General features: G+C 42.5%; 5 protein-coding genes across 6 annotated transcripts; 4 read left to right on the forward strand and 1 right to left on the reverse strand.

Annotated features, from left to right (window-relative positions):
• Positions 1-9,529: 9,529 nt before the first annotated feature.
• Positions 9,530-29,276, forward strand: LOC101873202 (CUB and zona pellucida-like domain-containing protein 1). The gene is made up of 12 exons (XM_034061360.1): positions 9,530-9,605; positions 10,258-10,326; positions 11,352-11,447; positions 11,772-11,804; positions 22,412-22,547; positions 22,897-23,108; positions 24,134-24,284; positions 24,600-24,823; positions 25,992-26,167; positions 26,772-27,157; positions 27,476-27,744; positions 29,107-29,276. The coding sequence occupies exons 1-12, from the start codon at positions 9,530-9,532 to the stop codon at positions 29,274-29,276; spliced, it is 1,998 nt and encodes a 665-aa protein (XP_033917251.1).
• Positions 29,277-30,573: 1,297 nt separating this feature from the next.
• LOC115946446 (ATPase PAAT) lies at positions 30,574-36,102 on the reverse strand. Of its 2 annotated transcripts, XM_034062054.1 has the most exons (7): positions 35,890-36,102; positions 35,550-35,753; positions 34,590-34,662; positions 34,043-34,055; positions 33,849-33,955; positions 32,117-32,589; positions 30,574-31,142 (listed from the first exon to the last, which is right to left on the reverse strand). In XM_034062054.1, exons 1-7 carry the CDS (start codon positions 36,051-36,053, stop codon positions 30,914-30,916), a joined length of 1,263 nt encoding a protein of 420 aa, XP_033917945.1. In that variant the 5' UTR covers positions 36,054-36,102; the 3' UTR covers positions 30,574-30,913. The 2 variants fall into 2 exon arrangements, with proteins under 2 accessions (XP_033917945.1, XP_033917944.1); XM_034062053.1 differs by having other exon boundaries at positions 33,849-34,055.
• Positions 36,103-37,102: 1,000 nt separating this feature from the next.
• Positions 37,103-39,269, forward strand: LOC117435993 (ATPase PAAT-like). Its single transcript, XM_034061361.1, has 3 exons — positions 37,103-37,123; positions 37,370-37,842; positions 38,834-39,269. Exons 1-3 carry the CDS (start codon positions 37,103-37,105, stop codon positions 39,060-39,062), a joined length of 723 nt encoding a protein of 240 aa, XP_033917252.1. The 3' UTR covers positions 39,063-39,269.
• A 2,553-nt stretch (positions 39,270-41,822) lies between these two features.
• Positions 41,823-61,093, forward strand: LOC101872699 (disintegrin and metalloproteinase domain-containing protein 9). Its single transcript, XM_034061362.1, is given in 22 exon segments — positions 41,823-41,913; positions 44,408-44,502; positions 45,650-45,726; positions 46,349-46,427; positions 47,379-47,455; positions 49,660-49,879; positions 50,373-50,438; positions 50,520-50,591; positions 50,958-51,130; positions 52,000-52,084; positions 53,350-53,471; positions 54,349-54,520; positions 55,037-55,126; positions 55,632-55,827; positions 55,947-56,052; positions 56,254-56,428; positions 56,835-56,915; positions 57,535-57,640; positions 58,744-58,898; positions 58,900-58,995; positions 58,997-59,012; positions 60,403-61,093. Coding segments are annotated over 22 exon segments (2,700 nt in total). The 5' UTR covers positions 41,823-41,843; the 3' UTR covers positions 60,774-61,093.
• Positions 61,094-62,514: 1,421 nt separating this feature from the next.
• On the forward strand, positions 62,515-65,825 carry PSTK (phosphoseryl-tRNA kinase). Its single transcript, XM_034061452.1, has 6 exons — positions 62,515-62,748; positions 62,948-63,233; positions 63,918-64,113; positions 64,516-64,591; positions 65,321-65,414; positions 65,620-65,825. Exons 1-6 carry the CDS (start codon positions 62,551-62,553, stop codon positions 65,823-65,825), a joined length of 1,056 nt encoding a protein of 351 aa, XP_033917343.1. The 5' UTR covers positions 62,515-62,550.
• Positions 65,826-70,294: the final 4,469 nt, after the last annotated feature.

Below are 70,294 nucleotides of genomic sequence, written 5' to 3' on the forward strand. Positions count from 1 at the left end.
GACCTGCTCAGTTTGGGGAAGGTTCTGGAGTTGGTTTCCTTGATGATCATGATGTGCAGTGCTGAGGATATGAAGTTTACATGTGCCAATGCTCCCACTGCAGATAGTCAAGACATATATAGATAGTCAAGACATAATGGTGGTCACACTGAAGATGCCCATGCTGCCTGCTCAGGTGCTTGCTGCTTTGCACTAGAAGGCCACTTCCATTTTTGTAATGCTTGAAGGATGCTGGAGACAGTCACCAGTGCTGGTGGGTACAGTGCATGACCCCTACCCATGGTACCTGCTGAGATCAAAGGGATTTGCTAGAAGATGAGGAAACTTCTTTGTTAAGACTATACCATTGTCCACGTAAATGTGAAAAGCAGGAAAAGCTGCAAGAACACAGCACATGCCAAGGTAAGCAACCTGTGTTGACGCAAAGCCTTAGCTGAGTAACAGGATGAAATGACCTGTCCTACAGTGTGCAGAGCCAGGATCACCGATACCCATTTACATTGGCACAACCTTCATCTCTGACAAAGGTTTTCCCTGGCAGGTTACACAAGGGTGGACTGGGGCTTCCAGAGCTGGATGGGGACATTCTTATCCCAAGGCAACTCTCTTTTGGGATCAAAAAAGCTGTACCCTGCACTCAATACTATTTTGTCCACAGAAGATAGCTTCACATGTAAAGTTTCCACTTTGCCTTACTAATGAATTCATCATAAATGCAGGGGACTTGTTTGAAGGTTATGTTATAGGGGATGTGACTTATTCCACCTGGGCTTTGCTCTTTTCTCTATACATTCATTGTAACTGAGAATATACCTGGACAGCTAAGCAACAAATATGAGGGCACTACACAGTAACATAGAGATGGCATGAACATCAGCAGTGAATACACAATATCATGAGCCTTAATAGGAGCAAACAACCAAGCACACACCCAAGGTCTCCAAACCTCAACACAATATTGTGTTTCCAAATGCAAACCATACCAAGAAGCTGTATAACAGCTACTCATAGAATCATAGGATCATAGAATAGTTAGGATTGGAAAGGACCTTAAGATCATCCAGTTCCACCCCCCCTGCCATGAGCATCATCCTTCATTGCACACACATTGCACCCAGCTCCTTGCTAACCTCAGGTGTGCAGAGAGATGTGTGTATATAAGATAAGGACCAATGCTATCAGGTAATTCTGCTGCCGCTAAGGAATGAAAAACAGGGAAAAGTCAGTCTTTGTCTCCTCTACTTGCTCACTGAAAATACAAAGCATGACGTCTCTTCTAAAATCAATGTTTTGGCTTGTCCTTAGTCATAGGTTTGGGTTGGAAGGGACCTTAAAGATCATCTGGTTATTATATTTAACTAACTGATTTGTCAGCATGCTTTTTTAAGACAGCACTTTTCCAACAGCTAAGCAGAGATGAAGATGAACCTTTTGACCCAGGCCCTACTGACCCCAAGAAGGAGCCTGTGCACATTCATCAGTTTGCTGTTGCTGATCCTGAGGTTCTGACACCTGATAATTCTGATGCTGACCTGGATGGTCCTTTTAACCTGGAGCCTATTCATCCAGAAAAGAAGCCTGGTTTATATCCCCCAGATCCTCAGGATAAATGGGCAGCTGTAGAGGGAGAAGTGAGATGGATGTGGGATGCAGATGTATTGTGTGCTTTTCCAGTGGTGTATGTGTTGGATCAAGACCCGCAGTGGGAAGGTCTCTCATATGCTCTTATCAGCCCGACTGTGGCTGACCATGGACTTGGGACCCCATATACAACTCCTTTGATACAGTTTCTCTTTGATACTCATGTACTAGAAGTTGGCAAATATAAGTATGTCCATGTTTCCATAGACCCTTGGAGACCTTTATAGATATTGCTGGCCACTTCTTCCGACATAGGCTGACCACCTGTGTCGGAATGAGTGTGCATTTTGGCCAGTATAAAAGCCTAAGCCTCATGCAATGTGGGGGAGGCAGAACACTGCAGTGATGCTTCTCTGAGCTGGTCTCCTGATAGTCTTCACAAGGTCCTTGTGCAATGTTCTGTATGTGGGACCGTGTAGTGGGAATAATGATTGTCTGGATTAATTATATGTTAGTTGCTAAGGGTCTTCAAGACATGTATCCAATCATAATATACCAAATCACTGTAAGTGTCTGTAAACAGTATTATATAAGGAGTTAATGCTTTGCAATAAACAGATTTTGGTCTGATCATATTGATTTCTGACTGAGTCCATTCCACGGCACCTTAGAGATCATCCAGTTCCAACCGCCTTCCATGAGCAGGGACATATTCCTTGGCAAGAGACAAGTGAGGAATGGAAACACTGTCCTGCTGTTTGTAGCTGTCTCCTTCGTATATGTTTGCTTTCACCTTTGCTTACATTTAGAGATAGATGCCCAAGCAGAGGCCTCTTTCTGGACCCTACAAAAGCACCATGACACTAGACCACCTCACCCATAAGCACGGTTACTCACTAAGGACAGCGTCTCGCTGCCCTCCAGTGGCAGGAGCCACAAGAACAGCTTAGCATTTTCCTATTGCTTTTAGTCCCTTAAACTGTGCCAGACCCAGATCCTTACGGGAATTAAACCACGAAAATTACATGTTTAAATGCCTTTGGAGAGCTTACTTTTGTTTGTAAATGTTGGAGAAGTTGCTGGTCAGAGCTGCAGAGCAGCATGACTTCATGGAGAACTTGCCCCAGGCAGAGGGTGTCCTATGGAGAATACGTCACATATGGAATCCTAGAATCGTTTCAAAAGGTCAAAAAGACCTTTCAGATCATCGAGTCCAACTGTTAACACAACACAAAATACATGCTGAAGTTCATATATAGTTAGAAAAAGCTGGAAAAAGCTATTTCCAGGGAGAGGAAATTTTAGTAGTGCAGCAAAACTCCACTTCATGAAGAAAGATTAACATAAAGCTATTTCACCACAGACAAATGCTGCTTGCTTTCTATTAGTGGATTTTTATAGGTTCCTTTAAGAAGAAGTTCTAGGAAACACTCTACTGTCATCACTGCTGGTTCCTGCCACCCAGGATTAGTCTGCTTGCTTAGCTGTAAGACTGAAGACTTACCACTACCCTTCTAATGGTGCTTCACTGTCTGTGATGGGAGTTGCAATGTTTAATGCATAGTCTGATCATTCTTTATTATCTATCACTACAGAATAGGTGTAGAAACCTTCTGCCCCATTAGCATTTGCACCTATCACCATTACTGCTTATATATGGTGTAAAATAGCCTAAGGTGAGATCCAGCTTCCAGGGAGTGGAGTCTTCAACCCTGCATGTGTTCCCTGGGACTGATGTCCTTTTTGGGACTTGTTTTATAAAAGGGACTGAGGAATGCTGGAAAAGTAAATCTTGATGATGCTCCATATTCAACATGTTTGTATTCAGCCATGTTCCACATATTTTCCTACTCCTATATTGATGCTCCAAATAGAGGTGCATTGAAATGCCACTGAGAGCTTAGTTTATAAATAGATTAGATGCCTACAACTAGATAATGTGAATGATGTGCCCACTTTCTATTGACACCACGCTCCTGATGCATGGCATTTCTTGGACAAGCATCTTTACTGCTAAGCACACTGTTTGGCTGAATCACCAGACTGACACTTTAGCTATTTCCATAGGACTCTACACTTCCAAAAAGGAATATTATTGAAAGTCCAGCAGCAGCCAAAGAATATTTTCTTTATAAAATGGATTTGAAGTACACAGAAATGGCACATGCGTACGAGGCTTCTGTGCCTTCTACGTGACATTGTTCAGATCCAAACCTTTAAATCCAGAGCACTTAGATCTGGGTTAAATCACAAGATATAATGAATTTGGTTATCATTGTTTTGAGCATTAAACCCTACTGAGATTACAGTTAGAGTTTGGGGCTATTTCTAAAATCTCTTTTTTATTCTGAAGAGAAAAATATTTGTATAAAATAGCTTAATTGCTGTCAGGAAAGCAGACTGGTACATATGGTACTGTTAACGTACATCTTAGAGCCACATGTATAGAAATATATGGATAAGGATCTACCTTAAACACAGTCACTTCAGGAAATGACACTGAATTCAAGCAATACACACACAGGACTAGGGGTTTAGATACTAGGCTGGTTTTCCTCAAGAAGGTACTGTGAAGGTAAGCACATGGATATCCAGATAGATATTACTGATCGTTCTGTGCTAAGAAAACAAGAAAAGCATTGGCAGAAAGAAAGAATTGAAGTTCATTTCTAAATCAGCTGAGACAATTAACTTTGCTTTTTTTCTTTATATAGCTGAGACCCATCTGCTCCCTGAGACTATAGAATGAGGAGCTGGAGGCATCCTTTGGGTATCAGAAGCCACAGTGGTGTTGACTCCACCACCTCATGCAAGGGAGACAGTGGCTGAAGGGACCCTATGGGATTCATAGCTTTGCCAGAGGCCAATCTTCTCCAGCTGTGCAGGCAGGATTCCCTTGTTTCATGGTAGCCACCTATTCTGAAAAGTTATCACAAAAACATGTGGCAAAGGATAATCCCCAGCATGACCTGTTGCAATTCCCTCTTCACAATGACTTTTGCATGCTTTCTCCTAGTCCTCTATTAGTTTGTATTTGTATTAGTTTGTATTTGTATTAGTTTGTATACATATTGGCCGTCCAATGTCTTCTGTCTTTCATCCTATAATCACACGTCTTACCTCTAGAATAACTGTTTCTAGCTTCTTGCTTTCACCTGATATATATGTCGTGCCTCAATTCTTTTGTGTAGTATCTCAGAGACCATAAAGCAGGTCATAAGGACTATATGTAGTTTATTTTATATGGGATATAAACGTGTGCTTGCCCTTTGAAGACAAGGGGAAGATCTCAGTCTAGTTTGGTCAGAAACATACCTGCTATGGAACTGCTATATGGAAAGCGGGGAATAAATGGTCAGTGCATTCTTCCTCTTGTCCAGCACTTATGGTACTGTAACAAAGGTGACTAATTCCCTTTGGCAGTGTCATAGAAACTGCTTCTTACAAAAGTAATCTGCAACAGGACAGAGAGAATCTTGTTAAAACTTTCCCAACATTTATAGGATGCCAATCTTCTTCTGGCGCAATTCTTGTACCAATTTAATCTGGTTTAATAGGGTTATAAATCAGAACCCAACTTAACTGGTGCTATGAGAACCCTCACCAAACAGCCTCATCTCCAAAATAAACCACAGCTTCCTGGAACAGCCACATCATCAGCACACAGCCACAAATGTGCCCGAGGAGTGTTTGGGAAGATCTCGATAGCAAATCCGGAACAGGGCTGTGATCTGGGTCTACTTATCCGGATGTGTGGATGTACCTTGTGAAATGAAAATACACAGTAAATCAGCTCTTTGGCATTGATTTGGAAATTCAGGAAGAAAGATCAGGTTGCACAGCACACACCTTTGATGTAGACCAGAGCTCATCCAGTATAAATGCTGAAGCTGCCTTGCATTAGGACAGGCAAGCACAATGAGAATGGATCCTCGAGTGAGTCTGACTTGGTTGCTCCTGTTGAGTGCTACTTTTCTACCTGATCCAGGTACTGTGTCTAAAGGGGTTTTTTTAAGCAGGGAAATGCTACAAACAGAAATAATTCCTAATACAGACAGGCTTGCTGGGAAGAGGTAGCAAAGAGTCTCCTATAACATTGCTAAGCTTTATACCATAGAATTGGTGGTTGACTTTGTCTTCTAATTCAAATATTCAGATCAAACCCATAAGATATATTGCAAAATATAAACTACGAAGGTTATGGACTGAAGAGGGCTGAAGAATTTGATTCTGTTCTGTGAAGGGAAGAGGTTGGGGAAATGGTTCTCTAAATATCCTAGATGGTGGTGGTGGTGCTGGTTTTTTATTATTACTATTATTATTATTAATATATTTATAGTTTTAAAATTAAATTCTTCTATATCATACATTTTAAAATGGAGAGAAAGAGAAAAACCAACACGGTCTAGTCTGACAGACCCAGGTGGAAATATACTTCAGTGCAGTGCCATGTTCCTTCAAACTTCAAACAATAAACCCAAACCTTGTTTATGAACTTGCTAGGTTGAACAAGGTACTTGGACCTTATCAGTGTGGGCACCACGAAAAAAGCCTTTGCAATCTATTATAAAAAGAGAACATTTAATACAGTGTAGGTTAAGGGGTTGGCTATATTGAGTTATCTGTAGGACAAGGGCAAAGACAGCCCAGAGGGAAGTTCACCATCAAAGAGGACTAAAATGCATTTCAAGAAGGTGGTAAAATCCCAGCACTTCAGCAACTCTATAATCTTTGTCCTTATTCCATAGACTCACTTTTGGTTTTGATTTCATCTACTGTAGACTAGATAACTTTGACTGAAAAAATCACTTAGGATCCTATCTTGCAAACCTAAGACTTTAGTATCAATAAAGTAAAAGTCTGTGAAAGTGAGTGAAATGAAATTCCTCCTGATGTTACTGATAGAACCAGGCACAGCTCTTCAGAGCATGATCATTCTGAAAGAGCAAGGGCACTGTTTTTAAAAGCTGCCATTTGAAAACATTGCTTAGACCCCTGGTAACCTAAACCCTTTTCTACTTCATATAAGTAGATTTTCAAAGTTATTTATGTGACTGAAACTACAGATAATCAAAACCACAAGGTCAGACCACAGGTTTGTGTTCTGGTTTGGAAGACTGTTTCATCCTCTGGTATCTGAACCATGATGCCATGGTCTTGTTTAGTCAAACATAGGTTTGAAAATACCTTAAGCTGTCTATTGTTTCCTGCGGAGTTGGACAAAGCTGGGTCTCCCATGCAGACCTAGGCAGGCATCTGCAAATATTTAAGCTTATGTTTCTATCATTCTATGATTCTATGTCAGGCTGTTGGCCAAGACAATTTTTTGCACAGACGAATGGTCCTTGCCTCCCCTGTTACTGTGGTAATCACAAATGGCAAAGCAAAGTAACCCTTTGGATTGCTACAGTGAAATTTAGCAGAGCTCAGCTCACAGAAGCCTGTGCCTTCAGTGCAGGTGAAGGTTGTACAAGGGGGTTTCTGGGGTCCAGAGCCTTTGTTCTTTATTCTGCCATGAAATAATGCCCTCTATCAACACCTTCCACTGAACTATGAGGAAATGAACATAACCCTCCGGACACACGGCCTTGCAGGAACCACAGGATTACTTTGAAAACACACCACATACTTTGGACAAGGGCCTGTAGGGACAGGCCAAGGGGAATGGCTTGAACCTGCCAGAACAGGGGAGACTGAGATGAGCTCTTAGGCAGAAGCTGTTCCCTGTGAGGGTGCTGAGGCGCTGGCACAGGGTGCCCAGAGAAGCTGTGGCTGCCCCATCCCTGGCAGTGCTCAAGGCCAGGTTGGACACAGGGGCTTGGAGCAGCTGCTCCAGTGGAAGGGGTCCCTGCCTGTGGCAGGGGTTGGAACTGGATGAGCTGTAAGGTCCCTTCCAGCACAAACCAGGCTGTGACTCTATGATTCTATGATACCAACACTTACAGGATCTAACCCCGTATCAGCACATACCAGGTACCATCACACAGCAAAACATAAAATATACCTAGAGCTGTGATATATTACATCAATGTAAACATATTTTCTTGTTTGCCACAGGAAGCGCTGCACTGGAGACCTCACAGACAGAATTAGAAAGTCTAAAGTCACTATTGAAGAAACTTGAAGAATGGTTAAAACACCTGTTAAATCCCGGAGGTAAGAGGATGAGATGTGCTCCTGGGTGTGAACATACCAGGCACACCTGCAGCGTTACCTGAGCCAGCTCTGGGTGAGCTGGTTATCTCACCAGCACAGCCAGCAATAACTTACCATGACAGATAAGGTTCTGTATGCTGCAAAGCCATGTGAACAGGGCTGAATTAACCACACTGATTTGGGCTCTGCTCTTCAGCTCCCTGCCCTGTACTGCTTTTGTGCACTATAGGCATCCTCCAGTAAGGCCCTGGTACTGGGGTCACAGAAACACTGGGCAGCCCAAAACCTGATGCTTAAATTAGTTCATGAGTGTCTCAGTTCTCATGACCATTCTTACTGTTCTCAAATCATTTATTTCCTGTAACTTCCAACACCCTCAAAGAAGCCCCAAACTTCCATTCCTCCATCAGCACTTTCCACAGACAGCACTGTTGTGACATCTACTACAGAAGCCCTGATTTCTGCTGGCAAAAGCAATGGGAAAAAGCAAACTGTACAGTAAAATGTAAGGAAATTGTGAGCAATCTATGCAGTTTGTTTAGAGCAGACAGGAGGAACACTGCAATTCAGTTAAAATACTTAATAACTCTGTAGGTAATTAGCTTTAGAAAAGCCAATAGCCAAAACCATCTTCATTTTCATAGGACAATGTGGAGGGAAAATGGGTATGTGGTTAAGCCTACCTGCACATACAGTTATCAAGACTGCATGTAGGTATGGTCAGCTCCTTGTGATCAGCTCATGCGGGGCACTCCTCCCTGGGTATTTTCTTCACCTTCATGTCTTTTAATAATCTTGCTTATATTTTCCAAGCTCTTAAGTTAGTGCAAAGGCAGAATGGAAATGAGGTTGGTTTATGCCCTGCTGAGAGGTGCACTGGTTGCATCAGTCTTCCCAGTTCACTTGTATTTACTACTTGGAAGACGTTCTTCTGGGACACTTTATGCAAAGATAAAGCCCAGGAGTTGACTTTGTCTTCCATGAAGCCTGAAGTATTACTGATTGCATAGATCCTAGAAAGGCCTTTTCTTTCCTGTGGCAGTGATTCTGTTTACTAACGTTTCCCTGCCCCCTTGCTGCCCCTGCAGTTCCCACTTCTGCACCCACTTCAGGCCCAACAACAGCTGAGACATCGTCTGCTCCGGGGATCTGGACAACCCTCGAGGAAGGTAGGACACACTTCAATGCTGAAGGTCCCTTCCAAAGCACAAGACAAGCCTCATTCTTTATTTCCCCTAACAACAACCACTTTGCACTTTTCCAAATGACAATAGCACCTCTAGCAGTAAAATAATGCAGTCAGAAATAACACAGGCATCGATTAACTTCATTATTAAATGGGAAATGAAGGTGAAGGTCTTTTTCAGAAAAATAAAAGGCTACACATTGATAGGATTGATAGGACAAGGGGAATGTCTTTTATGTGCAAGAGGGGAGACTGAGCTGAGCTCTTAGGCAGAAGCTGTTCCCTGTGAGGGTGCTGAGGCGCTGGCACAGGGTGCCCAGAGAAGCTGTGGCTGCCCCATCCCTGGCAGTGCTCAAGGCCAGGATGGACACAGGGGCTTGGAGCAGCTGCTCCAGTGGAAGGTGTCCCTGCTCATGGCAGGGTTGGAGCTGGATAAGCTTATGATCCCTTCCAACTCAAACCAGGCTGTGACTATGATTCTATGAATCACTGTCCTGCAAACCACAAGTCTACTTACTTTCATCAAGATTTCAGCACCTATGTTCACTCCTAACCACTGCCAACTTCTCATCTTTGTATTTCCCCAACTTCCTCTGGGCCTCCGTTATGTCTCCTGCATCCACTATTGTCACAGGGGAAAATGCCACATCAGCTCCCGAAACCACAACCACCACTGATAGAGGTAAGAAAAGCCATTTTGTGGTGCTGTTTAAAAGAAATATTATGTTAATTGGGTTTTTTTTCAGCTGAATTAGGATGTGACAATGTAAATCTGCAAAATATTCATAGCAGACAAATACAACTGAAACAACTCCCTTACATCTTCACTTGAAAAACAGCAGGCTGTCAGGACACAGCAGTAATATACACGTTTAATGGTTACTACTTCTAAGCTTGTAGCTATAAATACTGCACTCACAGTTTTGTAAAGCCAGTGGCCAGATCATTGTGATTTCATGTGCCCAAGATTCATTAAAACTCCAGGACCATTAAGGAGCAGAGCCAGGCGTTTGTGCTCATCTCTCTCTTTTGGACTTCTGCCATAAATATATAAAATAATATACATATATAAATATATGTATATACATATATATACATATATAAGTAATATACATATAAATAATATACATATATAGATATATGTGTATATTAAAGATGTATATAATATATATAATAATAACACAATAATAGAACAGATGCATGAAATAATAGCAGTTAGTTAGACTGGTGGCTGGGTTTATATCAAGTCAGACCTAAAGCAAGTCACAAGCCCCTCAAATAACACTATTGCTTGTAATTGTTACTTGCAACCATTTAATTTCTCTTCTTTACAGGCTTCCTTACTTCCACCAGCACCACAGAGGAAAGCACGAGACCAGAAACCCCGACTGAGACACAGACAGGTAAGGGGCTTTTGCACAACATGCAGCATGTTAGAAAGCTGTGGTTATATGTGATGGTTAGGAGAGGACATCAGTGAGATGTCAAGATCACCATTTCTCAGCACAGCTGAGGCTTGTGTATGAACTTTATCTGCTTGGCACCAACCCGCTGGCTTTCTGGCAGCATGGGCAGGCTACCACTACTATTGCTATCACTACTATTGCTATCACTACTGCAGTCGAGAGCTGTGAATGCTATAGGCAAAGCCTGCTTTGAAGGAAGCTGAATGATGCAGCCTTTGAACTACAGAATCTGAAGGAAATCATTATTTTTATGTCAGCCACCCAGTCTGTGTTTCTCACCATCTCTAGCATTACCTACCTGGATTCTGATCCATTTATAAGACACCAGGATTGGGGTCTTTTACCAAGCCAGTCCAGGATAAATGGCAGGTCTTGATCCTCTGAAGGATCTCAGCTCAGATTCAGCTTCTCCCAGCCTGTGGCCTGGGATGCTGCAGGCTCAGCCCAGTAAGCTGGGCATGAGAGAGCTCCATAGGGCAAGGAGGTCCAGCTCTATTTCATTGTCAGTCCTGATGGCCTCTCCTTCCTTTCTCCACTGACTACTGTACCTGTGGGAGAAAGACTTTCAGTCAGATAAGCCAGGAAGAATCATAATAAACATTTCTCTCTATAGAACCAGAATGTCCTTTGTTATTCCACTTAATAAAGCTGACAAAACATGTGGTGTTGGGAAACTTGATGCTAATAAATGTTACTGCCGAGTTAAAACACTCATTTCTATTTTTGCTTCTCACACTCCTGGTTTTCTCACCCTTTGTGAAAGAAGGATTTTATTGATGCTTGCAGTGCAACACGAAGAACCATTTCTGAGCCCTGTCAGTGGATGTGGAAGACAACTAACACACAGACTCCCCTTCCCAAGCCTGAGGGCAACTAAATCTATCAAGAGCTGATTTCAGTCATTCAGCCTTACCTGAATGCTGCTTCCATCTTGTTTCCATGTTTCTCCCTTCTTCCCACAGCCTCTGAAGGTACTAAGGAATTACACATTTCAACCACCCCACTCGCAGGCAACAGCAGTACCTCAGCTCCAGAAATCCTTTCCACAGGTGCTGAAGGTAAGAGCAGAGCTGCACCATAAAATCTAATAGTAATAGTGTTTAAGTTGGTTCAAAATAGATTACATTGGCAATACAATATATATTATATATAAAGTATATAGTGTATATACAAATATATATAAAGTATATAGTATATATAAAGTATAAAGTGCAGCCAATTGCTAATTACTCATCTCAGTGAAGAAAGAAGCCAGGTTCTAAACCCTTCATTTGTAAATATGGGCTGTCAGTTTGGAAGATATATAATTATGTATAATTTGATCTTTAAGCTGCTTGTGCTTAACAATGTTTAATTTCATCTTTTCTTTCTCACTGTAACAGTGTCTGCTACTCCTGAACCACATGTTAACACTTGTAAGTAATACAGTGTTACTCCAGCTTACATGCTTAGTTTTCTGCCTAAAGTCTGTTCATGTATTGACTGGCTCCCTATTGCCACTGTGTGTATAATCTCATGGATTTAACCATTAGCTTCAGGGATAATCCCAACTACTCTCCCTTGGTTTTCGTACAGAGTAAAATGAGGGGAAGGGGATTGGTATTGGAGAAGATACAATCCTTGCACTGATAAAACCACTCAGGAAGGGGGAACCTCTGGGGCAGACACACTGCACCCATATAAACTGAGATCTACACTCAATCAACCCACTCCAAAAAAGCTTTCATGCGCTCCCAAATCTACATCCGCATCACTGCAATGACCAGGCAGTGATTCCCAGATGGCAGCTCAGACCTCACTGCTGCCTGTGGGAAACCAAACGTTATCTCACCATCCCCCAGCACCCAAACTGCTCCTTATCAAACATCCCCCAGCTTTCCAGAGCCCTTCACACGGCAGCTCAGAGGCTGCCGCAGGTCCTGGCAGGAGCAGCCACCATGGGGATGTGTTTTCCTCCCTCCAAGGCTGCTCATGCTCCAGGCAGACTTTGCTCAGCCCACCCTGGGAAGCAGCAGCACTTCCAGTACTGTGGCTGATCCCCACTTGGGTGAGACCTGAGGTCTCCTGTGGTTCGGGTACCTTGTGCCTTTCCAAACAGCTGACCTGTGGCTTTGTTTTCTCCCATGGCTCCCATCAGCTCCTGAAGAAGACACCACTCATGAAGCAGAAGGTATGGATGGGTTTACCTTTAGTAGAATCCATCTAATGCTTGACCCTGGGAGTAAAGCGTTGATTCCCTCCCCATTAATAGCTCTTGCTTTGCTCACACAACAGTGGAACAGTCATTGAAGCATGGCTTTTGCTTTCTCTTTGACAGTTCTGATAGGGTCCACAATAGTTGAAAAACTGGGTATTTATTTCTAGTCATTTCTTGCACCGGGGTGAGCAGTTCATCGGCTTTTATGTGAGCCATGAGTGCATTTAAAGCATGGACAGTATTCCATTTCCTATTTCTCTTCTTGCAGCAACACACTTACTTAGCGCATCGGTCTCCCCACATTCTGGAGCTGAGGTCGTTACTACTTGTAAGTAATACAGCATTACTCCAGTCTACATCCTTAGTTCCCTGTCAAAGTGGCGATCTGATGATGTGGGCATGGCTCCCTGTCTTTACTATGTGCATAATCTCATGGATCTGGTATTTAACTTTGGGGGTAACTCCTTTGGCTTCCATACAAATCAAGGGATGGGAAATACTGTTGGTATTGATATGAAAGAAATGCCTGCAATGAGGAAAGCACTAGGGAAGGTGAAACTGCTGGAGCAGACTCACTACACCCATATAAATGGAGATTTGCTCTGGATCATCTCACTCCTAGGAAGTCCCCCTCCCTGCTCTTCCAAAGTTGCATCTCCAAAGGAAGTGGAGTCAGTGGGAATCTTTCTCACATATTCCATGCTATTTGGTTTGAAACTTAGTTTTCTACAATGGGATTTATCTTCTGAAATATGTGAATTGCAAGTTCTGCTCATTAATTGAACATGTTCTGATTCCAATGCTTACGTAGCAGATGAAGGTTTTCTTTTAAAGTCTGGTCCTGCCAGCTACCCATTTACAAAGGGCACTCAGTAAAACACACATACTTGTGTGGACAACACGCAGGAAACTGAACTCCAGATGCAAAGCATTGGAGCATGGGACTATCTGCCTACACAAAGGAATAAGCAGTATTAAATCTTGTTCCCATTAATGCTAGGAATACATCACCTTTAGTAGTCAAGCCTCTACACTTTCTTAATATGAGTCCTTCGCCCCTAACAACTCTATTGCTCAGAACTACTACCTATTAGTAGCATATGCTACTAGCATTTCCTAGTCTTGATGAGTTCAGCTGATTACAACATATATTAATTGATTACATAAAAGCACACGTTTTCCTCATTCAGTCTCACTTATTTTGTCTGTTTTCTTTTCTTTTGCATTAAAAGTCCCTGCAGAAACTGACCCGGAACTTGACAGCCAAAGTAAGTTGTTCTCATTCTTTCTTCTTTTTAATGGCTTCCCTTCCTAAGGGCAGTATATGCTGTGTAAGAGATGTGAGCTGGGACAGCCTGGCAGCTTAATCACCAAATCCTACAATGGCTTGGGTTGGAAGGGACCTTAAAGCTCATCCGTTTCCAACCCCCTGCCATGGGCAGGGACACCTTCCACTAGAGCAGCTTGCTCCAAGCCCTGTCCAAGCTGGCCTTGAACACTTCCAAATGGCAGAGGATATCTGAATGCAGAAGGAAGGGAAGTGGGAGAGGCCAGGAGCAGGCAGAGAGCTGGGGGATGCCACAGCTTACCCAGGGACCACACACCACTGATGCAGGGGCTGGCACCTGAGCCATCCTTGATGATAAACATCAAGGGGATGAGCCAGCCTATGTCTGAGCCCTTTATGTAAAAACTATGTTTGAAACATCCTCCTATAGCCTGCCAGGCTGCTAGTCAGTCAGTGCCTGTATGCTCTAGGAGGCTCACAAGCCTTGTTATCAATGGTGAGCTACCCTTTTCCCACAAGAGAATGGACAGACAGTACCAACTTGTGTCACCTCAGGGTTAGTTGTAGAAGTAACAAGTTTTTAATGGTACACCATCAAAAAAGGAGAATTTAATTTCCTCTCCACTCAGCTGCTATTTCCAGGTAGGGCAGCAAGGCCCACATTCACACGTGTAAAGGGTACTAGTATCTAATACATGCTACATTTTACTCTATGCTTACATATGGGTTATCAACATTCAATTTCTTCTTCTCCAGCAAACCCTATTTCTCTGCCTCAACACTTGCTGTTGGAGCTCCTAGAACACTTAACCGGCATATGTGGACCAAGGATGCCTGGGATGCAAAGTATTAAATTACAACAGTAAGTATTTATGTGCACGGGGAGTCCCAGCTAAACTGGGGCACCTCAAATGTGGTTTTACAGCGGGTTCTTAGACACTGCAAACATTCAGATACAACATGATTTGGCTGATCACTCACACCCACAGCAGCTATTACTGATCAGAGTGAAACTCTGCAAAACAACTCTATTGGCAGCATTCTTGCTGCCTGTCTATTGATCCCTGGAGTCAGCCTTAGAGTCATAGAATAGTTAGGGTTGGAAAGGACCTTAAGATCATCCAGTTCCAACCCCCCTGCCATGGGCAGGGACACCTCACACTAAACCATGGCACCCAAGGCTTACCACAGCATTCTGTCAGGGAAGAAGAAAAGGTATAAATCTCAGAAGGTATTTCACAATTTATACTTAAAAAGAGAAGGATGAAGCACCTGATTGAAGGGGTTTTGGTTGATCTGGGTATGGAATTGTTCCTTCATAGCTCTTCAGATCAAGTTGAAATAAAAGATAACTTCAGAAAGTTTAACAGGCTTACACAGTAACTATTTCTCACATATTTATGATTCCACCATGTGCTTTACATGCATCCATTTACATATGTGTGTGATGTTTTCGTATGTTGCGTTACATGTTATACCAACACACATATTTAAATTCCCTGTAGTTGCATCTGTGTGCAGTTCTGTCCTGTGAATTGTGATTAACATCATAGAATCATAGAATAGTTAGGATTGGAAAGGACCTCAAGGTCATCCAGTTCCAACCCCCCTGCCATGGGCAGGGACACCTCACACTAAACCATGGCACCCAAGGCTTCATCCAACCACAGCTAGAAACTTCTGAAGGAAGGTTTCTTGTTAGCAATGAAACAAATAGGCTCAGTGACCATGTCACCATCTTTGTATGACAGTTATATATGAGGGTTTTAACTCTTTCTTTTCTCAGGTGTGTGATACTCCCAACCTGTAGGAGCTACCATTCACTAGACAAGAGGACCATCAAGTTTGACTTCAGAAGCCTCATACCCTCGAGAGTTTGCCTACGCTGCAATGTATTAGGCTGCAACAGATACAATTTTCCTTTCCAACACCACCACGGCCATAGAACAAGAGATGGAGCAAGTGAAACGGTCATTATTCGCATGATCCCCATATAATAACTGCCCAAATAATGCTTCTTTTAGCCATAACATGTTGATCATCCTGTAAGTGATCAGTGTGTTGCACATCTGCTGCTGCTTTCTAAAACTGCATTTTACTAGGGGGTGTAAATCTAAAGGTATTTTAATCTTAGCTGTACTTGTGTTTCTTGCTTTCTGATCTTTAGGGTCTCTATTCTAGATGTGTAAAACCCCAAGCTTCAGTAAAATACTTTCAGTGACAAAGCTTCAGTGGATCAGCTGGTTTCTTTTTCTCATTGAGACTTTGTTCCCCTCTCACAGTTCTTCCGTTTTCCATACAATTCCCTATTTTACCAGATAACTCATACACAGAGCATTTAAGGAAGATGAACCTGCCTTACATGTGCACATCACAGTGCTGCCTTCTGACCTCACAAAGAGATATAAATCGAATGATAAGCATCCCTTGTAACCAGTAATGTTGGAGCAACTACCTTAAGTAGAATTTCAAACATATTTGGAAAATATATTGTACATGTACTGAGATACAAGCTCTGCAATACCTATGAGTTATTATAATCATAGAATCATAGTGTGGTTTGGGTTGGAAAGGACCTTAAGACCATCCAGTTCCAAACCCCTGCCATGGGCAAGGATGCCTCTCAATAAACCATGTCACCCAAGGCTCTGTACCAACCTGGCCTTGAACACTGCCAGGGATGGAGCATTCACAACCTCCCTGGGCAACCCATTCCAGTGCCTCAGCACCCTCACAGTAAAGAACTTCCTCCTTATATCTAACCTGATCTTCTGTCAGGTTTTATTACTGGAGATTAGAACTGTAACAAATGGTACATCTAAATTTACTTCATTGTAAGCATTTGCTTCATCCTTGTCCTTCCAGTATCTGTTCAAATGACATCACTTTGAGCCCAGAAAGTGTTTCTGCACTTTAGTATTAAATCGGAATGAAAAAGAAAAGAAAAAGAAATTAATAATTTTGAATTCATAATAGAGAAAAATATCTTGTTGACTGCAGAACTGCACAGCAGCACAGCAGCCAGCTCAGGCAAAGGGGTGGATTATAGTCAGATAATCTAGTGAACTTGGCCCCACTGTGAAAGGCACCTTTAGGGCCAATATTCAGTCTCCATATGGCAAGTATGTGCAGATTACTCAAACCTATAATGAGGTACCCAATACTGAGTAAGGATGTGCCATGCAATACAAAAACATCTGCTTCTTTCAGCAGCGTTTCCTTTTATGCTGCACCCCTTCAAAATAGAGACTACATCCCTGAAACAGCTTCTCCATGAATAACTCAACCAGCTCCCAAATGCTAGGATCACACCAATATCCCAGGATGGCTGAGATCTGATCTCTTACTGATGGTTAAGCCTTGTCACTGGCACAAAGTCCTCACCCTGCAGGGTAGTAATGCCCACCCTAAGCCAGGGTGTCTCTTAATCATACTTTGTTCATACAAAACTCCATCACACTCATAACCCTGCTGCTCTGCTTCTGAGAGATAATGATTTAAAGTGCTTGAAATCACATTCTCCCTGCTGTTGCGCTGCCGGGGGCAGGCAGTGAGAGAAAATGCCTGTAAATAACAGCGGCACAACAGCAGAATCCTCACTCCTTTGTACTAAAACGCACACTAATTTGCTCTGAGCATCTGCTATTATGAAACCCCTTCCTACAGTCATCCTCTTCTCATCTTAAAGGACTTCCATGAAGACTTGATGGACATTCTCTTTCCACGTAGGAGAGGAGATTCAAAGCGGGCCCTTAATATTTCAGCATCATCTGGCACCTGAACAGGGGCTTCACACACAAGATTTGAAACCAGTCTGAAGACTCAGATTTGTTGCTTAATGTGTTGGGCTGATCCTGGCTGGACACCATGCTCCCAATCAAAGCTGCTCTGTCACTCCCCTCCTCAACTGGACAGGGGAGAGGAAATACAATGACAGGCTCATGGGTTGGGATAAGGAGAGGAAGAGATCACTCACCAGTTACCATCACTGGCAAAACAGACTCAGATTGGGGGGAAATTAATTTCTTATCAATTAAATCAGAACAGGATAATAAGAAATAAACCAAACCTTAAAAACACTCCCCCCCCCCCCCCCACCTTCTTCCCAGGCTTCCCAAATTCTCTACTCCCTCCTCCCCAGCAGCACAGGGAGGCAGGGAATAGGGTTTGTCATCAGTTCATCACACATTGCCTCTGCTGCTCCTTCCTCCTTAGAGGAGAGCTCCTCACATTCCTCCCTTGCTCTAGCACAAGGTCCCTCCTACAGCAGACAGTGTCCATGGACTGCTCCAGTGTGAGTCCCTTCCATGGGATGCATCCTTCAGGAACAGACTGACCCAGCGTGGGTCCCATGTCCTGCAGCAAACCCACTGCAGCATTAATGGGCTCCTCTCTCCATAGGCCACAGGTCCTGCCAGGAGCCTGCTTCAGCACAGGCAGGAGGTCACAGCTTCCTTCATGCATCCCACTGCTCTGACATGGGGCTCTCCATGCACTGCAGGTGGATATTTGCTCCACTGTGGATCTCCATGTGCTGCAGGGCCACAACCAACCTCACCATGGTCTTCACCACAGGATGCAGGGGAACCTCTGCTCCGGCACCTGGAGCACCTCGTCCCTCCTTCTGCATTGACCTGGGTGTCTGCAGAGCTGTTTCTATCACACATTCTCACTCTTCTCTCCAGCTACAGTTGCTGTTGTGCAGCAACTTTTCCCCTTCCTTAAATACATTAGCCCAGAGATGCTACCACCGTTGCTGATGGGCTCAGCCATGGCCAGCAGTGGATCCGTCTTGGAGCCAGCTGGCACTGGCTCCATCAGACACAAGGGAAGCTTTGAGCAGCTTCTCACAGAAGCCACCCCTGTAGCCCCCCACTACCAAAACCTTGCCACATGAGCCCAATACACACAAGCACACAGAGCAGCAGCAGCACAGTTGCTTAGAGGCTTGTGTATGCAGAGGAGCTGCCGAACTCAGCCCTTAGAATATCTACTCCAGCACAAGAAAACTTCCTAATCAGTCATACACAAGTAATTCCAAACAGTTTGACTATCAACCTGTAACTGCCAATGTAAACCACCAGGGCATTGTAGCCATAGCCATTATGACCTTTGATTGGCAGGGCTCCACACACCTATTCACGCTGGTTAAATGCATACAGAATGGATGTTAGCATTTGAAAACTCCTTGCAAGTATGTGTGTGGGTTTAAGAAATGAAAGGCTATACAGAGTAAATGCAGATTTAGCATTTCCAGAAGCTAAAGGGAATTCAAGTGCTGTGAAATGGCTTTATATACATGTATTCAACACCCCTGTGTTTAAAGGCATCGTACACACGTACATTGGCACAATGAAGAGTGTTGCATTCAAAATCCTTAAAGTGAGTCAAAATCAGAGAGAATTGTTTCAAGGAGTGAACAGGTCTGAGATTAGAAATGCAGGATTCTTACAAATGCATCATGTTGTGTTTGTTTATAAAGGAAAATAATGGGTTTTTACAAACAAAACTGTTTAAGAAAGCAAAATACCTGGATGTGTTTGCAGCAGATCTGCGCTGCAGCTTCACTTTACCAGTAAACCTGGGAGAACAGCTGTTTGCACAGCTGTGGGATACCTGCTCCCATGTCGATAAGGATCACATGGACAGGCTCGGCTCACAAACGACATAGGTACCACACCAAGGCCAGGGGAATGGCACATCTGTGGCGCTGGCACAATCACAGCCTTTGGAAGCTTTAAAGATTGGGTATCCGCTGCTGCAGGAAGAAACACTCTGGTTTTCAAGAGCTTTGGTCCTTATGGAAGACAAAATAGGGTAAATATATTGGAAGAGGTACTCACTAGACTTGTGCTAGAAGGAACTGAGGCTCTTGTGACTGTGCTTGTTTCCTTACCTTGACAAGGAAAGGCTGATTCCTTTGGGTTTTGTAGCTTCTACTACACAATTAAGAAAGTTTTATCTGCAAAACTGTTGCAGCACAATCTTCTTTTAACTTTGTGACCTTGTTCATCCATGACTGTTTCAGCAATAGGAAATCATTACTCATGACAATTCTATTATAATAGTGTCACTTTACAACCTGAGAAACCCTTAGCAATGACAGGGAATGATTCGCCCAGCGTAACCTAAAGGGATAGGTGTCAAAAAGAAGTTGGGAAAACCCAAGCTACTGCTGACCATGCTAAGAGCAAACTACTGAATGTGTCTCCCAAAGGAATCTATCAGTCCTTTCCAGAACACTCCTGCTCATGTCAACACACCCAAACAAACACTCAATGACATCAGCAGAAAATGTGCTTTGAACCCATGAGAGCCAACAAAAGCACAGGTAAACTTACTCCACATAGTACACACTGAGAACATAGGTACACCTGTTACTTTCTCATTTATATCTGTTCAAGAGTAACAGGAACTGAGAGGTTAAGCCCTCCATCCACGATATCACGTAATACAAGATGATTATGAGATAGCAGGAGGCATATAAGTTAGAAGAGCCGAAACTCCCCAGATGCCATCAAAATGCAGGCGCTGAGACAGCTCCTCCTCCTGCCTCTCCTTGCTGCTCTGGCTCTCGCTGAAGACAAAGCAGGTATGGAAATCTAGTCTGGTTGTTGTTTGTTAACCTCTGAAATGTGATGAATTTTTGCACCATAGGTATTTTATAAGCGAGTGAAGGGAAATATGTTAAACATCTCTAAAACTGCATCTTATTTTAACCTACTCCTGCACAACAGTAACAGCCAAATGTGCCAGAAAGTGTCAAAAAAAGTAAATAATATAAAAAAAATATCAATATATTATTCCCTGAGGCAAATTTTTATCTTAAGAATTTGCTATTAAGAGATTTTACTCTGGAATTGAAAACTGCATTTATATATTATAATTATATTGGAGTAACATGAATAAAGTGACTGAATTGGAAAACAGTTGCTTCTTAAGATTTGTTCATTTTGCCTTTCCTCACTCAGAATCAATAAAGAGTTGTTTGTTGCTCTATTTGGGATCACCATTCTGTGCTCTGATCAGTGATTTCACTGATTTATAGTGGGTATCTACTGTGGGCTAACAAAGTGTTGCTGCAGAGCTGCTCTGCTGGTGCCTGGCTACAGAACAGTGCAGAGGGAGGATAGCGCTGACCTTGCAATTCTCTTACAATTGGAGGTTTCATGTGTGAAAAGAAATGCCTCTCCTAATCCTTTCTTTTCCGCTGGAGTTCAGCAGAAAGCCTGACCTTTTCATCTGGGACTATATTTAATCAACTATATAATGCTGGTTTGGACCATTATTTTTAGCTTATTATTAAAGTATAAAGATGCTCAAACTGGATTATAAACTTTCTCTAAACTTTCTTATACAATTGCCATTACTGTAACTACTTCATAACTTATTAACATTGTGATGCCAGTGATGTCAACCATGGTTGGTTTGTGGTTTTTTCCATACAAGAACTGGGTTGAAGCTCATATAGCCCTGCATCCTAAACCCAGAAACAGCCAAGAGAGGATGCTGAGGCAAGAACATGGACACAAGCCTGAAAGGACAGCCCCAGAATACTCTCCCAGTCACCAGCAAATGTAGCTCAGGACTTCTGAAACACAGGAAATGCGATTTTTGTATTTGATATTTTTCAAAGGCTTTTTCTTTCATTGATTTGACCTGGTTTATGTTTTATTTTTGCCACCTACATCTCCCTGCAGCAAAGACCCACTTCCTTTTCTTTATTTCAAAATCACAACTTACAGGTTTTATTCCAAACCCTTAGTTACTGTATTGGAAGATAACACCCCATATTAACCCTCTCCATGAATGTATAGATGTCTAACACCTTCTTTTCCCCCTAGTCCTCCCCTTCCCAACCTGCTTCAGTCATAGAATCACAGATTCCTAGAATGGTTTGTGTTGGAAGGGACCTTACAGCTCATCAAGTTCCAACCCCTGCCATGGGCAGGGACACCTTCCACTAGACCAGTTTGCTCCAAGCCCCTGTGTTCAACCTGGCCTTGAACACTGCCAGGGATGTGATTTTACTTATTCCAGTCCATTCATTTGTTCCTTGTCTGGAACCTGTTCTAAACTTCTGATCATCTTCATTGCCTGGGTGTAGATTCCAAAATGCTTTTAAGCCAAGTGCTGAACCTCAGAACTAGATTTAATGATCTTTAGGAACTCAGTGGAGGGGGAAGATCAGAGGCTTGAAATGCTTGTGGTGACAAGAGCTTGCTGAAGAGAGTTGCTGAGGTATCCTTTATCACTTGGCATTTCTAGTTTGGCCATTGGCTTCATCTGTGAGATGCGTTCCCCTAATTGCCTTTATCTCTGCTACTAGAAAAATGAGGATAAGAATATTTCTACTGCTCTTTTATTACTGATTCTTCAGCTTTCATAAACTGAAGTTAGAAACAACTTACAACATTTTGCATGTCTGTTCCACGATGGGTTGTCCCAGTCTTTGTATAGTGGAGGATGAAATATTATTGCAAGAGAAAACTTGAGAGAGATCCTTGCAAGCTGGTTTTGTTGTTGCTGTTCAATAGGTGTACCTCGCTGCGGTGCTTCATTTCATGACCTCACCAAAGCATTTAAGATTGACCTAAATGCAAATGCAAACTGTGCCTGGCAAATTCAGAGGAATGAAAATCAAACAATTAGGCTGATTTTCTCCAATTTTGAGTAAGTATTTCTGTACTGTATTTGTGGTTGGTATCGCCCTGACCCAGGTGTAGGACCTTGCACATGGCCTGCTGAACTTCATGAGGTCAGCACTGGCCACCTCTCAAGCCTGTCCAGGTCCCTCTGGATCCCATCCCTTCCCTCCAGTGTCAACCACACCATACAGCTTGGTGTCATCAGCAAACTGGCTGAGTGTGCACTCAATCCCACTGTCCATGTCACCAACAGTGTTGAACAGGATCAGTCCAAATACTCATCCCTGAGGAACACCAATCACCCGTGTATTGATCTTTGAGCCTCTATTATCTATCAGAAAGCTCAGGTAGTTTCAACTGTGCTTTTTCTATAGATTTGCTCCTTCTTCAAGCTGTGAAACAGAAAGCATTAAGGTATATGATGGTACCTCAACTGATTCACCTCTTCTTGGACAAGTATGTAACAACACTGATGCAGTCCCGGTATTTCAATCATCTTCAGACAGTTTAACTTTCGTCATAACAACAGACTCTGTGGATTTTGCAAGAAACTTCTTTGTCCATTACTATTTTTCAGCAATTACAAGTAAGTCATTAACAAACAGTTGATTTGCACCAGTAAAACAAACTTTAAGACTATTAACAGAATCTTTAACTAGTGTCACTTTTGGTTCTTCAGGCCTTAGAGAATGGTGTGGGAGAAAATCAGTGAGAGGAAAGAGGCAGCAAGATAACCATGTACTTGCAGAGCCTACAAAGTTAGACTTTACTAAGAAAACATGATTGCAAAGGAGGCATTATGGGACTCCATTTTTACTTATAGGTTTCTACTAAATTTATTCAGTTTGTGACCATTATAGCATTTGCCAGAAAGAGAATACGACCATCTAGTCAGAACTCCTGCCAAGAACAGGTCACCTAAGTCAGTAAGGGTTCACACTAAACAAGGTCCCTACTTTTATCCTTCCTGAAAAGGTAAGAATCAGTCTTAGCTTGTGACTAGTTCCTTCGCTTCTGCTCATCTGAGTGGCATGGTATTAAGCTCCTAAAAGCAATTTGACATTGTAGTTACCACATCCTAGTTTATGCTGCTCCAGTGTTCAACGTTGCTGTTGAAAAATCGTGCCCTATTTTAGACCACATTTGTCTTTCTGAGGTTTCCACTGATTTGATTTTATTTTGCCTTTATCAAGTAAAATCTCTCTCAAACGTGGAAGATTTTGCTCTTCTACAGAGACCATGACCAAGGCCTCAGAGATTTCCCTACAATAAAGTCTCCCAAGGTTTCTTTTGGTTGGTGGAGCACCTTCATTACCAGTTCTTCCAAGATGGCATCTAATTTACCCAAAATGTAGATAAAACTGAATTGCTCATGGTATCCAAGCTAACCCACCTACAGCCAGCTCAGATGTTATTACACTGTGCCTCATGGATATACCATACAGACAAGAGGCTTCGTTCACCTGACCTGAAATGCTATAGAGAAGTTCAACCTCTAATCATTTCCCAAGGAACAGAATCCTATAGAAGCAGTCCTGCTACAAAACTTTAGATCTTTATGGCTCATTATATATCTTACTATGTTACCAACATATCTACTCTTCTTCCCAGAAACTGAAGATTGTGGAGGACTATTAACTGGTCCCAATGGGACACTGACCAGCCCCAACTACCCAGGACCTTACCCTGAATTTACATACTGCGTCTGGCACATACAAGCACCAGAACACTCAAAGATACACTTGGAGTTCCAGGATTTCTTGTGAGTAAATGCCATATTAATAACCTATTAGACTTTTTTCTTACACGATTAGATGATTACTTCTGCACAGTGTTCTCCCCACTCCTGGCCAGGGTCCCTCTGCTTCACACACTAAAGCATTTCTTTGCCTTTGAGGGTTTTCCATGTTTTATTTGGTCTTAATGATATCTGTTTATGCATTCTTTTATTCTTCATTCTTCTATTTCAGTTGACTGCAATTCATCAGATGCTTCATCTGCTCTGGATTCTCTTTCCACTGTGAGCAGTTTACTCTATGCTCAGATTTCCCTGTAATTATCTTTCCTCTACCTGCAGCCTGGAACTAGACCTGAAGTGCCGATTTGACTTCGTAGCAGTCTATGATGGCCTCACCACTAACACTGGCTTAATAGGAAAAGTATGTGGTCGTTCTCAGCCCAAATTTGAATCTTCTTCAAATGCTATGACAGTTGTGCTGTCTGCAGACTATGCCAACTCCTACAGAGGTTTTTCTGCTCATTATACCAGTTCTCCCCTTCCAAGCAGACCTGTGGAGCCCAGCAGTAAGTACAATTGCTTCATGAATAGGATGACTGTTCTTGTTCTCATATACATCATAGAATCCTAGAACAGTTTGGGTTGGAAGGAATCTCAAAGCTCATCTAGTTCCAATGCCTGCCATGGGCAGGGACCCTTTCCACTGGAGCAGCTGCTCCAAGCCCCTGTGTCCAACCTGACCTTCAACACTGCCAGGGATGGGGCAGCCACAGCTTCTCTGGGCACCCTGTGCCAGCGCCTCAGCACCCTCACAGGGAACAGCTTCTGCCTTAGAGCTCAGCTCAGTCTCCCCTGTTCTGGCAGGTTCAAGCCATTCCCCTTGGCCTGTCCCTACAGGCCCTTGTCCCTGGTTTCCTGTTGTTCCCTCTAGTTACTGGAAGACTGATTCTTCTCTTGCAAGTATCAAAAGGAACTGATGGCTGATACTAAGGATTTAAACCTTTTTACTGGTAGTCATTAACTCTTTTTACATTCAAAGATCCCACATTAATCTCATACACAAAGCAAAAGTTATTATGTGACCCACCTGCAAAAAGAAAGCCTGTTATTTCACTTTTGAGGCCTCTTTCTGGCCAGCACCAATCAAAATCTGCTTTCCCCCCTCTTTTAGACAAAGCAGGATTGTTACTATCCTAGAAACATGAGGATAAACCTTTTCTGACTGGTTAGTTTCAATGGTTTGGGTTTTTTTTCCCCATGAGATACTCAGAAAATGGTCCACACTGGTTAGTCAAAGAGGGTTTGGGTGTGTTGCAACTTCCCTTCCCCAGAGCTGGACTACTCTCCTTATTGGCCCCTTACATTTGCATGCCCATCTTCTCATCAACTGAGGTGGAAAAGGAGTCTAAATCCTCAATGCCTTCCATAAATCAATTCCCTCACCCACAATCCTGCACTAGCACTATGATTCCTTTTTTCTTTTATAAAGGCTGCAATTCATTTTCTGTTACTGGTTTTTAAACTAAATTTTCAGCTGAGTTTTCTTTATTAAGCATTTTTGAAGTCGAGCATGAAATTTTGTTCCAAATTCTGCATGACCTCAAATGTGCGTGAGCAGTTTCAGGCTGACAAGTCAAGAACCATGCAACAGTTTCCAGGATCTAGACCAACTGGAAATGACTGCAAGTTTGTGTGACCTGGTTTGTTTTCTTATTCCCCCTTCAATGGCAGCAATGCTCACATGCTCTTCGGAGAGCATGAATATTGTTCTGAGCAAGTCTTACCTGGCCTCCCTTGGATATAATGAAACCCATGTACGGGTGAATGATCCATCTTGCAGACCAGTAGTCATCACAGATTCGGTGATCTTCTCCTTCCCATTAACCAGCTGTGGAACAACTAAAAAGGTAAAGCGGGAGATAAGCTATGTGACTAAGCTAAGAATGTCTTACGAATGGTAAGAGATTGCAAAGGCAGTTTCTGAATAGCATATGAATAAGATGATTTACTTTTACTTAGCTCATCCCATTGTATGCTTCCAGTCTTGAAGCAGAAACAGTTGCCCGACAACAAGTGAGCCTTTCAAAGGACATCCAGGAAAATCCACACAAGTTAACCACAAATGTTAAATTCCCTCTCGAACCCAGGTTATCAAAAGTAGCACAATGTTAGATATGGAATTTAAACATTCTGTGCAAGTGATAGGGCTGGCACTAACCCTGGAGTCACAAGGGAAGGGGGAAAAATTCAACATGTGAAGATTCCCAGGCACAGCTTTGGTACTTCCCACACTCCACACAGCATTCCTTGACCTTTTTGCCTCATGAGTTGCTTCAGTGTTTTGGAAAAACAAGAGGGTTGATAATGGTTTTTCAGTTACGGGTTGTTTTACCTTTCAAAGGTATCTTGAGCCTCTGACAAGCATAGCTGGGGGCTTTGTAACTTACAATTGCTTTCAACTGCACTGCTCATATAATCCCAATCAAGCACTTCCTATGATTCCTTTTACAGGATGACGGTCACAGCATCACTTACACCAACATCGTATCTCTCTCTGCAACTGGCAACATCATCACCCGTCAGAAGAGCATACAGATCGTTGTACAGTGCATAATGGAAAACAATTCAACCTTGGAAGTTGTTTACATAACGGAAGATAACATAATCCAAAACACAACTGCTGTGGGAAGATACAATGTTAGCATGTCATTCTATGATTCAGGTTCATTCTCCGAGCCAATACGTCAGTCCCCGTATTATGTAGACTTGAACCAAACTCTTTTTGCTCAAGTCAGTCTTCACTCCACTGACCCAAACCTTCTGGTGTTTATTGATACCTGTGTAGCATCACCAGAGGCTGATTTTGGATCACTAACATATGACTTAATCAGAAGTGGGTAAGTAATTAAAGTGGCCGAGTAACAGATTTTATTACTGCCTCCTAATATGTGAGGAACTAGAATCTAAATGTCCACTGTGGTTCCATTATCTCTTACACTGAACTTTCACCATACTCTGGTTGGAAGCTAAGTTGCATGGAAACTTAAAGGCTTTACACCAACAGAGCTAGGAAACACAACCACCACATTGCAGCATATCACTGTATACCCCCATGTAAAAACAATACCTTAGTTAAATGCCGTACTTAAGAGTTAACAGTACTTAGAATGATGAGTCTTTGGAGTGCTTTAACAGATGTGCAAATTCTGTTGCAGCTGCAATAAAGATGACACTGTGGTAACCTACCCACCAGTGGAACACTATGCGAGATTCAAATTTAACGCGTTCAAGTTCCTGCAGAGCTTTGCATCTGTTTATCTCCAGTGTGACATCCTGATTTGTGACTCCAACAACAACAACACCCGCTGCACCCAAGGCTGCATCTCCAGACAGAAAAGAGACATTTCTTCATACCTGTGGAAAACCAACGCTGTAGTAGGTCCCATTCGTGTGAAGAGAGACCTCAGGTCTGCCGATCACTCAGGTAAGAGGAATGTGTAAATGAAGAATCTCATGTATTCTTTGCTGTAAACCCACTACCTTTGTAATGAAATAAGGGAGTTACTCCAGTTCAAAACTAACAAAGCATCAGAGCAACTGGTTCAAAGTTTGTTTTTTGAGATCACAGAATTACTTTTCACATGGACTGGTGGCCTTTGGATCAAGGTGTGATCTTTAGAGCAGCAAAAGCAGCAGCCGCTCCTAGTTAGAGGAGTGGTGTGTGTAGGATCTGCATTCAAAAAGAGTTATAAATGGCAAGAGATTTCAGATTATCAAACATGGTATTAGTTGATGAAGTAGACACAGTGACCAGAGCCCCTTGCTCAAGCCAGACCACTTAAAAAGCACATTGTGAATGAGCCTTTTAGAATCTATGTGTCTTCTAACAATGACTTTTGGTACTGCAGAAAAGCTACACCAGATGCTAAACTTCTTCCACCATAGTTCAAATCCTCACACTATATGTATTGCCTAGTAGAACAAAGCTATGACAAGGACAGCCACTGGGGCAGAAATCAAAAGCACCAGGCTTTTAATTAGAACTACAAAGCTGTTTATAAGACACTTAAGCTTTACTGCCCCAATCTGACAAACTTCAGCACAGTTTGCTGTAGTCAATATGGAAAAGCTATTTTAAACAGCCTGTGTTGTTACTCCACTATGCTCACGGTTCTCACTTTTACTGAGCCCAAAGCTTCACCTAAGAAAAGCACGTTGTGCCACATGCTTTAAGGTGTCACAGCTAAGAAATACGTAATCATGCTCCTAATAAAAATAGAAGTATTTTCTTCCTTTTAAATAATTCTCTCAACTCTAACAGCATTTTAAACGTGTTCCCATTAATGTCAATAGTGAAAGATTTTTGCATCCATATGCTAGAAACTGGACACATGTACAATGTGAAAAGGATTCAAATACAAATAGTCCACACTCAAAAGCAGAGATCAATTCTCACCGTCTCTCATGGTTTACAGAAAACCAGCAACTTTTACTGAGGACCAGTTGTAAACCATGAGCAGGCAGAGGGTGAGAACTATGAGTTTCTTTTTTGCCCAGCTCTGCTTAAGTAGAATGTCTCCATCTGTCCGGTTCTAAAGCTAATGACTCTGCTTGACAGAAAAATGCTGCAGCATTAACAAAGAATCTGTCACACTGTGATGCTCTTCTGCGCTATAGTTTTATTACAGAATTTACAACTCTTCAGTACTACAGAGTCAGAATTTGTAATTTCTGTGGGTCAACTCCTCAGAACCAAAATAAGTGAGAAAAGAGCTTATTTAATTTCCACTGCAATAACATGGTATTCAAGACTGTAACCATCCCACTTCCTTTTTTCTCCACACAGAATCCCTCACTAAAGCAGATGCTGAAGAATCCCCAAACCTCCAATACAGCATCTACACGCTTTCAGTGGTGGTTTTGATTTCAAATATCATCATTGCAGTAGTGGTGATACTGAAATACCACAAACACCAAGCAGGACACGGCTACCAAAAACTCCAGAGCTCCTATTAACTCTTTCAGGATATGTTGGAATCGTGTCAACTTCCGTTCAGATTTGTCACCCAGAGAGAGGAGAGGGAATAATCCCAAACCAACCTAAAATCAATAAACCAACAGCTCTGGAATGATGCTTGGAAACACATCTCAACTATTTTTTGTAATTAAAAAAACTGTCAACTGAGTATTCTTCCCTTAAATCACGGAGCTGAAGAATGTTAAGTATCTACTTGAGGGTGTTTAGAAAGCATCTGAAAACATAACAGGTATAAAGGGAATGTAAAGTACAAGATAATTCAGGTCTTTTTCTTAGAACAGCAAATCTCTGCCTTTTCAAATCACTATGAAACTGCTGTTGGCACAAGTTAAGCTAAGGGAGAACTGTAGGTTACCTGTTCAAAACAAATTATCCTCTCTGCACACTCTACTCCTGGCAAGAGTAGATGTGATAGTCTTTAAAAGAATCAGTCTTCCCGGAGAAGAAAATACAAGGTAGACCAGATAAGGATAGTGGACTCTGCGTGCCTATGCTGCCTGTGAAGCCAACATTTATTTTCCCATCAATAGCTTTTGCTCAATGCATTTCAAGACAGCAAATAAAATCAATGTCTCTGCACTCAACTCCCAGTAAGCCCCTGTTCAGTCCAAGTCAGATGATACATCCCAGAATTAAAAAGCAATAAACAGACTGAAGTATGAAGCTTGACATGCCAAAAAACAACTCTGAGTCACATTACCACCACTCCAAATGACAGCACTGATCCCAGCAGGTTAAAGTAAATACAATGCAACAAGGCTGCTTTGTCAGCCTAAGGTCGGTGAGACGCAACTGATCCTACCCACTCCAACACACCCTAGGTGGCAATGAAGTCCCCTTGAGAGCAACCATAAATGAAGTAATTATGTTTCTTTGGATAATGAAACATTGATAACTACAAGTCTGCTGAGTGTACAATCATTCCAGTTATTCCTGCATGGCTCAATTAATGTAGGAGTTAAAAGTTTAACATCAATCTGGGTTTACGCATCACTTGAGAAACAAGACTGTTAATTTAGGTGCCTGTACAGCCAGTGAGGCTTTCAAAGAACCCAGGCTGGGGTTCAGCATAGCCCACCTTCTACACCCAACTCCTTCAACAGTTCAAGTTAAGCCATGCCAGTACTACCCTTCCTATAACAGATGGAATAAAAAAGATCTTTAAAAGAAATGCCACTAAAATAAATCAAAAGCACAAAGAAACCACATCCTGTTCTAACCCTTAAATATTACACATCAAACACCAAGACAACAAAACAGTGCAGGGATGACATGTAGGTAGAAAGAAGAGCTGTAATTCAGTTTATTTTGATTACTTCTCCATTGTTCACACTGAAACTAGGAAACCGTGTGTTTCATACAGCTTTTAGTAATGCTCTTTTAATAAATAAGTCACAAAGGGCATACAAAATTCTCATGTTTAGGAAAAAAACCAGGCATTCTTGAGATCTCTCATAAAACTAACAACTGTGTGCAACAGTGGATAGAATTACAGTAACAAAATGCAAGTCAACAACACTGAAGATCCATACAGTTCTAACTCCATAAATACTGAGCTTTGTCAAGTGTAACTGCCCTCAAAGTCCTGCTCTTGAAGTCCTCTATCTACACACATCTATCTCTCTCCATTATAGAACCCTCCATTAGAATCATAGTGTGCTTGTGAAATTTTGTTTGGCTGCGAGTTCTGAACCAGGTCCATTAAGAGAACCATTTTATTATCTATATGTGCCTGCAGAGCCTGGATTTGGCGATCAATATAGTCCATTAGTTTTTTCTCCATCAGATCCATATTTTTGGAGATCATCTTTTCCAAATAGGAGCAAATAGGCTGTTGTTCCACTCTGAGGAAAGAGCAAATAGAAAAGTCAGTATAACCTCTTTCTTAATGACAAGGGGCATGACAGACACCTTGGCAGATGAACTTCTACATGCAAAATATCGGTTACTAGACAATGAACTGTAGAAGGTATTAGGGGTTTAGCACACATGAAAACCTTCCTTGCAGCTCCCGCATTTTACATCTCAGAATTCGTTCACAAACACACAGGGTACACAGTCTTCTTCCTTAAACCTCACTTTGTGTTTCAAAGGCTCCGTGATGTATCAGACAGTTCAGTTATCTGTAACAAACCACTCAACAGCATGCACAGAGCTCCCATGCTGTCAGTGTGGCAGACTGCTCTTCTCACCTGAACTGTTTCAAGAGTTACACAAACTGAGCAATTCTCAACTCCTGAATCTGCATTCTTTAGAGCAACGCAGGAGCTGGAGATGGTCAGTATCTATGAGAACACTGACTCCTACATCTCACCCTTTGCACTGTTGTTCCTCTGGTATCAAACTGGGTGCACTACTGCTACTACTAAGGTGTCTGCACAGTAAATGCCAACAAATGAAGAGGGACAGGAAAGACCAGGGGATGATACACTAAATACAGCAGAAAGATTATGGCATAGGGTGTGGGAAAAATCTGACGTAAGAAAGTAGGAGGCAGAAGTAGTCAAATGCAAGTGTAGCAACAGACAAGAAACATAAGCCAAATGTATATGGAACTGCAGAAAGGCCAAACTTTTTAAAAATCATAAAAGTTGAAATGGAGGCAAAAGACAATTCTGTAACAACAAACGATGCTGTGATTTCTTCTGAGAAAGCCTCCTATATGCAAGCAGCTTATTTGAAAGATTAACTGTAAAGATGCTCATTGCCACGCTGCCTCTAAACCCACATCTGAAGATGAGCCTTTCATTACATATTTTACTTCTTAAACTTGCCAATACAAACTACTACTGTAAGAAGTGTACCAAACTGTACTTACCCCACACACTGAATGCCCTCCTCCTTAGCCACTGCATGTTTACTAGAGTGCCTGTTGCCATCCTTCAGCCGAAGGTGATTTACCTGAGTGCACAAGTTCTGAAGGAAAGGAAGCAGCACCTGTGGAGTAGCTACATTTGGGGTTCCACTCTCTTGTTGGTTCATAGGCAAAGATCCCACCACTTTAAAATCATCTCCGAGATCAACTGTACTTTGCTGGGTAGAAAGTATTTCCGAATCAGAAGTATTCTCTCTTTCAGGCACCTGCGTGCTTAGATCATGGCTTATTTTTAAGTCTTCATGTTCTGTGTCACTTGTTAAATGATTTTTAACAGGCAAAGTTTCACTGGCTGATGGATCCAGTGATGGCTGAAGAGCTGCACTGTGCAATCCATCTACTGCACGGTCACCCCCACAGTCTGCATTTTTCCCCAAGATAATCCAATTCAGTTTGTCTCCAAAAGGTGAACTGTTCTGATGGGAAGAGAAACAACAGGATTAATACTGAAGTATTCAAATATACTGGAAATTAGACAACAAGAACAAGATCCTTTATTAATTCAGCATTCTACTACTGTGATAGAAAGATATAAAAAGTCATTCTAAATCATATTCTTAGGGAAAAGCGCAGGGAAAGATTTTCCCTGGACGTATTATGTGTTAATTCTCTCATCACTCACCCAGTCACAAAACAATTTTACTGACTTAGTTTTTACCATACTGTGTCCCCAAGAGTGACCATTACTAACATCAAATGGATTCAGGATACAGTTGGAATAGCTTCCTCTGCAGGATTAGGATCAACATCAAATGCTTTGTAAGAGCACGTTCCCTCTAGCTGAATGTGACATACTTTTAATAACCACAAATAAGACAAACCAGCCCATCTACCTATACCCCAAACACTACAGGGAACATGCCACTGACAAGCAGCGAGAATGGAACCAAGCAAAAGGGAAATTGGCTGGCAAAGAAGGTTAAAATTAACCAGAGTCCTTCACTCTAGACTTGGTGTATAGACAGCAAATCCCTGAGTACACAACCTGCATTCATTGCACTCATCTAAGGGCGGCAATAGCTAAACCAGGATTAAAATCACCCCTCTGGAGCCCCCAACACAGCAGGGACAAGAAGCTGTTCGAGTAAGACCCAAAGAGGGCCATGGAGATGCTGCAAGGACTGGAGCAGCTCTGCTCTGGAGCCAGGCTGAGAGAGCTGGGCTGGGGCAGCCTGGACAAGAGAAGGCTCCTGAAGGGGAGACCTGAGAGCAGCTCCAGTGCCTAAAGGGGCTGCAGGAAACCTGGAGAGGGGCTTGGGACAAGGGCCTGTAGGGACAGGCCAAGGGGAATGGCTTGAACCTGCCAGAACAGGGGAGACTGAGCTGAGCTCTGAGGCAGAAGCTGTTCCCTGTGAGGGTGCTGAAGCGCTGGCACAGGGTGCCCAGAGAAGCTGTGGCTGCCCCATCCCTGGCAGTGCTCAAGGCCAGGTTGGACACAGGGGCTTGGAGCAGCTGCTCCAGTGGAAGGGGTCCCTGCCTGTGGCAGAGGTTGGAGCTGGAGGAGCTTTAAGGTCCCTTCCAACACAAACCAGTCTGGGATTCTCTGGAAATAGCAGAAAGTGTGGGTTATAGAAACTAATAAAACCTTTACACCAGATCAGTTTAGAACATGCTTAATTGTTACAGAAGGCAACGTCACACATTAGTAGCATTTGTGGAAAGCATTGTCTCTTACCTTTTGCTGACATCGGACCATGTCCATGAGCTGCTGAGCACCTGGAGACAACTTAGATCCCATTGACTCCATTATAGTTTGCACTCTGTCTAGATCTATGCTCGAGCCTGGTGAAGGAAAATCAGTTGGTAGTTTTGCAGACACCGTTTTCACTTGTACAATTATTTTACTGATGAGTACTCTTTGTTTCTCACCAATGGAGAGCAGCTGGTGCAAGAAGGGAAAGAGATATTTTGGTTAGGAAACAAACAGCTTAGTGTTTTCCTTGTGTGTATGGGACAATACGTTCTTTGAGTCTTTGGAAAAACAGCACTAGACTCTTTTCAAGGGAAATTATGCCCATTTCTCCTTTGTATTAACTCTTTGGAAAAGTCTGAATGGAAGAGAGGTGCCTGCATTCTAAGCATTTAAGATCAGTGGCCATACAAATTTTCATCATCTTAACCACATCACAGTTAACAGTTTTAATTACAAAGCAACTGCTGATCTGCAGTTTATCTGGTTTATGAAGCTGTTTTCCTCTGTAAGACTGTATTATCTCTCCCACAGTCTTCATAATGAGAAAACTGTGATACAAATTGAAAAGAATTCCGCTACAAGGGCAAAATACCATTTTAACAGATATTTAAGTGATTTGCTGAAGTGATTAAGTGTAGAAACCCCATAAGTTCACTAAGAGTAATGCAATTCAGTCAAGTGATTAAAAGGACAAAAATAGAACAGTTCTGTTCAACTCCCTACCTTAATTCTACAGGAAGTTGCAGGGCATTCAAACTTCAGGTATTTTTTGTATAAAGTAACCTCTTCAGTTTCACTAGAAAATAAAAGAGTTGTGACATCACTTTATAAACTTTTCTTAGTAGAAATACTCTATATCAGGAAATATTTAGATACGAAACAAGTGACTGGAATGACAGTGATTCTCATGGGGTTTAGAAGTTTTAATACTCATATGTAGCTTGTACTGAATCTCACTGGATACCTATGTAAAAAGGGATTTGGACGTGTGGAGGATGCGGATGGGTACACACATTATCTGCTAGAGCACATTATTTACACATCTCTGCTGATGTTTTTCGTCTGTTTTTATTTAGCTCATTGAACAGCTGATGTGCAATGTAATGACTTAAAAACAACAGAGAATTCCCCCCCCCAAAGCACAGAACAAATTCTTGAAGGGAGAAATAAACCTTCTTTATTGTCTCTTTTATTACTAAAAGTGTGAGATGCCTACACATCAAAGAGACTTTAGTACAGATCAGCTAAAAGAGATCTGCTGCAGAGGAGCGGATCTGGTGCCCGGAAAGATTAAAGGACACATAAGTTACCCCTGTTCTAACCCCTTCTGTCACCTTACACAACAGTATTTCAGTGTAGCACAACTTACTGAATTATACGTTTCACTAAATACAAGAGAATAAAGAGATAACTGGCACAACCGTACCCTTGTATCTTTATCAAGGAGGCAGCACTTTTGCAAGCCACCGGTGACTGAGGTTGTAACAGGCAATGTGCCCATTAAGAGTTTTGCAGAGCCCACACTGAGTGGCTGCTGTGGTGCAGGCACCGAGCATCTTACAGATACACACAGACCGGTGCTGTCAGTACGAGAAGGGCCAAACGGTGTTGGGGACGCAACGCAAACACCCCTAAACCGACACCCGCAGCCTCGGACTCATGCTCCCCTCGGTGCCCACTCACCCCGGGGGCCGGGCAGCGCCCATGCTCTCGCCCCGGCCTGTCCCGCAGTACTCCTCTCCCACGTACACCTCCATGTTCCGGGCCTCGCTCACGACACCGACGGACACCATCTCCGCGGCTCCAGCCGGCCGGCACTCCAGCTGCAGCACGCAGGGAGCCGCACTCCCACCGCCCGTCCGCCGCTCCACCACCACGGCCTGGGTGCTGCGGGGGGAAGCACCACGGCCCCGTTGTCCGCCAGGCCCGTTCCTACCCCGCCGCCCGCACTCCCCCCAGGCCCAGCCCGGCACCCCCTCACGCCGCCCGCCTGAGGGGAGCCCGGGGGCTCCACCGCCCTCACCCGGCCTCGCCGCCGCCCGCGTCCCGCCTGAGGCACAGCGCCCGGGCCAGGCCGTCCGGCGGCACGCAGAGCCAGGAGCACCCGGCCAGCACACGGCAGGGCTGCCGGGGGCTGCCGCACGGCTCGGCAGCCGGCTCCGCCACCACCACAGAGCCGGCCGCCATCGCAGGACCGCGGGGAGCCGAGCGGGGACTGAAGCGGAGCCACGACCGTCACAAGCCACGCCGGGCGGACAGCGCCTGCGTGTGGTGGAGGGCAGGGCTCTGAGCATGCGCGGTGCGAGCGGTGCCAAGATGAGTGGGGGGAACTCCTGGGACACGGGGATGAGGTGGGAATGGGTGTCACGTGATGAGGGAATGGTTGTGATGGCTTCGGATGGAAGGGAGTTTAAAGCTCATGCAGCTCCAACCCCTGCCACGGGCAGGGACCCCTTCCACTGGAGCAGCTGCTCCAAGCCCCTGTGTCCAACCTGGCCTTGAGCACTGCCAGGGATGGGGCAGCCACAGCTTCTCTGGGCACCCTGTGCCAGCGCCTCAGCACCCTCACAGGGAACAGCTTCTGCCTAAGAGCTCAGCTCAGTCTCCCCTGTTCTGGCAGGTTCAAGCCATTCCCCTTGTCCTGTCCCTACAGGCCCTTGTCCCAGGCCCATCTCCAGCTTTCCTGCAGCCCCTTTAGGCACTGGAGCTGCTCTCAGGTCTCTCCTTCAGGAGCCTTCTCTTGTCCAGGCTGCCCCAGCCCAGCTCTCTCAGCCTGGCTCCAGAGCAGAGCTGCTCCAGTCCTCACAGCACCTCCATGGCTCTCTTTGGGTCTTACTCAAACAGCTTCTTGTCCCTCCTGTGTTGGGAGCTCTATAGGGGTGATTTTAATCCTGGTTTAGCTATTGCCGCCCGTAGATGAGTGCAGTGAATACAGGTTGTGTACTCAGGGATTTGCTGTCTATACACCAAGTCTAGAGTGAAGGACTCTGGTTAATTTTAACCTTCTTTGCCAGCCAACTCCCCTTTTGCTTGGTTCCATTCTCGCTGCTTGTCAGTGGCATGTTCCCTGTACTATTTGGGGTATAGGTAGATGGGCTGGTTTGTCTTATTTGTGGTTATTAAAAGTATGTCACATTCAGCTAAAGGGTACGTGCTCTTACAAAGCATTTGATGTTGATCCTAATCCTGCAGAGGAAGCTATTCCAACAGTATCCTGAATCCATTTGATGTTAGGAATGGTCACTCTTGGGGACACAGTGTGGTGAAAACTAAGTCAGTAAAACTGTTTTGTGACTGGGAGAGTGATGAGAGAATTAACACATAATACGTCCAGGGAAAATCTTTCCCTGCGCTTTTCCCTGAGAATATAATTTAGAACGACTTTTTATATCTTTCTATCACAGTAGTAGAATGCTGAATTAATAAAGGATCTTGTTCTTGTTGTCTAATTTCCAGTATATTTGAATACTTCAATATTAATCCTGTTGTTTCTCTTCCATCAGAACAGTTCACCTTTTGGAGACAAACTGAATTGGATTATCTTGGGGAAAAATGCAGACTGTGGGGGTGACCGTGCAGTAGATGGATTGCACAGTGCAGCTCTTCAGCCATCACTGGATCCATCAGCCAGTGAAACTTTGCCTGTTAAAAATCATTTAACAAGTGACACAGAACATGAAGACTTAAAAATAAGCCATGATCTAAGCACGCAGGTGCCTGAAAGAGAGAATAGTTCTGATTCGGAAATACTTTCTACCCAGCAAAGTACAGTTGATCTCGGAGATGATTTTAAAGTGGTGGGATCTTTGCCTATGAACCAACAAGAGAGTGGAACCCCAAATGTAGCTACTCCACAGGTGCTGCTTCCTTTCCTTCAGAACTTGTGCACTCAGGTAAATCACCTTCGGCTGAAGGATGGCAACAGGCGCTCTGATAAACATGCAGTGGCTAAGGAGGAGGGCATTCAGTGTGTGGGGTAAGTACAGTTTGGTACACTTCTTACAGTAGTAGTTTGTATTGGCAAGTTTAAGAAGTAACATATGTAATGAAAGGCTTATTCTCACAGCAATAGTCAAGCTTCAGATGTGGATTTAGAGTCAGTGTGGCAATGAGCATCTTTACAGTTGATCTTTCAAATAAGCTGCTTGCATATAGGAGCCTTTCTCAGAAGAAATCTCAGCATCATTTGTTGTTACAATGTTGTCTTTTGCCTCCATTTCAACTTTTATGATTTTTAAAAAGTGTAGCCTTTCTGCAATTCCATATACATTTGGCTTATGTTTCTTGTCTGTTGCTACACTTGCATTTGACTACTTCTGCCTCCTACTTTCTTACGTCAGATTTTTCCCACACCCTATGCCATGAATCTTTCTGATGTATTTAGTGTATCATCCCCTGGTCTTTCCTGTCCCTCTTCATTTGTTGGTATTTACTGTGCAGACACCTTAGTAGTAGCAGTAGTGCACCCAGTTTGATACCAGTGGAACAACAGTGGAAATGGTGAGATGTAGGAGTCAGTGTTCTCATAGATACTGACCATCTCCAGCTCCTGCATTGTTCTTAAAGAATGCAGATGCAGGAATCGAGAATTGCTCAGTTTGTGTAACTCTTGCAACACTTGAGGTGAGAAGAGCAGTCTGCCACATGGACAGCATGGGAGCTCTGTGCATGCTGTTGAGTGGTTTGTTATGGATAACTGAGCTGTCTGATACATCACGGAGCCTTTGAAACACAAAGTGAGGTTTAAGGAAGAAGACTGTGTACCCTGTGTGTTTGTGAATGAATTCTGAGATGTAAAATGTGGGAGCTGCAAGGAAGGTTTTCATGTGTGCTAAATCCCTAATACCTTCTACAGTTCATTGTCTAATAACCGATATTTTGCCTATAGAAGTTCATCTGCCAAGGTATCTGTCATGCCCCTTGTCATTAAGAGGTTATACTGACTTTTCTATTTGCTCTTTCCTCAGAGTGGAACAACAGCCTATTTGCTCCTATTTGGAAAAGATGATCTCCAAAAATATGGATCTGATGGAGAAAAAACTAATGGACTATATTGATCGCCAAATCCAGGCTCTGCAGGCACATATAGATAATAAAATGGTTCTCTTAATGGACCTGGTTCAGAACTCGCAGCCAAACAGAATTTCACAAGCACACTATGATTCTAATGGAGGGTTCTCTAATGGAGAGAGATAGATGTGTGTAGATAGAGGACTTCAAGAGAGGGACTTTGAGGGCAGTTACACTTGACAAAGCTCAGTATTGATGGAGTTAGAACTGTATGGATCTTCAGTGTTGTTGACTTGCATTTTGTTACTGTAATTCTATCCACTGTTGCACACAGTTGTTAGTTTTATGAGAGATCTCAAGAATGCCTGTTTTTTCCTAAACATGAGAATTTTGCACGCCCTTTGTGGCTTGCTTATTTATTAGAAGAGCATTACTAAAAGCTGTATGAAACAGTTTCCCAGTTTCAGTGTGAACAATGGAGAAGTAATCAAAATAAACTGAATTACAGCTTTTCCTTCTACCCACATGTCATCCCTTCACTGTTCTGTTGTCTTGATGTTTGATGTGTAATATTTAAGTGTTAGAACAGGATGTAGTTTTTTTGTGCTTTTGATTTATTTTAGTGGCATTTCTTTTAAAGACCTTTTTTATTCCATCTGTAAGAGGAAGGACTGGCATTGCCTGACTTGAACTGCTTTTATTCAGAATCATTAAATACATTAAGTAAAACCTTTTGATGGGGAAGGAAGTGTTGGCTTCACGGGCAGCACAGGCACACAGAGTCCACTATCCTTATCTTGTCTGCCTTGTATTTTCTTCTCCAGGAAAAACAATGTCTTTTGAACACTCTCATATCTTGATGGTGGCAACTCTCAGGAGCAGAGTTTGCAGAGAGGATAATTTGCTTTGAACAGACATCTCACAGTTCTCCCTTAGCTTAACTTGTGCCAACGCAGTTTCATAGTGATTTGAAAAGACAGAGATTTGCTGTTCTAAGAAAAAGACCTGAATTATCTTGTACTTCACATTCCCTTTATACCTGTTATGTTTTCAGATGCTTTCTAAACACCCTCAATTAGACACTTAACATTCTTCAGCTCAGTGATTTAAGGGAAGAATACTCAGTTGACAGTTTTTTTAATTACAAAAAATAGTTGAGATGTGTTTCCAAGCATTATTCCAGAGCTGTTGGTTTATTGATTTTGGGTTGGTTTGGGATTATTCCCTCTCCCCTCTCTGGGTGACAAATCTGAACAGAAGATGACACAAATCCAACATATCCTGAAAGAGTTAATAGGAGCTTGGAGTTTTTGGTAGCCGTGTCCTGCTTGGTGTTTGTGGTATTTCAGTATCACCACTACTGCAATGATGATATTTGAAATCAAAACCACCACTGAAGGAGTGTAGATGCTGTATTGGAGGTTTGGGGATTCTTCAGCATCTCCTTTAGTGAGGGATTCTGTGTGGAGAGAAACATCCCCTCCCTGAGCTGCTGCTCACGCTCTGGGGGTGCAGCCCAGCACACAGGGGGGGTTCTGGGCTCAAGCACACACTGAAGCCAGGTCACGGGGAGCTTCTCCTCACCCGACACCCCCAAGTCCTTCTCCTCAGGGCTGCTCCATCCAGTCTCTGCCCAGCCTGTGTTTGTGCTTGCAATTGCCCTGTCCCAGGTGCAGGACCTTGCACTTGGCCTTGTTGAACTGCATGAGGTTCATACAGCCCTTAAGTCCTTTTCCTATTAAAATAAAGTGTTCTTGGAGAGATGGGAAATCCTTAAGATCATGTCAGTGCTACAGGACCTCATAAACCAGCAATATCTTTAGCAATAGAATTCTCTCTTCTGAGTTACATGCTAATAGTGCACCATGTAGGAGACAGACTATAAATAAAAGATTGGATTCATTTAATTTTCAGTAGGATCCCAGCTTCTGGAGACAGGGAAAGCTGCTGTGCTACAGACATAAACCCAGGGAACATGGCTATCGAGTTCTAATTCCTTGTGCTTGGCTGAGGAACATTAGTTACAGATGTAAAAATAGGGAGATGGACTTCAGCAGGCTTTGTACAAGCTGATATTACAAACAAACATCAGCATCTCTGCTTTTCTCTTTCACTTAAGCCATTGTTTCATGTGATTTGCTAGCAATGGAAAATATGTTTGCTCTGGTTTAATTAATGAATTCATTAAAATTAATTAATGTAAATGTTTTAGCTTGAAAACGGTGCTGCCTCAGTGTCCTTTTTCAGGTTTTAAATGTGCTTGATACTTCTGGAATGCATTGCAAATTTGTCCAGTTTTAGAAGCGTTTGTTTGCTGCTTTTGGTGGCAATGTGGTTGTATGATGCCTGGGAAGATTATTCTGAACCTAGAAGAGGGATGAGCTGCACCAAGTCACAGACCTTTGGTGAGGAGAATTATCTTTAATACAGAAGGGCTGGGTGCAACCCCTGTTTTGGGGGTTTCCATGAGTTTGTGGGGTTTCCATGTGTTCATATACACTGTATTTTGGTTATTTTTAAAGTAAAACAGAAAAAAAGGGAAAAGAACATGTTGAAATTTCTAAGATTAGATAGTTATTTGCTTATTTTTTTACCGAGCTGACAATCATCAGTATAAACAACCTATTTCATCCATTGGTGGCATGTTTCTAATCTCATATGATCTCATTGGAGTAATAAAGTCCTTTGGAATAAACCAGTTTGTTCCTGGCATGGGTTGGTCCTCTTTCTGCAATCAGCATTTAGCCTGTGCTGCTTTTTATTTGCATTAAGCTGTCTAACCAGTTTGGGGTTTTTTGAAAGACTAATGGATTAAATTCTACTTCCCGTTTCCTTAGCAGAGATGAAGCATCCGAGCGCTTTTTCTGCTGTTTACCTTCGGAGCAGACGGTTCTTGTTCTTCTAGTTCTCCTGCATAGAGGCAGGTACACAGTGTCTACTGGGTTACTGTAGTTGTTTCTCCAGGAAATGATAAAACACAGCCTATTTTTGTTCACTTTTGGAATAACTTTAACTGGAAAACCTTCTGGGATGAAAGGTAAGATTCATTTCAGTTTTTCTCATGTATTCAGAAAGTTTCTCCTGGTCTTCTCATATTCTCTGGTCCTGATCATAATATTGCACAGCTTTGACATCAAGTCCTGACTCTTCCCAGGCATTAGGCTATTAGCTGACATGCTAATTGAGAAAATAAAGAAAAAGGTGAATGGAAAAGATTCCAAATTGGAAGCTTTTTATAGTTGAGGTCTTTGTAGGTGTTCCTCCAGGATGTTGTAGGCACGTAAATGCATCCCCTTCCGCACAGGACGCTGGTTGTGAGAACTGCACTTTACTCTCATCAGTAGTAAAGACTGTAGAAAAAGATTTCTTCATTAGTAATGCAAGGGAACTCCCTACAGTTTTGTTTTAGCTCCTCATTAACTCACTGCCATTTATGATTTGACTGCAGATAGGAGATTTAGATGGATTTTGTGATTTAGTAATAAAATTACTGAAGATTGAGAGCAAAGAAGTAAATGTCGAGAGATGATCATTCGACCGAGACCTGTTTGCTAATAGCAACTTCCACATTTTGGTTGCAGTGGCAGCCTTTCATGTTAAATATATGCTACCTGCACCTAGCTTTTTAAAATCCTGATGTTATCTAATGGGTAGAGATCACCATTGCACTGACGAATCCTCCTCCCCACTTTGAATCGGTGATTCTGTGGCTCCTTCGCAATTATAAATTCCTTTCACAGACACGTAAGCGGCTGAGGGTGACTTTGGACTGCCATAAATGAGAAGAAATCTCTTTGTTTCCTCATGCAAGGACAATTTAAGAAGGAAGAAACTACTTTCATTGTTAAAACTCATGTTATTACTGTTTAAAAGCAATGGTTTTCCCTCTGTTGGTGGCACTCAAACCAGACTGATGAGCAGGCAGGAAAAGGGAAGATGAATTCAAGTTCACACAATTATAAAGTCACTCGAGATTGTTTTTGTCTTTATAAACTATTCACCTAAAACCAGATACTCAGCAGACTACCTGTAGCTTCCCACATTAGCATGGTGTTCTGGAGATAATCCTGATAACAGTGTAAAAGGCTACAAAGCTTTTGCAAGGGTTTGGCTGTGGTTGGAACAAACATAACGCAGCAGTGGCTGGAGGCAACACTGTGAGACAGGATTATACACACAGCAAGTGCAGAATTACATCCAGAGGACAACTCTGAAGTATTCCTCATTCAGGGAAATAGGGAAAGGAATATGAGTAAAGTGATTTAAATGGAAGGAGAGGACTGAAGGGAGAGTTTGTTTACTCAAGTAAAGGACAAAAGGAAGTGGAGACATGAGCAAGAGGGAGAAGCGCATAAGTGTGGGCCATAACAGTAACTAGGAGGCAATAGCACAGCAAACGGCTCTGTACACAGTAAAAAACATTCAGCACTTTATTTAGGGGCTGGATATATGCTAATGGAGATACAGTTTTCTCCAGTTCCCTATCAGTTCTGAAATATCCTGGCAAAGTTGGATCTATCATTCAAAACAATAGTACTGTATGACCATAAGCCCACAGAGCCCTGCTATGGATTCACAGATCAGCACAAGCTTCCTGGCACTGCAAAGTAATTTCACAAAGCTTGAAGGAACTTAATTCTATTTGAGATGTTAGCATCACAGGTGATTTTAACTTCAGAAATCACTGTGAGGGGACAGATGGGTGGAAAGAGAGGGTACCTGCATGAGTTTTCTGGGGTACATCAGGTTAGAAGTGCAGGTCATGGAAGAAGAAAAACTGTTTCAAAAATGAAAGACAAAGTTAATAATCCAGGATATGTGAGAATGAAGAAAGACTGTGTTTAAATCATTCAATAGTTTCCCTTCTGCTCTCCAGACCTCAGCTGTTTCCTCGTCGCAGGAAGACAGGATTTTTGTATCATTACTCTTTTTTCTTGTTCTTGAGATTCTCTGTTAAGTTCCTATCATATTGGTTGAGGGATTTATGGTTTTTTTAGTCAATAAATAGTTTGGTTTGATATTGTCTATATGAAGGAATGAGAAAAAATTGAGCTAATTGGATATAAGGAAGAAATACTTTACTGTTAGGGTGATGAGGTACTGAAATGGAGGGAGGTTGTGAATGCTCCATCCCTGGCAGTGTTCAAGGCCAGGTTGGATGAAGCCTTGGGTGATATGGTTTAGTGTGAGGTGTCCCTGCCCATGGCAGGGGGGTTGGAACTGGATGATCTTAAGGTGCTTTCCAACTCTATTCTATAATTCTAAGATCAAGAGGTAAAGCCAAGATTGTGGCCAGTTTGGGACACCCTGTTTAAGAAAACTTTTGCTTGAATTTGCAGGTTTTAACACTTTACATCATCTGTGTTTGGAATGCTGCAGACATTAGCCTTCAATACAGTCAAAACAGCATTTCTATAGGGAATGAGGCCACATACATTTAAACACTCAGAAACCAAGAGTAACTTGGCCATGAATGAAAACATTGATTTCTGTGACTTTCCCAGCATAATCCAAAAGTTCTTTATTTTCAGGTGTATCTTCTGAACAGATATCCAGACTTTCTACATTAGAAATAATTATTCCTCGCCTGACAGGCAGACAGAAACATCACCCATTTTATCATGAGGTTGGTTATTCTGATTCTTTCTTCTGATGTTGCTGTTTTGCACAATGCTAATATTACACACACAGTGTATGGCATATATAGATTATTTTTGTGAAGGATTGTGCCCCACACTATCTTTTCAGGTTCTTTGTGTTTTCAGATAGTTTTGAGTAAATTTGTTCCCACAAAGGTCTGCAATTGCACTTTAAGTTAGCACCTTTCAAACTTAGGACAAGGCGCAATGGGTGTAAACTGGAGCATAGGAAGTTCCATATTAACATCAGGAAGAACTTCCTTACTGTGAGTGACAGAGCACTGGAACAGGTTGCTCAGGGGGGTTGTGGAGTCTCCTACGTTGGAGATATTCAAGGCCCGCCTGGACAAGTTCCTGTGTGATGTACTCTAGGTTACCCTGCTCTTGCAGGGGGGTTGGACTAGATGATCTTTTGAGGTCCCTTCCAACCCTTGGGATTCTGGGATTCTGTGATTCTAGTGCTTTTAACAGCCTTGTCAGATAAAAGTGAGAAGGAATATGAAGAATATTTCCATTTCCTCCAAGTCAGATTAGATCTTGAACTTGAACTAACGTCCATGCTGTGTGTGTCCTTTTGCTCATTGTATCTGGTCTTTGGATAACCAGAGGATTTCAACCATGTAGCACCTAAAGGGCTGATGATCCCTTAGTAGAAATGATGCCACAGAGTCACATAGATGAATGAGTTCAAAGAGAATGATCTGAACCTTTCTTCTCCAGTTCTGAAATAATTTACCTTTGTGCTAGATATCGAGTTCAATTACTGTAGTAACTGGTAATGAAATAGCATTAGTCATCTTCCTGCAAAGCTACTAGGGAAGGAAGAATCTGTGAGTCATTTACATAAGGTGTCATGAAACACGATGTGGTAGTTGGGTAAAGGGTGCATTTATGTGCTGTGCCTTTATGTCTTCTCAATGAAAATGTATAGATTAATAGAATTTAAACTTTCCATAGGGAAAAATATACAGTGTGCAGCTGAGACTGGCATATAGAAGGCACAAAGGTTAGGAATCTGTGTTTTGGTAGATACTTCAAATGTGTATAGTAGTTGGACGTCTCTTCTCAAAGCTTGGATAAAACAACCAAGTAGAAACTCTCCTAATCAAGTGATATCTCTTGTTCTGTTTTCAGGAGCATTCTGATGACAATCTTTCGTACTCAGTTAAAACCAGAAATGGCACATATCTCCTAAAACTGAAGAGAAACAAGTACGCAATAGAGTGTTCTAAGAAATCACACCATCCTGGGAGTTAGCCGCATATAGACAAGTACTTTTATACTGAAAAAATCCAGAACAAACCATTTAAATGGGAGATGATGCTACTTACAATATGACTCTGTTAAATAGTGTCTCTGTTATGATCCTAGCTTGCAAATGCAAGGGAATAATGTTTTTTTCTGGCTGCAAAGTAATGTATTTCAATTCATTATTAGCAGCACAAGATAGTACAATTCAGAAAATCCTTATGGAACATTAGAATTCATCTCAATATTAGCTTCTTACTAGTGAAGGGAGGGTTGTTAGCCATGTTGTATGTAAGAAATGTGTCTATTACTGTTGTTCCTTCATTCCTGAGCTTGTAGTAGGCCAGGCCCTGAAGCAGTGTAGTCTGCTGAGATCCTTTTCTATGGATACTTGAGTTAAAATATTTCAAAATAACTTATTTTCCAAGTAATTCAGCTCAATTTCAGGTATTTTGTTTCACATTCATGGATTTTAATATCAATTAGCATGAGTGTGCTGCTAACTGTGTATTTCTTACTAGGATTCTTGATTTACTTCTTGCTTTCTGGACTGTTAAAAGAGCAGTGGTTTATTTTTGTTTCCAGAAGGCTTGTTAGTGAAGACTTTATGCTCTACACCTATGGGGAAAATGGGAAACTGGAGGCCACACAATCAAAAAATGAGGTATTGTATGTAATAAAATACCCCTTTCGTGTCAGCGTTTCCTCAAAATGGGAAGCCCAGCTTTATGAATTGAAGGAGATATTAACAGTTTAATAGAACTCAGGGCAACAAAGATGTGTATGCATCTAAATGTATTGTCAAAGCAAAAATGAATGCACAACCATTAATTCTGAGTGCCTTCATATCTCTATAATAGGACAGTGAAAATAGGTTATATTTCTGGCAATGAATGGAAAATACAAGTGATGCACATAAAGCATCTACAAAAGGAAAATACATTTGTCTGGAAAGAGGTATTTGTGAGTCTTCACATTGGTAGCATTTCTATTTAACAGTTACCACTGATACAAAACGTGAAGTTTGGTGTCATATGAGGGAGCGGGCTGTTTATGGTGATACACATCACTGTTTTCCAAGGGGTGAAAGGAGATGCCAGGAGATTATGCCAAGACTGAATTTGAGCTGCCAGATAAGGTCACCTTTGCATAAGTATGCAATTAAAGATACAACAGCAGCATCAAAGCTTTGTAGGTTTTTGGTGCCAAACAAGCCTTATAAATACTTTTGCATTTCATTTCAACTTTAAACTGTATGTGAACTCAGCAGGACTTATGGGGTGCTTTATGCATGGGAGATCTCAGCCTTTGAGAAGGGTCTGTTTAAGAACAGGGTGAGCAATGTAGATGAAAAGATTCTGCTAAAAGATGGTGATGGGTTAAACTAAAAAGCTGGTTGTTTTTGAGAAGCAAGGGACCTGTTGCATGTAGTACTCATGTCAAGTCATATTTTACTCCCAGAAGGCTGGGATTACTTCTAGAATGGGGAACTCTGTAAATCTGTAACAGCCAACCTTAATGCCATGCCAATACAAAGGTTAGTTAGAAAATGAGTTTGCATTTGAAGGCAACAACCTTATTTTGTCATTCATTATGTGGTTTTGTTGCATTTCAGACACACTGTTATTATCATGGCACTGTTGAAGGAATTGCTGACTCGGTGCTTGCTCTCAGCACATGCGATGGCCTTAGGTATTAACTTTTGCTTGTTACTTCAGGGTAATTCATTGTTCAGTACCAATGTAAAACAGTAAGATTCATCATACAGCTGAAAAACACCATCCTATCTTGCAAATCTTTTAAAATACTTTCAATATTTCACCTTTTGATGAAGCTGAAACTCTTCACAGGTTTTATAGTTTCCTTCAACTACCCCTTTTTTCCTTTTTCCCAAAATTCCTTCACAAAGAAAGGATAACATGAGAGAGCATAATCTAAATATAAGCAAAACACGGGCATGAGCTGAAGCCTCTATTACTTGATGCAAATGTCTTGACCAGACACCTTTGTAGAAGAAAACCAATCTGAGCATTGTGTGCAGTTCTGGTGTCCTCAACATAAAAAGGACATGGAACTGTTGGAACAAGTCCAGAGGAGGCCACGAGGATGATCAGAGGCTGGAGCACCTCCTGTATGAAGACAGGCTGAGAAAGTTGGGGCGGTTCAGCCTGGAGAAGAGAAGGCTGCATGGAAACCTCATAGCAGCCTTCCAGTACCTGAAGGGGGCCTACAGGGATGCTGAGGGACTCTTCACTAGGGACTGTAGTGACAGGACAAGGGGTAACGGGTTGAAACTTAAACAGCAGAGATTTATATTGGATATAAGGAAGAAATTCTTTACTGTGAGGGTGGTGAGGCACTGGAATGGGTTGCCCAGGGAGGTTGTGAATGCTCCATCCCTGGCAGTGTTCAAGGCCAGGTTGGACAGAGCCTTGGGTGACATGGTTTAGTGTGAGGTGTCCCTGCCTATGGCAGGGGGGTTGGAACTGGATGATCTTAAGGTCCTTTCCAACCCTAACTATTCTATGATTCTATGATGGAGCTTTCACTGAACTTAAAACACTCAATCATAGAACCATAGAATCCCAGGTTGGAAGGGATGTTAGGAATCATCTGTTCCAACCTTTCTTGGCAAGAGCCCTGTCCAGCTGAATCTTAAGTGTCCGATGTTGGGGAATCCACCACTTCCCTGGGGAGACTATTCCAATGGCTGGTTGTTCTCACAGTGAAACGCTCCTCTTGTGTCCAGTCAGACTCTCCCCCAGAGTAACTTGTGCCCATTACCTCTTGTCTTTTCCATGTGACTCCTTGTAATAAGGGAGTCTCCAGCTTGTTTGTAGCCACCCTTTACGTACTAGAACATGGTGACAAGGTCTCCTCTGAGGCCTCTTTTCTGGAGGCTGAACACACCCAGCTCTCTCAGCCTTTCCTCAATTTCTTTGTGTTTCAAAAGCAATAAAATCACATTTATTGGAGAATCATACAGGGACCAGATTAATGCATAAAGGACAGTCGTTTCTCCCTGCAGAATCAGTCCATGGGTTGATAAAATGAGATGGCACACACACCACATGCTGCAGATATTCAGAACGTGCTTAGAGTGTGTCCATGCTCCCTGATGTTCACTGAGCTGGGCTCTTTAGCTGGATTTGGACATACCTGTTTCATGCAGTAGCCTTGTTCAGTTTGGTGTCTTTTTGACAAGGAGAGAGAGGAAAATGGGCTAAAGATCACCCACATATCTTTCATTGATGCCACTCACACCAAATAATGACACTTCTGGCATTCCTTTAACTGAAGAATAGAATGGTCAACATACTGGTGTTTCAGGTAATGCTGGATCTCAGTAAGCAGAACAGATACTTCATTTTGACTGTTCTGCAAAACTTCATCAGACTCAAATCCTTTGGCTACTTTGTACTCACATTCTTGAGGATCTTCTTTCACAAGATATTAACTAGAGAATTCTTGTTCTAAATATAGTTTGAGATTGTGGAAAGCAAGATAATAGGCTCTAAAAGAACAGCAAATGGGCACAGACCGGGTGTTTATGAGCCATGGACAAATGCACTCAGCAGTGCAATACTGCTGCTGCCCTCATAAACACCCTGGTGATTGCTTTTAGCCTCTCTTTGTGTCTTAGAAAATATCTTTTTCTAAAATACTAGATTACTTTAGCTGCATGGGGCTAGGAGTGAGACTAGAGATAAGGACTGAAAGAGACCCTTTCAGTCATTTGAACTTACACCCTGTATTAAGATAATCTAAGATAATAATTCATTTCAACTGAGTGGTATGAACAGTTCTAGTTTCTAAGTATCCAGCTGTCATTAAATCATCTTGTTATAACCATGAGGGAAAACCTGTGGAATTATTCATTCTTTTCTCATTATTAGAGGAATTCTCTACATTGGTGGCAAATGGTATGGAATGGAGCCACTCGAGACATCCAGCACGTTTGAACATGTGTTTTACCAGTCAGAAGATATGCAGGATATCCCCTTCCAGTGCGGTGTGCTGAACAGCAGCCTTCATCACGAGGAGATGTTTGTGAAGCAGGCTGTGAAATACACCTTTGTTTCAAACAGTACCTCCAGCAGGGAGAAGCTTTTGAGGGTAAATACATTTCTGTTTCTCTCTTGAGAGCTGCAGTCCAAGCCACCTCCTCAGTCTGTCCCAGCAGCCAAGGGTCTCCAGAGCTCTTGCTTGCGCATGGTGTCACTGCAGGTGGGTTTTGCCTTCATGTTCATGGCTCTCAAACTGGTGGGAGTATCGCTAAGGATATCCTGTAACAGAAGAACAGCACAATTTAAGACAGCTTGAAGCAATCCTTTAGCAGAAGAGCAGAGGTCTGCCCAAGGCAGCCATAGATATGACATGAAAGGCATGAAGCTGCCACTCAGCTCATGCATCCCAGTGTCTGACCAGATGTGAACTGCTGATATAGAAGTATTAGTGTGGAGAAATAAAGCAAATTGACCTTTGAGGCCATGTTAAAAAATGCATCATTGCTTTATAAGCACCTGAAATGAAAATCATGAGAAAGATAAGTAAAAAATCTTGACCTTATTAATTCTTATATTAACTTCTTGTGCTTTCTAATTTGCAGATGAAGCGAGCTGTCCTGCCACAGAAAAGCTATGTGGAATTATTTGTGGTTGTGGATAACAACAGGGTAATGATATCATTCAATGCTAAATACATTTTAATACTTCATTGATTTCTTTCTCTGACATTCTTACATGGTATTTTACAGTTTTTGATGAAGAAATCTGATCCTACTGCGGTCCAAAAGGAAACAGTTGAGCTGATTAATTATGTTGATGGGGTATGTCAGATACATTGCCTAGATTCAGTAGTTTCTACTACTGATCTGTTCCCAATTTCTCCTTAAGACAGCTAAGAAAATGAATGAACATCATCTTTCCAACTTCTCCAACTGAGAGATATGTTTAGGTACCTTCATGAAGTAGACTGATTTCACTTATATATTAGTTTTATATTATAAACACATATATTTAGTTTATATTTCATAAATATGTTTTAATTTATAAATACTAATATTTTATATTTAATTTCAAATAAAGTTATGTCTCAGGCACTATGTTGAACTTACTGTTTACTCAATAGCAGTGATGTAATAATTCAGTTGAAACAGACTGATGGATAGCAATTATCATTATGTTTTTTCCAGATGTATGCAGCATTAAACATCCAGATTGTTCTGGTTGGATTAGAGATCTGGACAGATACAAACCACATATCTGTGATGGAAGGGTCAGCTGGAGATGTCCTCAGTAGATTTGTCTCTTGGAGACAGAAAGATCTTCTTAAACGATCAAGAAATGATGTTGGCCATCTCATCATGTAAGTTTTCATGCAGTGGAAGAACTACCCATGCTGCCAGTGTTGCTGATGTGTATGGTTTAGGGGTTGTGTACGAATGAAAATACAACTGGAGTAAAATTCATTCAACTTCCAAACTCTCAACCTTTACAGACAAGAAACTATAATGAATTCTTTACAGATAACCAACTCAAGGTGGCTCTACTTAAGCAGGGGGGGAGTTGGACCAAATAACCTCCAGAGGTCCCTTCCAACCTCAACCATTCTGTGGTTCTCTGAACTCAGAAACAGTCACAGCAGACTTGGGTGACTTATCATTGTTTTCAAGCTAATTTATAGAATCATAGAATAGTTAGGGTTGGAAAGGACCTTAAGATCATCCAGTTCCAACCCCCTTGCCATGGCCAGGGACACCTCACACTAAACCATGGCACCCAAGGCTTCATCCAACCTGGCCTTGAACACTGCCAGGGATGGAGCATTCACAACCTCCGTGGGCAACCCATTCCAGTACCTCACCACCCTCACAGTAAAGAATTTCTTCCTTATATCCAGTCTAAACCTCTGCTGTTTAAGTTTCAACCCATTACCCCTTGTCCTATCACTACAGTCCCTAATGAATAGTCCCTCAACAGCATCCCTGTAGACCTCCTTCAGATACTGGAAGGCTGCTCTGAGGTCTCCACGCAGCCTTCTCCAGGTGGAAAAGACCCACCTTTCTCAGCCTTATTTATTATAGTGAAACCCTGATATGATGATATATTTCTTCTTGACTTCAAGACTAAAATTTGCCTTGCAATTTTTGTTTCAAACTCATCACTGTCTTTTAGTAGAACTTTCAAACATTCAGCCCCTCTTTCAACACCACCTTTAAACTGCTTTTGTTGCAGAGGGAGAAGCTCTTACAGTGGATCCATTGGAATGGCTTTTGTGGGTACTGTCTGCTCACAAGTCCAGGGAGGGTCAATCAGCACTGTAAGTACACAATGTTGTGGTTAATGGAAGAAACTAGTACTGGAGCTGCTAAACGATCACAGATATCCTGCTAGTGGGACAACTGAAGGGTTTCCCCTGTGCATTTACAATACACATAGTTGTAGGTACTGCTATTGGCAGACACTGTCTCCATAGAAGTACAGCCTAATAAGTAACGTGCCCTTTGGTGACCTATTTGGTCAAGTAACCCCAGTCTCAAAGACAAGGCTTGGAGTTGTACAGTTCCTTTCATGGGGTTTCTTATATAAAGACTTGTGCATATTTAAAACTTTTTGAGTATTTCCCACTTTCTCTCATCTCTCTTCATCACATTCCAATCCATTTGGCTGATTTAGTCCTGAAATAACTTTTTGATCACCTTTTGTAATTCATCTAACTCAAGGCTGCATAAGAAAAACCCATCCTCATACCATTAAAGTTCATAACCACAGTGTTCTGGGGATGCAGCTACAAAACAGTGTGTATATTTCTACTCTTTACATGGATAGAAAGTGAACATAACACACTATATCCTCAAGTGTCAGCATTTCCCCACAGTAAGGCTGTAAATAGGCAAAAAATTTATGGCAAAATTAGTAAGAAAGTACTTTTTTCTCCTTCACCCCGGGGCAGAACCATACCTCCAGAGGTTCCTGTCCTTACAGTATGAATGCTACAATGCCATGGACAGTCTCAGAAGCAGATTCTGTTCTTTAACAGAACATGAAACAGAACAGCTGTTCTTTAACAGTACATTTGTTATTGAAGACTCCATTGAAATCAGTGTCGTGAGTGATTAACTGTGTTAGAATGGAACAGAATGGAATTATTTCAGGTGGAAACAACTTACAATGATTGTAGAATCACAGAATCTCAGGCTGGTTTGTGTTGGATGGGACCTTAAAGTTCATCCAGTTCCAACCCCCTGCCATGGGCAGTGACCCCTTCCACTAGAGCAGCTTGCTCCAAGCCCATGTGTCCAACCTGGCCTTGAACACTGCCACAGAATAGGGCATGATCTTCTGGTCCAGCTGCCAACTGTTAATATTCAGAACATGATCCTAATGGAAGGAATACAGAGAGTGGCAGAATTTGACCCTACCTGAAAATAAAGTGGTAAATTGTCTGTTCTTGCTGCTTTTGCTCTGCAAAACAATTCCATATTCTGTCTTCACAGCCTCAGAGCTTTGGGGCTTGAATAAATCAATAGTAACACAGTATTTTCTTTAGTTTCACAATTTTTTAACACTGATTCTCTCTATTAGTTGAATCATGACAATATGTTGCGTCATGCTACAGTAGTTGCTCATGAATTGGGGCATAATCTTGGAATGAAACACGATGACACAAGGTGTCCTGCATCCTATATTATGCACAGCACAGATAAGTAAGATTTCCAGTTGTTTTATTTCAATAATTGTTATTTATCTGCATTGACTATGCCTTAGAAGCTGTGAATCTCCTATGAAACCTGAAGAACTTTTGTGAATGGGGAGTTGTTTGAAAGGTTTAATCGCAGAGGTGAATTCACCGAGTTAGGACTTAACCATTTTATTTGAAACTTTGTATTTTTTTTCCCAATCCAGTAATTTTTTATTTGTAGCATTCCTAAAACTGGATTTTCTTCATTATTTATTTTAAAGATAGTGTGTTGCTGGGTTTTTTACCCTGCTGAGAACTGAGAATCCTTTACGTATATTCACTGGGTTTATGCATATGTGTATCTTTCACACACATTCTTAACAGTTAATTTAAACCAAATCTCTCAGCTGATGCTTCTTTCAGTTCACTTGTTCTTTGGCTTCACCTTATGAGAAAAAGATCATATTATTTTATCTATCTTCATTTGTGTTATTAAATCAGGGTAATTGAGCACTGGACAAAACTACTATAATAAGATGTATTCATGAGTTCTTGGGGACTCCAAGTAAGGTGGATGCCTTTCTGGAAAGTATTTTTGAGTCAAGCATATTCAGACTCATTACACAAAAGGGATTTCTAAGGCCTGTTTTATATAGGATGCCAGAATGTATAATCTGATGGTCTCTTTGACTTCTGAAAGTACTTCATTTATGTTATAAGTATTATATTAAACTTCTAGTACTATACTCTATTGCAAAATAGTCAAAATGAAGTATCTCATGATCTCCTAGCATTATTAAACATGCTATTTATTATAGATGAACAATATTTTAAGGGCTTGAGTTGTATTATTCCCTGTGAGCAAAATGCTTATACTAAAAAAGTAATATTATACTTTCCAGTGGATCCAGAAATTTCAGCACCTGCAGTGCTGATGATTTTGAGAACCTTATTCTCAGTGGAGGAGGAAACTGCCTTAGAAATCCTCCCAAAACAAGTAATGTTTACAAGGAACCTGTCTGTGGCAATAATGTGGTTGATAGTAATGAAGAATGCGACTGTGGCAAACCAGAGGTAATGAATTAAATTCAATTGGATACTTGCTGTATATTATTATATTTGTTGCTATATTATTAATTTATTGTATAATGCTGGCCTTTCAGTATACCTGATTTTTAACAATATCTGAGGAGTTTTCCTTGTAATTTTACATCTTGGAAAGCAATATGAAGATAAATATTAGTAAAAGCCTAAAATCACTGCTAGTGTAGTGGAAAAAAAAGATAGAAGGAATGATAAACCCCAGTGTGTTCTGCTTCTTTTAGTGTCCATTTAAAGTGTAAACATATCCTATATCCCTGTGCCACAACACATCAAACACAGATGTTTGTCTGATGACTTGTAGTAAGAAAATACAGCCAAAATGTGTGCTGGTTCCTGTTAGAGCAGAAAGGTGTCACGCTCAGGACACACAAGAGAGGCAGTGTGTTTAAAGTCTGGCTTGTCCATGCACTTGGTTTGATCATGTAGTTTCCCAGCTATAGAGCAATGTAAAAATGTTGTGTCCCCTTGTCCATGGTTGTTCTTCAGGAATGTACCAACCCTTGCTGTGATGCTGCAACCTGCAAACTCACACCTGGATCGCAATGTGCTCAAGGACTGTGCTGCAAAAATTGCAAGGTAGGCTGTTATATTAACCTAAATTACTATTATTTACTAGTATTTTTTAATGTTTGAAAAGAGCTATCATAGCACTCAATATACTTTCCTGTTATCAAACTACATTCACCAGTAGAAAGCACATAAGAAGTGACTTTGTGTCCAGCAACTTTCAGGCAGTAGCTTAGAAATGGAATGTGTCATCCCTCATAGGAGGCAGGAACAACCAGGTGATCTCCATTATGCAACACCAAGCTTCTCCCAAATCTGTGACAGTTGGCTGCTTTTAAATTGGCACTTGTGTACACCTTTGTATGACCTACCCAAGTCCTGTGTAGGCTCAGCTCATAAACTGTAGCTACACCATCTGAAACTGAGGGAAGTTTTGGATATTCATTAGATAACTGATCCCCAAAACTGCTTTGTCTTCCTTAAAATCCCAAAAGGTTCCCAGTTGTCATTGTTTGGTGTTAGCACTTCTGCTGTGGCAAAATAAAAGTAGGGTGGCACTCCTCTCTGGTTCCAGTTTAAAGTGGCAGGAACAGAGTGCAGATCAAAAATGGACTTCTGTGACCTACCCGAGTACTGCAATGGAAGCGATGCCTACTGCCCAGAGGATGTTTATATCATGAATGGTTACCCATGCAGCAACATGAAGGCTTATTGCTACTATGGAGTATGCCAGAGTTTTGATTCACAATGTGAATCTATATATGGAAAAGGTATGTTGATTAATGTGAAAAGACTTGTAGTCCCCTAATAAGTATTCCTGATATTTCTTTTTCTTTCTCCTATTTTTAAGACTATAGTAGCTTACTAAGATTCACTGCTTTTTGTACAGGGGCAAGAAAAGCACCCGATGCATGCTTTGAAAGAGCAAATATTAAAGGAGACAGGTTTGGAAACTGTGGAATGAAAGGTGGAGTGTACAAGAAATGTCCTGTTCAGTAAGTCACCAGCAAATAAAAACTAACTCTAAAATCTACAATGGAAAAAATATCTATTCTGTTACAAACTCTTAAAGGATAAGATTTAAAAGAGGATTTCCTTGAAATACAAGCTAAAAGGTTTGACTGGATGGTGTGTTTGCACTAAAACTGTTTTTTACCCTGTTCACCTTGTTTCTGAGTGTCTTTCATTCAATACAGGCATAGTCTGTGTGGCAAGCTCCAGTGCACATCTGTTAGCCTTCAAAACCTTCCTGCCTGGAGCGTTGTCAATAACGCATCTGGGGTTTTATGCTGGTCTTCTGACTTTGACTTAGGATCAGATGTCCCTGATCCTGCTCAAGTTCATGATGGAACAGCCTGTGGAGAACAGAAGGTAGGATGAATCACAGCAGCATTACAGAATGTATTTCACCAACTGGGAAGTTCAGAACTTTCAAAATCATTACATAGCTCTCTTGTTTGTATGTCATAAGGAAAAAATCTGCTTTTTGAGATACACACACAATTAGCTCTTCAAAAACTGGGATGCTCCAAACCAATGAGCTACATTATCAGTTAACCAAATTACTCATCAAAATGCATCCACTTCTCTGCAACAAATCCAATTACAAAATTGTGAAGTACTGAATGTTCTACCAGCCCTTTTTCTGGACATTAAGTAAAAGCTGTAGAACTGTAAGCACATACACTTACTATTAACTGTAAGGACATACTATTTATAAAAGGATGGGATTTTTTTTGCAGTTTGGAGTTTGAAAGACACCAATTACTTTTTCCAGGCCTGTTTGGATTTTCAGTGTGTTGATGCAAGTAATCTGGGCTATAGCTGTGATGTAAAGCAGAAGTGTAACGACAATGGGGTGAGTAGAGGGTGTCTTCATGCCCTGTTTCTAGAAGACAAAGAGAGGTGCAAAATCCCTGCATAAAAGCAATAAAGAGACAGATGGCTTTGGGGTTTTCTCACCTGTATTAAAAGTTAAGTCCACCTTCTTATCTGTAATTCATGTTGTCAGTACACTGTAAACTGCTTCGCACTGACATTGAAAGGCATTATTTCTGAATCTCCCTAGGGAATTTTCTATTATTACTGAGCAGTGGCATTATAAAAGGAAAATATTCCTTTGACAAGGACAAGTGATTCCTCACTGATAAATGTCTCCATAAAAGATCAAAATGGAGTCCAAAGGTTTTAAATCTGAGTTCTTTGGACTATAACCTATTGCAGGCAAATAAAACCCAAAAGTTTAATGTCTATAGAGAATTAATTTGTGGTATCATTATCACACAGTGTTTTGGGATATTATGGAAGGGGAGAGCTTATTCCCAGTTATTACTTTGTGTATTCCTATACAATATTATGCAATACTTCTTGTTGCCACAAGCACTGTTTCATGTGGAACTCCAAATATACACTGGAGGTTGAAAGCAGCCACTTCCAAAAGGCATTTGCGTGACTAATCCCTGTTGTATCGACTGTAGGTGTGTAACAACAATGGGAACTGCCACTGCAACTCTGGATGGGCACCTCCATTCTGTAACCGGTCAGGCTACGGGGGCAGCATTGACAGTGGTCCAGCTCACATAGGTAAGATTGTGAAACTGGCCTTCACTCTGCTCCCAATGACTTATGATCTACTAGTAACAGCGGGTTTCAGTCACTTTTCAACTGTTTTTTTCTACTACATGGAACACTTAATCATTAGCTAAGTTGAAGAGCAAATGTTATTATCAGAGCTGTATGTTTGCAGACATCAAGGAAGGTGGTCCAAGGGAGAATCTGAGCTGTTTTGTCTGAGCTAAAAACCAATACATTAGTTGCTCAGGATTACTGTTACATTGTTAAGTTGTTAAATATTTAGATATTTACTTAGGAACCTAAAACAGAGTTCTGATAAGACGCATTTAATAGAGGAAAACTATAGCTTGAGCAATAGAAGTGCTAAATGCTCTCCTCTGGCAGTGTTCCAAGGCCAGGTTGGACAGAGCCCTGGGTGACATGGTCTGGTGTGAGGCATCCCTATCCATAGCAGGGAGCTGGACCTAGATGGTCTTAAGGTCCTTTCCAACCCAAACAAGCCTATGATTTATGAAAACAGCAGCCTTTATAGGTGGAAAGGGTCCCACAGAAATGAGAAGGGTTAAGGAGGTACATGCAGCCAATAGCAATTGTAAGCAGCTTGTGTAAGAGCCTTTACACTGAGACCACACAAAATGTTTTCCCTCTCTCTGTTTACAAGCTAAGTTCATCATCATCTGTAATTTTGTGAGGGAAAGAACAATTCATATTTTATCAAGATTTACTAAATTCATTATTTTGGGAAAAGGAGAAAATGTTCGCTATTTATTTAAGAGCTGGAAGGCCAAGAGGTGCAAATCAGTTGTGGGTAAGGAAATACAAAATGAGTTTGGTTGCTTTAGAAATCCTGACAAAATATGTGGAAAAGAAAAAAGTTTGCATATCAAACAACATGGGGTGGGTAAAGCAGAAAGAACTTGTAATAACATAAGGCCAAATCCTACTTTTCTAACCATAGAATCTATACAATTTCAGTGAAGTTACTAGTTTTATCTATTATAATTTGAAGATTGTAGTTTTTACAACAAAAGGTGGTTTTTAGAAGAAAAAATGCTTTATTATGAGGTTAAATAAGATAACTATCTTACATTATTCCAATTCTTTTTCTCCAGATACATCACTTCGGGATGGTCTGCTCATTTTTTTCCTCCTTGTGTTGCCACTTGTACTTGTTGCTGTAGTAGCAGTCATTAAACGTGACGCAATAAGGAGGAAGTTTTGCAGGAAAAGCAGAAGACAACACAGGTATTTCACTTACTACAAATGCCTATTTCAACACTTGGGAGCATGCTCCAGATTTATTTAGCAAGCTGGGTAGATGCTTTATCTATACAAAGAATTCCAGCCCACCAAAAAGAAAACATCATCACAGCTAATAGTAGTAATAGGTTGCGTAGCAGCCAGTCCTCTGCTACTAGGTAGTTCAATACAGATACTCCAGTTGTCAGTTCTCAAGCATTTTTCCCCCAAATACAGTGCACTTTCCTAGCTGTTATTGATAACTGTATTATACGAACAGAGGGGCACACACATGGAAGTCACTTGGCAAGGCTGGAAAGGGCTGGAGTCGGACATGAAATCCTAATCTCACCACTCCAGCCTCATCCCTGAAGGTGGTTAAACTACATGGGGATTTTCCTGATGATGTGCTTTTTATTTCAGGAATAATGATGTGGAACAACCAAAGCAAAATAACACACCAAGTCATAACACAAGAAGTAATCAGGTAAGATAGACGCATGCTTGCATTATTTGAGTAATCCAAATTATACCATGCCTGTTCTCTAATATAATTACTGGTGACTTTGTGTCCTTTTGATACACTGAAACCAAGTATTTAAAATCACTTATAAATCATTAGATAAGATTTCAGCTTGGGTAAGCATAAGCTTTATTGCCTGCCCTGTCAACACAGGCTGTGAGTAGAATGGAATGGAACAGGTTGCTACTTAGCAGAGCAGCCAAAGACTGAACTTTGAATTCTGCAGCCAAATACCAGAGAAGCTGCTCAGCCAGGCTGTGGATCCGATGCCAATAAAGTAAAATAGAAAGTACCAAAACATAATGTTGCAAGAGAATATGAAGAATGTTACAGAAAATGAAAAACAGTTCTAAAATACCATTAACTTAATACTGAATATTAGCTACAGTGCAAAATCTGTTTTCTATTAACCTGATTTTCTGCAATATCTTTTCCAGCCTGCCACATCAACTCCCGATTTCTTTACTGTACTGAATTTTCCTGGTCCAAGGTTTGTAGTGTTTAAAACCAAGCAAGTAGGGATAGTACAAGGGGGAAACTCGCAGAGGGGAGATTTAGATTAGACTTTAGAATGGAATTCTGATGGAAGCCCCATACCCTGGCAGTGTTCAAGGCCAGGCTGGGCAGGGCTTGGAGCAACCTGCTCTAGTGGAAGACGTCCCCTTGACCATGCCAAGGGGTTGGAACTGCACAAGCTTTAAGGTTCCTTCCAATACAAATCAATATAGGGTTCTTAACTTCATGCTTGCTACATTTACATTGCTGTATTCTTGTGAAATTCCTAATGTTTCATATCCTGTTTAGGATGATTTTCCATGCAGCCTCATATCAGATATAATAGATTAAATGCTTGTATGGAAAACAGCATAATGGCAACATAAATGCTACTAGGGAGAGGGAGAGGCAGAGATAAAGCTATGTATAAATCCTACCAACTGTTTAAAGATGCTAAAGAAGCAGTTGTCTCAAGTCACAAACTACTTCACAAAATGTGTTTTTGACATTTCAGGCAGCCAGTGCAAACCCAGCTTCCAGCAGCTCCTTCAGGACCTCAGCGACCCGCAGTCCCACCTAGACCAGCTGCCTGAAAAGCTCCTTGGGAACCCTCACCCAGTTCTGACAAGGAATTACAGACTGCTGTCCTCCATTCCTCTCCTTGTGCAGCCAAAATGCTTCCTGAAAGCACATACCTCTGGAAAAGACTTGATGCTGCCAGGCACTGAACACAGACTTTGTCACATCCATTATTCTCCTAATTGCTGCTGGCTGCATTTGTGCCTCTTCTACCTCACTTCCTATTTTTGTTTTAAAACAGAAGTCCGAAGTTCAGCTCCTGTTAGGTGCAATCTGGAAGAACATCACAGAACAGGACTCTTCTAAGTGCAGCCTTACTTGCCAGCCAAACAGGAATGAGTTCAGTTATTTAGGCATCATTTACGCACCTCTAGTCATACACTACTGTGAAAAGTGGAACACAGATAGATCCCGTGGGAAGTCTGCAGCCTATCTACCTCCTGGGTCATCCTCTTGGCTGTCCACTGCCAGGGATGCAGCCATTCCCTGTTCCCCACAGGCCAAGCTTTTCCTGTGTGTTGCTCCAAGCCTCAGCTTCCACGCAGCACTATCAGAGCTGGGATCTGGATCCCACCTCTCACTACCTGCCACCTGCAGTACCTTCCACTTCAGTTAGTTGAGCAAGCTGCTCTAGTGGAAGGTGTCCCTGCCCATGGCAGGGGGTTGGAACCAGATGAGCTTTAAGGTCCCTTCCAACCCAACTATAAAAGTAACGTCACATCAGCCACCAGCAATGGAAAAAACCTCTGTAGATAATGGATCTGAGTCTTGAAGGAATGAGCCATCCCTGTTGTTACAGACAATGTGGTGTATCAGGGAGAACATTATACACTCAACAGTGGTTTAATGTCCACTGGTTATCGCAGGATGAGATTTGTGCTAGGATCTGACTCCACTACAGAAGCATCAGGTAACTTTCGTCATTCTAAAGGGGACAACTGGGAAGTGGTACTGATTCAATACGAACATACACAGGTTGTCAAAATGACAGCTCATGGATGATTCGGAGAAAACCCCATGAACAAACTCACCAACAGAGTTTGAAGTTGACAAGCAGATATTCATTACGGCGCCGGGAGACACGGGGGATAGCTCCTCCTAACATGGGTCCCCGTATTGCTCTAGAGGCCATCCTTAAATGGTCACTGGGAATATTACATCATTTCCAGAAAGTTTCCCGCATTCATACAAAAATGTGATGGTCGTTTACTTTTCCCAGCTTAATTAACATTACAGACATAGCAATCATCCTGTTCTTTTACTTACCAACAGGTTTAACTGCTCCCATCCTGGCCATCAGCTAGTCCCAGGTGCTACCCACCCCCAGGTCATTCTCCATTCTGTTTTTCTCACACCTTTTTGTGCCGAGGTTCTGAGGACCTGAAACTGCCTTCAGACAAAACGGTTACTTTCTATTACAAAGCATCAAACTTATCATTACTTAGAACTGATTACATTTTGTGCCTCCTTGTTTCATGGAAAAGCAGCTGCTCCAAGGATCAAAAAACACTGGCCAGAAGGAAGCTGTGGACACCGAGGGCAAACCACACTCTGACTGCACTCACATGTGAGCCCTGGGAATAGGAACCAGCAAAAAGAGGGAATAAATTCCAGGATCACCTCACCAAGATGGTATTTCCAGCTCTCTCAATGGCCATTTCACTGAAGAACTGGATGGAAGAACCCGAAATATGCTGCAGGCACCAAAAGCTCTGGCAAAGAGGGTCTTCCAAAGAAGTATCTTTATGTCCTTAAAATCTGCAATTGTTCTTTTTAAACATTACTATCATTTGTACCTTATAAACAAGCATATTACGTTATTATAACTGAAATCATCACGCTCAGAACACCCAATAGTATCTTACGATAACGTAAGCCACCGCTGGGTATAGCCGGGATCTCTCATTCTCCTCACGGCTCCGCAGTCACTGAACCCCATTAATCACTTTATTACCAAACTAAAGGTAACTAAAACTGGTTCTTTCCTCACGGACTACGCCAACCCCTCCGCCCCGCCCGCCCCGCGCATGCGCGCCGGAGGCCGGGGCAGCGGGAGCGGCGGCTGTGGCGGCGGCAGCGGAGGATGAGGATGAGCGGAGCCCGGCTGGGGCTGTGCGTGCTCTGCGGGCTGCCGGCCTCCGGCAAGTCCACCCTGGCCCGCGGCCTCCGCCGCCGCCTGCCGCAGCACCAAGGCTGGGCCTGCGCTCTCCTCACCTACGACGAGCTCATCCCACCGGAGGCCTTCCGCGCACGGGAGCCGGGGGCGGAACCGGACCCATCGGTCAGTGCGGCGCGCTGCTCTCATTGGCCAGCCGGGGCCAGCCTGGCACGGCCATTGGCCAGCTCGAGAGCGTCACTGCCCTCGCGGCGGCCGTTGCCAGGCAACGCGGCGTTTCTGTCATGGCGGGCGGGAGCTCTGTGGTCAGGGCTATGGCGTGGGGACGGGGGGAGCTTTCATCCCTGTGCTGCTCCCTCCGCAGCTGCCCCACTGGAAGCAGAGCCGGAGGGAGCTGCTGCAGTGCTTGGAGCGGCTCCTGCAAGCGCTGCTCACCGGGGACCCGCTGGCAGCGCCCGGCCCCACCAGCCAGCCTGCCTGGGAGCGCTTCCTGGCCTGCTGCCACCGGCAAGGGCTGCTCCGCTCAATGGAGGGCGGAGGACATCGTTACTGCGCGCAGACAGCCGGGTCCGGGCCGCTCTACATCATCCTGGATGACAACTTCTATTACCAGAGCATGAGATATGAGGTGTTCCAGCTGGCTCGCAAATGTAATTGCTGGTTGTGCCTATGCGTGAGAACGTGTTGCGTCGGAAACTCAGTGCACTTTCAGTGCCTTTCTTTAAGTCCTCTAGCAGAACATGAGTTATTCTTTATTGCAAGCACCAGCTTTCATTACTGCCTTGATAGGAATTGCTGCATCGCTTAAAGCCTTTCTTATGTTGATCTCTAAATGAGCAGCCTGGAAGATAACACTGTTCTATATCAGCCTCCCAGTACCTAGAAGGGCCACCAAGAAAGCCAGGGGAGGACTTTGGACAAGGGCCTATAGGGACAGGACAAGGGGAATGGCTTTAACCTGCCCGAGGGGAGACTGAGCTGAGCTCTGAGGCAGGAGCTCTTTCCTGTGAGGGTGCTGAGGTGCTGGCACAGGGTGCCCAGAGAAGCTGTGGCTGCCCCATCCCTGGCAGTGCTCAAGGCCAGGTTGGACACAGGGGCTTGGAGCAGCTGCTCCAGTGGAAGGGGTCCCTGCCCGTGGCAGGGGTTTGGACTGGGTGAGCTTTAAGTTCCCTTCCACCCCAAACCACTCCAGGATTCTGTGATTCTGTTATTTTCAGGCTCAGAACTAGTTGTAGGAGTTCCTCATTCACATAAAGCCTTTCTTGTGCATGTTGCTTTCTGAAATCTTTATTTGAACAATTTAAAGGTAAAATCATCTGTTGATGTCCTTTTAGATTCCTTGAGCTACTGCCAGATATTTTTAGAGTCTCCACTTGAATGCTGCTTGCAGAGAAATCGGCTGAGGAGTCATCCCTTACCTGACCAGACAATACATTTAATGGCAAGCAAAATAGAAATGCCAGATCTGAAGAAAAATGCTTGGGAACAAAACAGCCTCATCCTGCAAAGTTCTGACTGCACTTCAGAGAAGTATGCTCAGTGCAGGGGTACTGCTTTCATAGATGGGTGGGCAGAAGCTTTCTACTGCATCTAAATGGTTTAATGGTGATTTTCAGAAGCCAGTCAGTGATGCGCAATACCTGCCAATGGCTCTGACCTCGCACCCATCACTCCAAAACAAACCACAGTTCTAAACTGTTGTTAAAAATATATGTAAATTGTGAAACATTAAGCCTGGAAATAACTGGCTGTGGGTATAGTTATAGTTGGTTTTCATCTAACTTCCCATGTAAAGATAATTTCATTGTTTGCCTCATACATTTAAACTGAAAACTTGTGGGGTTTTTTCCCGTGCTGAGGTGTCATTGCAAAATGAAAGAAGAATCTTCAGTGAAACTGTTTGTTTAATGTGGTTCTTCCTTGTGTTCTCAGTGAGCAGATCATCGCTTTGCTGGCTGCTGCCTTGGAAAATCCGGTGAAGCAAACTGAGGAAAACACTGAGCAAAAGGTAGTGCTGCTTGACTCTGGTCACGGCTCTGTCAGGTGGTGAGGAATGACTGAGTTATACCTGAACTGTATTCACAATAGAAACTGCAAAATAGCTCTTTGACAGGCTGAGAGAGCTGGGCTGGTTCAGCCTGGAGGATGATCCTTAAGGGGAGACCTTAGGGCAGCTCCAGTGCCTAAAGGGACTACAGGAAACCTGGAGAGGGGCTTGGGACAAGGGCCTGTAGGGACAGGACAAGGGGAACAGCTTTAACCTGCCAGAACAGGGGAGATTGAGATGAGCTCTTAGGAAGAAGTTCTAGCAGGGGGTTGGAACTGGATGAGCTTTATTGTCCCCTCCAACCCAAACCAGTCTAGGATTCTATTTTTTAATTACAAAAGCATGCACAGAAAAGTTACTCCCATTTGAAGTGGATACAACTGTCACCCTTACTAAGTTAAACCATTGAAATACCTTGGAGAACACTGTTAAGTGTTCTATACTAGCAAAAGGACTTTGGAGCTGTCAGACCCTGAGGAAAATAATTCTCACTTCTTAACATCTCCCATACCCCTCTGTGGCAGTCATCCTGATACACACACACCTGCCCCCGACTCACAGGAGTAGCCTGCACTGCACGAGTCACTGCTAATGCGTTACGTGTTTTCAAAGAGAGCTTTAAAAGCTTATGAGTCTAAACCTAACATCGTGTGTCTGCATGTGTCCCTCCTTCCTGTGTCACCCTGGCAGGAAGCCGATCGGAACATCTGTGCAGCCAGTGCTGTCCATCAGGCTGACCAGACCTGCAGACGACTTGTCTCTCAGGCAATGAAGGAGGCCAGAGGTAAGCGCAGTCTGTTCTGGGGGTTAGCTCATGAGGTGGGACTCAGCCTGCGGCATTCCCTTGGGATACACTTAAGAAATCCCAACCTGCAGGGGTGATGGAGGCAATCACATTCAGTGAGCTCACCAGAGTTAGTTGTAGGATGCAGGTGAAAGTCAATAAACCTTAAAGCATGAAGTTAAAAGTGGCTTTAATTTTCTTTCAGATAAAAACATCCTGCCAAGTGAGCTGAAGAGCCTGGCAGAAGAACTCAACAAACTCAAAGCAGAGTTTTTGGAAGACGTGAGGCAAGGAAATAGTTTGAAAAGCCAACTTTCTGTACAAAATCAGTGTTCTGACCCTGATACATCTGGAATTTCTGTGTTCCAACTGGAGGCAGCCAATATAGTTAATAAATATATTTTTAAATAATGACATGAGGAATAGTGGCATATTTTAAGGACACAAAGTGTTTAAAATGCAGTACTGCTTCAGCATTGCAGCTGAAAACATCTGACACAGCCATCTCTTTAACTCATCTGGCTGTAGTATGGGAGAGCAACACAACTGTTGTGACCCAAAAGGAGTCATTCCGGACCTACCTCCCCTTGGGACCAAGCTTATGATACCCTTGCACTGAATTAAGGTAAAATGACACCCACCAACCAGTTTCATTTCTGCCAAAAATACAAAAAATACAAGGCATGTGGTCAGATATAACTCAGCAATGATGACTTTAACTGAATCAGCAATTCCCATGCCATGTGTTTTTACTTAGAGCTAGTCAATATTAAATGAAAAAGAGAGAAGTATACAGCAACATCTTGGTCCTCTTCACTAAGGGTATCTCACCCTCTGACCTAAGCCCTGTATTTTTGTGTTCACTTTGAATATTTTGAGACCCCACTTGGAGCTCTGTGTGCACTTCTGGTGTCCTCTACATCAGAAGGCCATGAATCTGTTGGAGCAAGTCCAGAGGAGGCCATGGAGATGCTGAAAGGGCTGGAGCAGCTCTGCTCTGGAGCCAGGCTGAGAGAGCTGGGCTGGGGCAGCCTGGACAAGAGAAGGCTCCTGAAGGGGAGACCTGAGAGCAGCTCCAGTGCCTAAAGGGGCTGCAGAAAACCTGGAGAGGGGCTTGGGACAAGGGCCTGTAGGGACAGGCCAAGGGGAATGGCTTGAACCTGCCAGAACAAGGGAGACTGAGCTGAGCTCTTAGGCAGAAGCTGTTCCCTGTGAGGGTGCTGAGGCGCTGGCACAGGGTGCCCAGAGAAGCTGTGGCTGCCCCATCCCTGGCAGTGTTCAAGACCAGGTTAGACAGAGCCTTGGGTGATAAGATCTAGTGTGGAGCATGGCAGGGGTTTGGAACTGGATGAGCCTTAAGCTCCTTTCCAACCCAAGCCATTCTGTGATTCTATGGGCATAATTAAGTGAGCTCATGAGCAGTTCCAAAGCTGAGGTTCTCCAAGGGCTCCTCTGGGTGGTCAGGTGATTCTTGTCTCTCTGTTGTCCTTTTTATTGTGGTGTCTGCTTTCTGACTGCACCTAAGAGTCAGCTCATCCTTGAGTCATCCTTTCATATTCCTATGAAGGGTTATCAGCTTTGAACAAGGGGTCAGAACAACCCTACCTACACACTACGGAGAGCAAACATCCTCATTATTTTCTTCATTTATGCTCAAAGCCTCCTATGGTCAAATGCAAATGGTGCCTAAGACAAGCTTAGTCACCTGTCTGTGACTTGCCCTATGGAATATAAGAGGTGTATGAGAAAAGCTCAATGTCCAGGTTCTCACAAGCACTAAAAGAGGAGCCTCATTTCAGCACCAAAATGAAGCACCTGGAGCAAGGGACAGTACAGTTATTCTTCAGCCTGTTCATCTTTTGGGTCAGCTTACCCTCCTTACCACAGCTACTCATAAGCAGCTCACCAGTCCCACCTGCTGAAGCAGACACAAGAATCACCATAAGACTTAATTAGAAAGTGTTATTTTATTCATATCTTAGAAAAGCAAAGCTTCACAACATGAACTACACCAGATATAGGCAAGTCATTTCCATAATAACCTTGTCCTCTCAAAACATTCACTACACGAGAAAATTGATTTTACAGTTCTAACAGGTTCCATGATTTGCAATACAAAATATGCTCTTTACACTGCAATAGGTTATGAACAGAGCTGGGACTCAGAAGCACATACACAAAGATTGCTTGATGAAAAAGGCTTCAGCAGGGGATAGATTTCCTGCAGAACAACATCCATTTGCTGTAGATTTCCAAGGAAGTTTCAAATGAACAGAAAACTTGCCAGTGAAGACTCCTACATTACATTCCTTTTGTCAGAAAGAAACAAAGAGCAACATCACCCCCAGACATTCTGCACTAAACCAAATGGCATCAGCTCATTTGGCTGGGAAACACCATTGGAAGGAGTCTTCCAGTGCTGAGTTTTATGTTAAAATGCAGAATGTTTTATGTCCCCATCCTCTTCCACTGAACATGTATCTGTGAAAAAACAACTCCTTTTGCTACTAGCAGTGTCACAGTTGGTTTAATATGAACCCAGATGATCTACTGAGATGCTTCAGTCTGTGTGTGTTCATTGGAATACTGGGTCTCACTAAGCCTGCATTAGGAGTATGATAAATAGTGCACATTAAAAAGGTCAACAAATCTATTAAATGAGCTATCACAATAAATACAAACCCCCTCAAAGTTCATGTTTTGCAAGTACAGGACTTACCAGAGTCAAGCTGTGGAAAAAATTCAGCTCATTCCCAAACTTCCCTGTTAATACAAGCTAAAATGCCAATTGCCACCTTATAATGTAAGGATTTGGGGGTTTAAAACAAAATGAGTTTAGTGCAGTGGAGAACTCAGTATGAAAAGTCCCTCAACCAGGGACTTGATCCCACAGTTCCTGACAATTATCCCTCACTAACTCCATGGAAGGCCTTATTGTGCACAGGAATCATTGGGATCTAAAACAATTTTCCAGTACTAATTCTGGGCTTTAAAGGAAACAGTATGTACAAAATTATGAGAAACTGATGTGACTACACCTTCCAAAGCAACTCAGTGGGCAGAAGGCAGCAGATGAGATCAGGATCCTGTTTGGCACAACAGAACAGGCAGCATGAGGTTGAAAAATGAAGAGCCCACATGCAGAGGGTGGCCCTCCCTCTGTGAAGGCCATGGCAGAGTCCACACCACATGGATCTGGTTTTAGAATAAAGAGATGGGCACTGACACCTGCCTCTGCCCAAGGTCCCCCCTGCAAACAGGAGCTCATACAAGGAAAGAAGGAAAAAATACTTTATCACTGTTCAACAGTTCAGAGATGTTCAAGCTCCTCAAATCCTGTGTTCAGTTCTGGCCCCTCATTACAAGAGAGATATTGAGGTGCTGGGGCAGGGCCAGAGAAGGACAACAGAGCTGGTGCAGGGCCTGGAGCACAAGAGATATGGGGAACAGCTGAGGGACCTGGGGGGTTCAGTCTGGAGATGAGAAGGCTCAGGTCAGGGGGGACCTTACTGCTCCCTACAAGTGCCTGACAGGAAGATGGAGCCAGGAGGGAGCTGGGCTCTGCTCCCACATAACAAGAGATAGGACAAGGCAATGGTCTCAAGCTGCACCAGGGCAGGTTTAGATGGAGCTGAGGAACAATGCCTTCCTCAAAGGATGCTCAGGCATTGGAACAGGCTGCCCAGGGCAGTGCTTGAGTCACCATCCCTGGAAGTGTGCACACACCATGTACACAAGACCCTCAGTGACACAGTTTAATGGTGGCCTTGGCAGTGCTGGGGGAACAGCTCAACTTAAAAGATCTTTTTCAACCCAGCTGATTCCATGATTGCTAATGTTCTTTCCTTAGGTACTTGAAAGCAGAAACAATGGTATTAAGTCCGTGCTATTAAAATCCTTCTAAACAACAATTTGCAAGGTTTGGAGTTGGATTTTTTCCCCATACTGAGTTCTATTATTAAGAACTCACCAGAGAATCGCCTCCTAAACAAGGGCCCCTCACTAGCATCATGCCAGGCTCCTCCTGCTACCAGCTACCTCTGTTACCATTCTCCTGCCTGCAATTCCATTCAGGAGCATCCTTGTTCAGAAGCTGTTTCTTTAAATCACCAATCATTAGCCAACACAATAAGAAGAATCTACCATCTTCACACTGCCAACATCATTCCCAATGGATCAATCATAGCTCAAACAGAATGGAAGGATGGAATCCCAAACATTCGTGCACATCAGAGCTGATCTCCCTACTGATACCAGGAGGAAGAAGTGCTGGAGCAGCAAACCAAAGACAACTGGGCTGTTGACATCGGCACCATTCAGTACTGGAAGGAGCTCCTCAGAGCATCATGGAATTGGAATGGAAACACCATTTCATAAGTTTCCTTGGAGTTCTAATGCTTAGGAAGAGAAGTTTGCATCCACAGCCAAGGAAAAAGGCCTCTATAAATTACTAATTGTAATGGCCTTCAGCAGTGAGGTCTGGTGTTTTAGTATTATAGCCAAATTTAGGTTCTAGAAGGCACACTAAGTGCTTTTAGTAACTTTGCTGGGATGTTGTGTAGGTTTACATTAAAGTGCCTGTCCATTGGCCTGGGTGTTTCTAAACTAAGATGTGCAGTATAAAAACCCCGACAAAACAAGCATGTGCCATGGACTTCATGTCCACCTTCAGTCACCATTTGCTACCTACAATTATTAATCCCAATGACTTCAGCCGTAGGATGCTGTATTCCTATGCTTACTACAGGAACAGCTCAGAAAACCCAGAAACCTTTCTCCTTATTCCCAGTACACAGAAAGGACAACAAATTCAGGAGAGGGACAAGACAAACTGACTTCCAAGCGAGCTGAAATTTGCAATGAACTACATTATACAGCTT

This window comes from Melopsittacus undulatus, chromosome 4 (assembly GCF_012275295.1).
Source record: "Melopsittacus undulatus isolate bMelUnd1 chromosome 4, bMelUnd1.mat.Z, whole genome shotgun sequence".
NCBI lineage: Eukaryota > Metazoa > Chordata > Aves > Psittaciformes > Psittaculidae > Melopsittacus > Melopsittacus undulatus.

What these genes read in the sequence shown, in the direction of transcription:
- LOC101873202 (XM_034061360.1), top strand. Translation starts at nt 9,530, where the DNA reads ATGTCTCCTGCATCCACTATTGTCACAGGGGAAAATGCCACATCAGCT. An exon ending in AAGCAGACCTGTGGAGCCCA is followed by an intron (nt 24,824 to 25,991) that starts GCAGTAAGTACA and finishes CTTCAATGGCAG; the next exon opens with CAATGCTCACATGCTCTTCG. An exon ending in TATGACTTAATCAGAAGTGG is followed by an intron (nt 27,158 to 27,475) that starts GTAAGTAATTAA and finishes ATTCTGTTGCAG; the next exon opens with CTGCAATAAAGATGACACTG.
- LOC115946446 (XM_034062053.1), bottom strand. Translation starts at nt 36,053, where the DNA reads ATGGCGGCCGGCTCTGTGGTGGTGGCGGAGCCGGCTGCCGAGCCGTGC. An exon ending in GCGGGCGGCGGCGAGGCCGG is followed by an intron (nt 35,754 to 35,889) that starts GTGAGGGCGGTG and finishes TTCCCCCCGCAG; the next exon opens with CACCCAGGCCGTGGTGGTGG. An exon ending in CAACTTCCTGTAGAATTAAG is followed by an intron (nt 34,056 to 34,589) that starts GTAGGGAGTTGA and finishes TTCTTGCACCAG; the next exon opens with CTGCTCTCCATTGGTGAGAA.
- LOC117435993 (XM_034061361.1), top strand. Translation starts at nt 37,103, where the DNA reads ATGGTCACTCTTGGGGACACA. An exon ending in TGGTCACTCTTGGGGACACA is followed by an intron (nt 37,124 to 37,369) that starts GTGTGGTGAAAA and finishes CTCTTCCATCAG; the next exon opens with AACAGTTCACCTTTTGGAGA. An exon ending in GAGGGCATTCAGTGTGTGGG is followed by an intron (nt 37,843 to 38,833) that starts GTAAGTACAGTT and finishes CTCTTTCCTCAG; the next exon opens with AGTGGAACAACAGCCTATTT.
- PSTK (XM_034061452.1), top strand. Translation starts at nt 62,551, where the DNA reads ATGAGGATGAGCGGAGCCCGGCTGGGGCTGTGCGTGCTCTGCGGGCTG. An exon ending in GTTCCAGCTGGCTCGCAAAT is followed by an intron (nt 63,234 to 63,917) that starts GTAATTGCTGGT and finishes ATGTCCTTTTAG; the next exon opens with ATTCCTTGAGCTACTGCCAG. An exon ending in TCTGACTGCACTTCAGAGAA is followed by an intron (nt 64,114 to 64,515) that starts GTATGCTCAGTG and finishes TTGTGTTCTCAG; the next exon opens with TGAGCAGATCATCGCTTTGC.